Below are 72,089 nucleotides of genomic sequence, written 5' to 3'. Positions count from 1 at the left end.
GATGCATTTTCTTATAAGCAACTACAATCAGAGTATTTTGCTGAATTTCAATAGTGAGAGGGATGTAATGATGACAGGTAGTTGTGAAGCATCTTTTAACAAGAAAAAATGGATTAAAGGCTTTGGGAATGATATCTGTGAAAGATTTGGGATTGCTTTCTTATAGTTTTAGTAAGTGCAGCTGGATGAACACAAATCCCAAAGATAAATCATTTTTTCTAGACCAAGTCCTATCCTAACTTTATTATTTGTTACAATGCAATGTGGATAGCTTCCATGAATTAGAAGAATAGTAAAAGTTCACTGTTTTCCATTAACTGTCTTTTTCATTGTGTATGTGTTTAATCTTATCAATAAGGCTGTAAATTATAGTTGGTATGGTTCAGATACTAAATAATCCCATTTGAACTCCAATTTGCATTTAACTTTGAGGATGGGGTCCAAATCCTGCAGTCCTTAACTCAGTGACTCAATGGGGACTTTACCTACATAAGGACTGCAGGATTAAGGCCAGGTGTTAAAAATACTATAAATACTAGACTTACAGAACACATGTAGTGTACATAATCCATCATGTGAAGGAATTCCATAACCTCTTCAGAGCAGAGACCATGCCTCATTCACATTTGTACAGCATCTAGCACATTGTTGGCAATACCAGAAACAGAGTGCCGTATTCTACACCCCTGTTTACACTGAAGAGTGCATTACTCTGTGAGTAGTCCCACTGATCTCAATGGACTAGATTTTGCCCTGAACTGGAAAGCCACCTTCCCCTTTCTGTACCTGCATGGGCTTCTTGTAAATTGGGCTAGGTCTGACAGACAGAAGTAGGTGGACACTGTATGCAGGCTACTCCCCTTCCTCCAGAGCAGATGGGTGAGGAGGAGTGGAGAATGGGTGCAGACATGGCTCCAGAAGGCACTTGTGATGTAAGGTACTCCTCAATGCAAATAGGGGTGGCAGACTCTGGACTACAATAATTCCCATTTACTAAAATTATTAATTGTAATTGGCACTTTGGACTATATTCTACTCTTGTTATTTGTGTAAAACTAATTTATGTCAGTGGGAGCTGTTTCCCCTTCCATTTCCCCCTCCCAGATTGGTTTCAATTCTGCAAACTCTTATGCAATTGACTAAACTCTAAGCACTTGAGTAGTCTCAATTAAGTCAATTGGACAAGATGCATAAATGAGGATTATGCAGGTGAGTAAGGGTTGTAGGACAATACACTAGAGGGTGGGAGTTGCCCCCATTTCCATGCTTTTGGTAAATGATGTTCCCTAAAATGGTACTAGTTAAACAGATGAATTTCAGGAGAACCATTGTGGATGACTTCTTCAAACATCTTCTCAATATTTGCATTAATGTTCGGAGAAGTCATTAACCTGCTATCAGTCTCAAAACTTGTAAAAGTCAACCGTAGAAGACAGAAATATAAAATGAAATGTATTTAGCCAAAGAAATCATATGGAACTTTTTAAAAAAAAATGTATCAGGGGAATTTGGAAACCAGAATAGAAGTAAATCCACACCCTTGAGGAAAGCCTACTGGAAGAGTATGAATTGTGTAGCAAAAACTTTCCTTCTGTCTTTACGCTAAAAAAGCAAGAGATGGGAAGGTTGAGGACTTGTGTGGCACTGATAATCAGAATGAGTTGGATCTAATGAGAGACAAAAAGCATATTTAAAATGCTTGGAAACATTCTGAAATCAATTGAACCTGATGATTTCTCACAAGGATCCTGAAAGATGCATAGGGCAGGGGGGGCAGAGGATGTGAGAGTAGAGCCATTAAACATTGCAGTTAATTTAAAAATATATATATCAAGATCAGGAGACATACAAGAGAAATGCCTGAAAAATATATTAGCTAGAATGTTCAAATCTGGGTAACAACTACTGTTAGGTTTCTGCCCCGAGGGTAGGCAGCTAAATAAAAGAAGTTTCATTTTCATAAGTGTTGAGCATCTGCCACCGTCACTGAATTCAATAGAATTTGTGGTATATGGATAGAGGAGTCTTAAATCTGAACTAACCTTGATCTGAGGTTTGAAAATGCTGGTCATTGCACCAACACAGCCCCCAAATGTGCACTAAGCTGGGGCTGTTATGATCAGTTGGTATAGAGCTGGCTATGCCACTATACAGGGGGAATCACCCCTCCTAGCACTGTAAGGCCCTGATTCCGCAAAGCCCTTAGGCAGTTGAAGTCAATGGGAAGTAAGCATATGCATAAAGTTAAGCAAGTGTTAAGTGCTCTCTGAATCGGAATGGACATAGTGCATGCTTAAGTGCTTTGCTGAATTGCCGCTGAAGCCAGCTTTTTGGCTCCTTTGCCCCACCTGTGCAGGGCAAAGGGGATAGTGTGAAACCAGGATCTGACCCAGAGAGTTCAGAAAATATGGAAAAAAAATCAATGGGCTTAAACTTCATTGTGCATAAATGTAAAGTAATATATTTAGCATCCTAAGAAAAAGTAGAGAGAGAATAGAAAGCAAAAATGCAGATAGTAATAATATACAGATAGTAAACTGGAATAATATATATTAACAATAGATTGTTTTAATATTTTAATAACTGGAAAATGAACTATACTAAAAGTATCAGCATAATCTGGCGAGGTACTTAGAATTTGCCATTGAAGAACAAAGGAGTCTAAAGTCTGTTTGAGTCTTGTGGTATAGAGATAGCTTTTATAGTCTTCTTTCAGTTGGTACAATATGCTTTTCTGTTGTTGCTGTACCTAGATTGCATCCTGCTGGAATATTGCCTATGGGGAAGTGCTGTGTTTTAGATAGTTTATTATTTATCTGAATGAACAGTTTTCCAGTAAAGATGCTAGAGTGAGCTGCTATAACCAAGGTGGCTTGTATGTAGCAAGACGGGAGAAAAAATGTGTCCGATTACATAGGAGACTGTAAAAGCAATATTAATTTAGAAAAGCAATTATTCTTTTAGTTGAGACTTTGGAATAATAATAGTCAAAAGGTTCAAGTCTTACAATGTGCATAGATGTCTCTTCTGGATCAAACTGTCCCAGGCTTTGAATAATGATTTTATCAATCCTCAAGATTGCTCAAATGCGAAAGTTTCAGTAGTACAGCAATAATTGTTTAGTGTGGTAAAGATTGAAATATACTGTAATCTTTCTATGCCTACCAGAAACTTCAAATGGTCATTTAAGTACAAGAGGAGCATTGAGCTCTTTAGAAACCCATATGGTGAAAAGGACCTATAGATAAAGCGATACTCCACCATGTGGCACTATGTGAAAGAAAACAGCATTCTCTACCAAGGCATGCTTTCCTGAAATTCCCACAACAGCAAAGGAATTGCAAAGTAAACGGTTCAAATAAAAATTACCCTTAAAATTACAGCTGGTCAGACAAATTTGGAAGGAACCATTTTTCATCAGAATATGCAGTACTGTTGAAATTGTAACATTTCATGAATTCAGGTCAATTTTACCAGAATTTTATTTAGAAAGAACTCTGTCAAAAAAACATTTGCCTAATGTCAAAATGAACCATTTCAATATTTTTCGAACAAAACGTTTTGATTTTTCATTTTGAAATGACTTTTCATTTTGAATTTTTCTGATTTTGTATTACATAATAAAATACAAAATAAAAAAGTTGCAATTCAAACAAAACATTTTGAAAGACCCAAAATGATTTTTTTTTCCTTCACAGAGAATTTTTGAAACTTTCAGTTTTCGTTCCTATTCAAAACTGAGCCAAACTCTGAAATTTCTTTGCAAAACAGAACTTTTATCCTCCACACATCTCTACTTAAAATATATTTTGGAACTATGGAGAATTGTTTTCTTCACCATGCGCTAAAAGAAAATAAGCCCAAATTACAAAATTAAGTCTGCTCCAGACAACAATAACATATCACTTCAAGCATATAAGAAAAATGTTTATGTGGCAGAATTATCTGTATTTTCTGCCCAAAAGAAGACACCAACAATGACTGAAGTATAGAAATGTATTTGACTTCTAGCTCTTCCACAGAATCAACAAAAACTCATTAAAACCAATACTAGACTAAAAGAAGCATAGACCATGACAGTTCATTTACTTATCTTGCCCCTAGTTAGTTTGCTTACAAATTGTTACATGTATTCAACACAAGGTATTGTGGGCAAAGAGCCTGCCCCTTCTACTTTTGTTAGGGAACTGGCACAGTCCTGCTGGCAAGCACAGGCGCTGCCCATGTCTAGCACAGCTGAAAGGGAATATTAGGTGCTTTCGCTGAGTCCACACTTAAATGACTTAAGTACTGGAATTTACACCACTGCCATTGGGAAACTGTCACTCCAGTAAATCTCACTGATATCCAGCCTACATTTATCTAATTTTCTCCTTTCCTTTAATCAATCTTTGACCACAAATTTATGTCTTTTCATCTTTACTCATAAAACAAGCCCACCAGCCCTGGAATCTTTTTTTGTTTTTGTTTTGTTATTAGTCCGAATTTACTCCAGTTTGTCAACATCTTTCTGTTATCTTCTCTCTGAAGCCCAGTTTACATTTTGAGATGTTGAAATGACTTATACTCACAAGCATAATAATTGCTTGTATATTTATAGGACCTTTTCATGAACTAAAAGGAGAGTTAAACTTTTGGGAATTTGTTTTGCCTACAAAGGGACATGCTGTTGGATTCAATTCCTATGAAGATAAAAAGTTTTGAAACAGCATTTCCGAACATTAATCATAATACTTTTGTCACAGACTTCAAGAATAAGTACAAAACAACCAGGAACAAAATGGTGCTTAACTTGAATATGTGTTTGGGATCATGTTTTAAGATTTTTTTAGCAAAATTTGGATGCAAATATGCACTCAGATATCATGGAAATAACTATGATACAGAGGCCTAATCCTAAACTCCCTGAACTCAATGAATGTCTTTCGATGGATTTCAGTGAGCTTTGGATATGGCCCCAAATGCCTAGATAAAATATATATAATTACCCACAAATCCACATTAACTCTTTACCGCCGCAGAGACCTTACAACCATCCCCTAACATCATTCACTTTACCAAAGAAATGCTGGCAGTCCAAGTTTTAATATCTTCATGTGTTTGTGATGAAGCAGAGAAACTCCAGGCCTGGAGTTAGAAGAAAAGGAGAGAACCTGGCTCAGTTTGGGGCTGACTGGCAAAGATGCCTGAGCTAGCTACCTCCCCCTCTCTACGTGAGGGGAAGGTTCACTAGCCTGCCATCTCCCTGGGTAAAGGAGACTGTGGGAGAGACTTAAGAACACTTGGGCTAAGAGATAACTGGGTGACCGAACCACAGAGACCTTGTGGGGTTCCAGACCTGCCAAATTTATGGCTGCCCTGCCCAGAGGAAGCTGGGACTTCATGAATTTCAATGTGTCTTTCATCAGAGGGGTAGCCGTGTTAGTCTGGATCTGTAAAAGCAGCAAAGAGTCCTGTGGCATCTTATAGACTAACAGACATATTGGAGCATGAGCTTTCGTGGGTGAATACCCACTTCATCGGATGCATGTAGTGGAAATTTCCAAAGGCATGACTTTGGAAATTTCCACTACATGCATCCGATGAAGTGAGTATTCACCCACGAAAGCTCATGCTCCAATATGTCTGTTAGTCTATAAGGTGCCACAGGACTCTTTGCTGCTTTTACAATGTGTCTTTCGACCATCTAAAGGCACTACTGACATGATCTTTACTGCTTGCCAGCTGCAGGAAAAATGTAGAGAACACAAACCATTATATCTGGTGTTCATTGACCTAACAAAAGCCTTTGACTCCATCAACAAGGAAGCGCTGTGGAAAATCCTTCTGAACTATGGATGTCCATCGAAATTTGTCACCATTCTTCATCTCCTTCACAATGACATGCAAGCACTGATCCTTTGTAATGGCTCTACTATGGCTCCTTTTAAGATTAAGACAGGGGTTAAGCAGGGCTGTGTCATTGCCCCGACACTCTTCTCCAGCTTCCTCACTGCAGTGCTCTATTTGATCACTGACAAGATCCCGGCAGCAGTGCAGCTAATCTATCGAATGGATGGGAAGCTGTTCAGTCTGGGCCGCTTCCAATCCAGAACCAAACCATCGCCGACCTTAGTCGTTGAGCTTCAGTATGTGGATGATACTGTAGTATGTGCTCACTCAGAAAGAGATCTTCAGGCAATCATCAACATCTTTGCTGATACATACCAGAAAATGGGACTGACACTCAACATCTGGAAGACAAAGGTCCTCTATCAGCAAGCTCCTGGAGCACAGCTCCCAGCACCAGCAATACAGATTCACGATAACCTTCTAGAAAACATTGTGCATTTCCCATATCTTGGAAGCCACCTCTCACAGACAGCTGACATTGACAAAGAAATGCAGTACCTGCTCAAACGTTCTAGCCAAGCTTCTGGTCGTCTGAGAAAGAGGGTGTTTGAAGATTGTGACATCAGAAATAAAACCAAATTTATGGTTAAGGTTAAGATCTTGTCACGGTTATTATTAGTAAAAGTCAGGGACAGGTCATGGACAATAAGCAAAAATTCATGGACTTTTACTAAAAATAACTGACAAAATGGGGCTGACGGGAGGATTTTTTATCAATACATTCGAAGCAAGAGGAAGACCAAAGACAGGGTAGGCCCACTGCTCAGTGAAGAGGGAGTAACAGGAAACTTGGAAATGGCAGAGATGCTTAATGACTTCTTTGTTTCGGTCTTCACCGAGGAGTCTGAAGGAATGCCTAACATAGTGAATGCTAATGGGAAGGGGGTAGGTTTAGCAGATAAAATAAAAAAAGAACAAGTTAAAAATCACTTAGAAAAGTTAGATGCCTGCAAGTCACCAGGGCCTGATGAAATGCTTCCTAGAATACTCAAGGAGCTAATAGAGGAGGTATCTGAGCCTCTAGCTATTATCTTTGGAAAATCATGGGAGACGGGAGAGATTCCAGAAGACTGGAAAAGGGCAAATATAGTGCCCATCTATAAAAAGGGAAATAAAAACAACCCAGGAAACTACAGACCAGTTAGTTTAACTTCTGTGCCAGGGAAGATAATGGAGCAAGTAATTAAGGAAATCATCTGCAAACACTTGGAAGGTGGTAAGGTGATAGGGAATAGCCAGCATGGATTTGTAAAGAACCAATCGTGTCAAACCAATCTGATAGCTTTCTTTGATAGGATAACGAGTCTTGTGGATAAGGGAGAAGCTGTGGATGTGGTATACCTAGACTTTAGTAAGGCATTTGATACGGTCTTGCATGATATTCTTATCAATAAACTAGGCAAATACAATTTAGATGGGGCAACTATAAGGTGGGTGCATAACTGGCTGGATAATCGTACTCAGAGAGTTGTTATTAATGGGTTCCCAATCCTGCTGGAAAGGCATAACAAGTGGGGTTCCGCAGGGGTCTGTTTTAGGACCGGCTCTGTTCAATAACTTCATTAATGACTTAGATATTGGCATAGAAAGTACGCTTATTAAGTTTGCGGATGATACCAAACTGGGAGGGATTGCAACTGCTTTGGAGGACAGGGTCATAATTCAAAATGATCTGGACAAATTGGAGAAATGGTCTGAGGTAAACAGGATGAAGTTAATAAAGACAAATGCAAAGTGCTCCACTTAGGAAGGAGCACATACACATACTCACACATACAGAATGGGAAGAGACTGTCTAGGAAGGAGTACGGCAGAAAGGGATCTAGGGGTTATAGTGGACCACAAGCTAAATATGAGTCAACAGTGTGATGCTGTTGCAAAAAAAGCAAACATGATTCTGGGATGTATTAACAGGTGTGCTGTGAGCAAGACACGAGAAGTGATTCTTCCGCTCTACTCTGTGCTGGTTAGGCCTCAGCTGGAGTATTGTGTCCAGTTCTGGGCACCGCATTTCAAGAAAGATGTGGAGAAATTGGAGAGGGTCCAGAGAAGAGCAACAAGAATGATTAAAGGTCTTGAGAACATGACCTATGAAGGAAGGCTGAAAGAATTGGGTTTGTTTAGTTTGGAAAAGAGAAGACTGAGAGGGGACATGATAGCAGTTTTCAGGTATCTAAAAGGGTGTCATAAGGAGGAGGGAGAAAACTTGTTCACCTTAGCCTCTAAGGATAAAACAAGAAGCAATGGGCTTAAACTGCAGCAAGGGAGGTCTAGGTTGGACATTAGGAAAAAGTTCCTAACTGTCAGGGTGGTTAAACACTGGAATAAATAGTCTAGGGAGGTTGTGGAATCTCCATCTCTGGAGATATTTAAGAATAGGTTAGATAAATGTCTATCAGGGATTGTCTAGACAGTATTTGGTCCTGCCATGCGGGCAGGGGACTGGACTCGATGACCTCTCGAGGTCCCTTCCAGTCCTAGAATCTATGAGAGCCTGAGCCCTGCTGTAGGAGGGAAAGGAGGATGGGGGTCCAGCACCCATCGCTGCTGTGGCTGACAGCTCTGGGGTCCCCCCACCACCCACAGTGGGTGGGAGCTGCAGGGGCCTCCCACTGCCCACGGTGTCTGGGAACTCGGGGTCCCCCCACAGCCCATGGTGGCTGAGAGCTGCAGGGGCCCCTGCCACTCGCTGCAGCTTGGAGCTCGGGGCCAGCGGCTCAGAGCTCTGGGTCCCCCCTCCACCCACAGCGGCTGAGAGCTGACTGATAGACGTGCTAACATCAGCGTCCTCTCGCAAGCCGATGTCACGAGCATCAGGGCAATGATTATTTATCATCAACTTCACTGGGCAAGTCATGTTGTTTGGATGCCTAATTCCAGACTGCCAAAACAAGTTTTCTATTCTCAACTCAGCCAAGGCAAACATTCTATAGGAAGGCAGAAAAAATGCTACAGAGATGTCTTCAAGCCTAATATGAGGAAATGCATCAACTCGTGGGAATGTATAGCCCAGGACCAACAACAACGGGGAAATTTCTTGAGGCAGGGAACTCATCACTTTGAGAACCAGATGCAACTACATGTAACGGAAAAACGGGAGCAACAGAAAGAGCGCGCCATAGCTAGAACCAACATCCCAGGTTCACCCACCCTGCTTGGAAATACGTGTCTGCAATGTGCCACAGTCTGTGGCTCTAGAATAAGCCTCATCAATGGACTCACAAATAACTTGAAATGAACAATCCATCAAAGACAATCATCCTCGACTTCGAGGGATCACCAATAATGATGACTAGAGACAAGCCACCAGAGGGACTTGGATAATAGGGGCCATGCCCCAAACTGAAGGGATAGTGGTAGGAAGTAGCTAAGGGCAGTGGACATAGACTCCCTGTTGGGAGGTCCCCTGTTCAGGGGTTAACTTATCCAGGATCCTAGGCTGGGACACGGTGGAGTGGGAGGGGAAAGCTATAGTGAGCTGGCTGAAGAGCCAAGAAGACACAAAGATGGAGCAACTGAGTCCAGAGAGAGGTTTTCAGGTTATCAACTACTGGCAGGAAGACTGGCCTCCTGTCATCTGTTAGCTTTAAGCAAACAAGTAAACTACATGTTCAAACTTCCTAGGCTGTCTGAAATGCTTATTTTTTTTAAATCTTAATTCAAAAGTTAAAGTACATTTCAAAATAGTTTATATAAAGTCCCCTTTCTCTTCAGTTAGATTTGGAGCAAGTGCCTAGTTTAGTTTTCAGTGTAGATGACAGATCTTAATAGCATAAGCATCAGTCTAAATACTTGGGTTTAATCCTATTTTACAGTCCTCTATTTGTTACATGTACACAAACAAATCCCTGTTTAACAGCCATATGCATAATCTACAGTGAAGTGTAAAAAGGCAAAAGTAAACCTACAAATGTGAAATCCACAAAAGGACATTAATATCTGGCCTTGCAGGCAGCCTTGCTCTTTACATTTAAAAATCTTGGCCTGAATCAAACTGCTACATAACTCACCATTCACAATCTCCATTCTATGCATCCAAAGAAGTGAGCTGTAGCCCACGAAAGCTTATGCTGAAATAAATTTGTTAGTCTCTAAGGTGCCACAAGTACTCCTGTTCTTTTTGCGGATACAGACTAACACGGCTGCTACTTTGAAACTCACCATTTGTAGTTCTGGAGAACAAAGCAAGCTAAACATGTATAGTAACCGGACTTCATGTGAACTCTTATGGAAAACGTCTGAATCTGGCTCTTTCCTTAGTAAATTTGAAGCACTGGAAAAATCTTACATTTTTCTTTTAATCAGTTTTGGTTTTTTTCCCTTTAGAGTCATGCATGGAGTGACAATTTGCTTTTCAAAATCCAAGTTTTCTTGCCATAGTTAGCTAATCCAAAATAGTGTCTTCAGCAACATCAACAGTGTAGCTGTGAAGCTGCCAATACTGGCTCCAACTGTGAAAAACTTTTGTTTGTCTTTTCTTGACTTATCCTCTAAGACAGAAAACAGTCAACTATTTTGTAGATCCCATTGCCTGACATATCCAATTGCATAGACTCAACTTGTAGTGTGGTATCATGTTCACTGACCAGAAATCTAATCTGTGGAATACTATATAATCTGCAACATAGGAACAACAGGTTGTTCAGCCTGCACAATTATTGCCAAAAGTCATGCATTTATTTTTAATTTTCTTTTATCTGTCAAAAGGCCAGGGGTGCAGTGGTAGGATCTAGAAAATGGTACATGACATCTGACATAATTATGTGTTATAGATTTTGGGTTAAAGAAAGATTCTGTGACCAATGATGTGATAAATTTTTTGCGACGGCTGGTTTCAGCACCCCGAGATAGCCTATTCTGTAGCTTGCTGGAATTGTAGAAGTGCAGTCAAATGTCTCTGGCTGGATTATGAGCAGAAATGGTGCTGAGAAACTTATTTTTGTACTATGCTACTTTTGATATAGGGTTATGAAAACCTTTTTTTTTTTGCAGTAAAAAGCCAGTGTAATAGAGCTTTAGCTTCTATTTTACTCTTAGATGTTTGGTACTGGAATTTACTCTTCCAATGGTGATTGAAAACTGTTCTAAATGGTTAAGTGAGGAGATCATCAAGGTCTCCTTTGCCTATTAGGAAACAAGAGTGAGAACTATCTAGAAGGTGGCAGGGAAACTGGTTGAGGCCCTGGTAATAGAGAACTGCAGTGAGCTGTGCTCAACTTATTTGATACAGATCTCAATGGGTTGAGAAGTGCAGAGGGGTATGACTGGTATCTAGAAGCTTCTGGAACGTTGGCAGGGCAAGTGCTAAGAGTCCTATAAGAAGCTGGCTAGTTCATCTCATTTATGAGCCTTCAGTGGCTGTTACAAGGGGCCTGTTTCCTCATTTTAACTGTAATATATGTAAAAGCTCTTGATGAATACTAGTCATTTTTAAAACAATCGTATGTTATCTGGATTTTCTTTGCCCTGTGTCGAGTGACTGTTTGCTCCAAAACTCTCCCTCCCTTAGCCTCCTCAGCATGGCTTCACTCCATACTTGTCCCTCTTCCTGCCTGCCCTGTCCCCCTCCTTCCATTTCCATTTAGCTTATCCCCTTCTAGCCCTCCGCCCCCTACCAAAAAATGTTGTGGCATTAATATGCCACTTGCAGCCACCACACTGTTCACTCTGCTTATGTTATACCCCTTCCCCCACCCTGTCTCTGTCTTGTCTTGTCTATTTAGACTGTAGGCTCTTCAGGGCAAGAACTATCCAGTACTGTTTGTATAGTGCCAAGCACAAGACAGCCCCATGCTTCACTGGTCCTTAGGCACTACTGTATATAAATAAACTATCTGACCTTTCAACTTTAGTCAAGTTGAAGTAAGTGGTAGTGTCACAACCCAATGCCCCCCTCCCTCAGCAAATAAATGAACAGTAGTGAAAGCCATTCTAAGCAAAATGTTAAGTCATGAGTGAAGTAGCACAATAGTAGGATTCACTCATCTCCCCGAACCACATGGTGACTGCCCTGGTATAGGGTCTGAGCAGTTCTCCATGCCCGTATTTAGCCTTTTCACCAACACAATACTGAGCTGTACTTATTCTATAGGTTAACATATTGATACGTATAACTGCCGTTTCAGCCCATAATCATACCACTCCTTGCTTAAGTGGATTTGTAGTTATTACTTCCATGTTCCCTCCAGTATCACGCACTGGAACATTCTATCATTGAGCAAGCTCTTCTTAGTTCCCAAAATTTAAAGGTAACTGCTGATCTATGCCAAGGGTTATGGCCTACTTAACCACACTAATGCTTCAGCTAATATCTTACAGGATACAGAGCTATAGGTTTCTTGCGTTACTGCTGAATATAATAAAAGCAGCTAAATATACTGAAGGCAAGCCAGTGAATATAAAGGGGTGAATATAATGGGCAAGCTTAGCCTACGGCTACAATTAGAAACAAGAGGAAGATCAAGGACAGGGGGCGGGGAGGGACAAAAATAGAAAATGTGGAAATGGTAGTGCTAAATGACACGGTTTGTTTTCACCAAAAATTTTAGTAGCAATTGGACATCTAACTTAATGAATGCCAGTGAAAATGAGTTAGGATCAGATGCTAAAATAGGGAAAGAACAAGTTAAAAATTACTTAGACAAGTTAGATGTCTTCAAGTCACCAGGGCCTGATGAAATATGTCCTAGAATACTCAAGGAGCTAACTGAGAAGATATCTGAGCCATTAGTGATTATCTTCAAAAAGGCATGGAAGACAGGTGAGATTACAGAGAATTGGAAAAGGACAAATAATTAAGCAATCAATTTGCAGAGACCTAGAAGATAATAAGGTGATAAGTAACAGCAGGGATTTGTCAAGAATAGCGTCAAACCAACCTAATAGTTTTCTTTGACAGGTAATAAACCTTGTGGATAGGATGTGATATATCTTGACTTTAGCAAGGCTTTTGATACTGTCTCGCATAACCTTCTCATAACAAACGAGGGGCTAGTCTACACTGACAATGCTAAAGCATTGCCGCAGCAGCGCTTTAACGTGCCTTGTGTGGTCGCGGCTCAGCACTGGGAGAAAAAACCAACTCAACAAGGGGCGCGGCTCCCAGCTCTGGGGCACTGTTTACACTGGCGCTTTACAGCGCTGCAATTTGCTGCGCTTGGGGGGGGGGGGGGGGGGGAAATGTTTTTTCACACCCCGAGCGAGAAAGTTGCAGCGCTGTTAATTGCCAGTGTAGACAAGCCCTAGGGAAATACAATCTAGATGGAGCTACTATAAGGTGGGTACAAAACTGATTGGAAAACCGTTACCAAAGACTACTTATCGGTGGTTCAGTCAAACTGGAAGGGCATATCAAGTGGGGTCCTGCAGGGATCAGTTCTGGGTCTGTTCAATATCTTCATCAGTGATTTAGATAACGGCATAGAGAGTACACTTATAAAGTTTGCAGACAATACCAAGCTGGGAGGGGTTGCAAGTGCTTTGGAGGATAGGATTAAAATCCAAAATGATCTGGACAAACTGGAGAAATGGTCTGAAATAAATAGGATGAAATCCAATAAGAACAAATGCAAAGTACTCCACTAAGGAAGAAACAATCAGTTGCACAAATACAAAATGGAAAATGACTGCCTAGGAAGAAGTACCGCAGAGGATCACAAGATAAATATGTGTCAACAGTATAACACTGTTGCAAAAAAAGCAAACATCATTCTGGGATGTATTAGCAGGAGTGTTGTAAGCAAGACACAGAAAGTAATTCTGCTCTACTCCATGCTGATTAGACCTCAACTGAAGTATTGTATCCAGTTCTGGATGGCACATTTCAGGAAAAATGTGGAGAACCTGGAGAAAGTTCAGAGAAGAGCAGCAAAAATGATTAAAGGTCTAGAAAACGTGACCTATGAGGGAAGATAGAAAAAATTGGGTTTGTATAGCAAAGAAAAGAGAAGACAGAGGGGACATGATAAGTTTTCAAGTATGTAAAAGGTTGTTACAACAAGGAGGGAGAAAAATTGTTTTCTTTAACCTCTGAGAATAGGATAAGAAGCAATGGGCTTAAATTGCAGCAAGGGCAGTTTACGTTGGACATTAGGAAAAATTTCCTGTCAGGGTGGTTAAGAACTGAAATAAATTGCCTAGGGAAGTTGTGGAATCTTCATTGTCTAACCTGCTCTTAAAAATCTCCAAACACCTGTTAGGAATGGTCTAGAAGATAATACTTAGGGGACTAGACTAGAAGACTTCTCAAGGTCTCTTCCAGTCCTATGATTCTATGCACCCATATGTTGAAATTTGCAGCTAGCACAAGGAAGGCTTCAAGCCATACATATGCAGCACACATTTTATACAAATAACTCCAGGCAGTTACTAACTCATGAATAAAACTGAAGAAAGTTTGGAGGAAATGTGGTGAGCAGGGATCCTAGAAATCAGTTTGCCATGGAAAAATACAGAAATTGCATTTTTACAAAGAATCTTTAGTTTTTATATTTTGTGATAAAATAAAAACAAATTAACTATTAACTAAATTTTAGTGAAAGTACCAGTATCACTTATTCAATGCATGCAACCTCCCCCTCTTGTGGTTGATTTTTGAATGAGCTTTAAATTTACATAACTAAAAATACTCCAACTGCTTCCGCCTTGTAGAAGTTACTCAACGGCGGATAGGGGTTTGTGTTTTAATGCATCTCAAATTTCACTTCAGCCTGCAGATGTATTTAAAATTATGAAAAGATGCCAAAAACTTTAAAAATCACCCCTAAAGACCATCTCACTGAGTCTGGCAAGGACAAATTTCACACTGATGGTAATGTGCTGTTCTGTACTGTATGGAGCAAGGCTGCTGATTACGTTAGAAAGCAGACAACTGTAGAACACATGGAAAGCTCTAAACAAACTAAATGAAAACGAGGCTGAAACAGCAGGGTCATCGACAACAGTAAAGAAACAATGCACCGTGACTGGATCGTTCCAGCGTTTTTACAACTGCCAAAGAACAGAATGAAACTGTCACTTCAGATTTTGTTCAAATGTGCGTAAATGCAGACATTCCTCTGCACAAAATCGATTTACCTGTTGTCAGAGATTTTTTTGAGCAAGCTCATTAAGGGAGGCAGTGCCATTCCCACGCCAGATCAATTGTATTCCCATTACTTACCAACTCTTTTTGAAGAGAAAAAACAGTGCCTTCTCAATGACCTGAAAGGAGACTCTATTGCTATGACTGCCGACAAAACAACTTTCAAAATAGACCAGTTTTCAACATTTTATTTCAGGTGCTCAAGGTAGATTCTCCTAAAGCATGCTGACATTACAAGCGGTGGTGTGGTAAAGACAGTGTACCTCAGCAAAGTTATATATGACCCCGTTTCACAAGCCTTGATTTCTTGTATTGTGGAATTCAGCATCCAACCACTTGATCGAATATTAGCATTTGTAACAGACAGTACGAGCTACATGGCAAAGGCTTGAAATGATGTGCTTTGCAACCTGTGGTCAAACTGTGTTCGTCTTCATTGCTATGCACATATAGTCGCTCTGGCAGGAAATACTTGGCGAGATAGCTTTAAGTGGATCGCTTTGAGATGAAGTCAATTTTAGTGAAATCTCCAGCTCGTCGTAAACAATACTTGAGATACCTGAGTAAATAGAGAGTTGATTTGCCAACACTTCCACCTGAACCAGTTGGGACTAGGTGGAATACATGGTTCAATTATATAAAATACCATGTACAGTACTACCAGCTCTACCATGGGTTCAATGAGCATGAACAAATGGAACATGGGGATACATCTGTTCAGCAGGAACTAGCTTGCCTGTTAGCAGCTGATGTGCATGCAGACCTGAAATACATTGCAGAGAACTGCGGACACTTGGTGACAGTACTGAATGTTTTGCAGTCCTAAAAATACCAAATGCACAAAGTGTACATTTTTCTGGATTTAATTTCATGGCTACAGTATCTTGCATCAACTGAAAATGCAAATAGATCTGCTGCTCAAAGCACTGCTGATAAACTGAGACAGTACAAGCTAAAAAATAAACAACCAGCACTTAATTTTCTCCATGCTGTTCATGCACTGGATCCTAAACAAAGATTGTGAAACCACAATTAAAGCTGTCTGAGTGTATTTAGGGATTGTCAAAGACTTAATTTGGAGACGTTGAGGATCCCATTTACTTCTGGATGGCTGTTGAAGATCGTATTCCTAACCTGGCAAAAAAGATGCAATGGTTCTCCTCCAACTGACTGTAAATTCAGCTGATGTGGAAAGAAGTTTCAGCAAACTCAGGGTTCTTTTCTCTGCTCAGCGCCAATGTCTGAAAGATGAAAATGTGGCTGGAATGCTGCAACTCTATTTTTAACAACCAGGACTAACTCAAAGTGAGTGATATTAATATAAAAGTAATTTTGCTTAATTTTTTGTGCATTTAAAAAATCCTGAAAATATAGAATAGACACAGAAGTATTTGGTATATGTAAAATACAAATTCTAATATTCTATTATGAGTGATGGCACCAGTAGGCTTTGAACTTGCTTAAAAATTGTAAACTTAAAACATTGTTCAAATATTGTTTCATTATATGAGAGAGATTTTTTTTTCATTTTAATCATGGAAAAAACACAGATTTTCATGTTTATCAGAGAATTTTTGTTCATTAATCATGGAAAACTAGGAATCCTGGTGATGAGTTACAATCTGATAAAACTGTCAGTCTCTCAGTGGAAGTCCAGTGAGATCTAATTAACAAGGAAATGGAACCATATAGTAAGAAAATGGAGTGAACTGCACTATTGTGAAACTAACAACCTAATCTTCCCTACACCCCCAACAGACCTCGAATACAACATGACCAGTTCTCCAAATAGATGTTTTTCCATTTAGAGTAGCACACCATAAATTTTGTTGCAAACGTTTCAAGTACTCCCTGGCATGCTTGTACACTCTGAAATGTAAGAATCATCTTAAGCACTATGTTCACTGCACATTCATTAGAATCTAGCCCTTAACCCTCCTTTTTAAAAATCAGTTTGCTTGGAGGCATTAAAAATACTAAATTTAAGGACTTAAAGCCTGCATTTGAGTACCACGTTTAATTTCACTAACTACAAGAACATGTTTCTTTTGTTAAGGCGCTACCACTCAAGACATCTGGTTCACCACCCACCTCTGCCAAACACTTCTTGTGTCTCTTTGGGCAGGCCACTTAATCTCTGTACCTCATTTCCTCATCTGTAAAACAGGAATATGTACTGCCTCTTTACCATCCTTTGTTTTATCTCTGGAGAGTAAGAGGCATCTCCTATCCTGAAAGATGTATAGAATCATAGGAAGGGACCTCAAGAGATCATCTAGTCCAGTTCCCTGCACTCATGGCAGGACTAAGTATTATCTTCTAGACCATCCCCGACAGGTGTTTGTCTAACCTGCTCTTAAGTATATAGTATGAGTATATATACACATTGCCTCGCATAAGGGGGCCTTGATCTTGGTTGGGACTTCTAAGTGCTACTGTAATATAAATGAAAGCTGAAATACACAAATTGAAAACATGATTTTATTGGAAATTTATCAAGTACTTCTGAAAGAAGATGACAATCTTACATTCAATCAAGGGATTTTTGGACTCTTCAGTCCATTTGTCATTCCTTTCTCTTTTTGGCTTTAGGTTCTTGTGACAATTGAGATAATTCACTCTCTTCATCTACATCACAATGTTCTCTTTTCTTTCTCTTAACCTTTTTATGGTCACTCGGGTAACCACTACAGTCACTTCCATAAAATACAGGTTTCTGCTTTTCTTGCTTATGTTTTTTCTTCTTCTTTGGCTTTTTATCATAAAATCCATTTACTGTACCAGCATTCTGCTCTTCTGCATCTTCCACCACAGTAGTATCTGCATTGTCTGTAAGCTCTGTGTCATTTTCTAACTCACAATTCCTTCTGTCTCTTTTCTTGTGTTTTTTCTTTGGTATTTCATCTATACTGTTTGTATCTTCAGTTACTGATTCAGGATATTTGGATTGCATACTGTGAAGACACATACAAAATAAGCAAGAGTGTACAGAATGAGATCTCTATAGGTATTTAATACATCATGATGTTAAGCTTTGCTGAAATGCAATAGTTATATGGAGCACATAACTGAAGACTGGGAGTTGTGCTAAACCCACAGCAATTCAAGTAGGAAAAAAAGATTAGGGTCTTTTAGTAACAAAAGAACTTATGACCTATTAATACATATCCAATTTCCAGTATTTGGTTAGTCTCTATTCTGTTAAAGAATTAGCAGATTTTTAAAATCTGACTTAAAATATAATATTCATACTATACAGGGGGAAAAGTCAGAGTTAAGGCAAGACACTGATTTTAAGTATTATGTTTTTAAATAAATCCACTAAATCAGCTCAGTTTGAAAAAAATCCTTTAATATAGCACTGTACCTGTCTTTATTCAGTCTCCCCCGAATGAAGAATACTCCAGCAGCATCAGAATCTAAATGCACCACTTCAAATTCCAGTTTATCTCCTATTTTTAACCCAAGGTCTTGCCACTCTATAGCTGACATTCGATCAGGTTTAGGGATGGAAGCATTGAAACACCCATGTATCAGACAGCCAATATGACTTGGGGCCACTTTATTGATCACACCCTGGAAGAAGAAAAGAAAACCATGTAAGAAAGACTATACTACATTTAAGGGCCACAACTTGTAAGAGACTTTCATTCCTGCACACACTGTAAATTTGTCTATAGATTCTTGTACATAAGAAAGTTTACACATGCAAATCCACACCATCAACTGCATGGCAAGTGGCTTTAGCACTTGTACAAATAGAAGCCACATTTTAAAAATTGTTGCTAAGTCTTTCAAATTAAAAATATAGAATTAGGCCACATCTACACTAGAACTTATGTCAGCAAAATTTGTGTGGCTCGGGGATGTGAAAAAACACCCCCCAGAGTGACTTAAGTTTCACCGACAGAAGCACTGGTATGGACAGTGCTATGTTGGCGGGAGACCACCGCTCATTGAGCTGGTTTTATGATGTTGACGGGAGATTGCCGCTACCCTTCCAGTAAATTAATTAATTTTAAGTTAATGTTTTGACTTATTTTGCTAGTTTAAAATGCTCTTGGTAGACATTTGCCAGTGTTGAAATGAAAGATACTATATCGATTTGAATTGTATTGCTGTAATATAACAAATACTAAACTTTTTTTTTTTTTAAAATAAGATGTACAGGTAGTCAATATATTGTGGATGGGTCTCATGTAACACAGAGAGCTGCATATGTAGCTCTCAATGGTAAATAGGTTTAGAATTGCTGCTCTAGATAGGCCACTGTATGTATCAATGGAGAGATGGAGAGCAGAATTTTTCCTAGGCTCTGTAAGATAATTTTACCATTAAGACTCATGGAGTAGACTTTAATCAAAAACTGCCAAACCTGGAACAGAATGTTAATATATTAAACTACGGTGTCTAAAAAATGCAATGTGTCAATGTGAGTAGGCCAATATTCTGACCTACTTTTTTGAATTCTGAAGCTTGCAAGCATTCACACAGAGGTATGTTTGTGTTAAAGCTCTTAGGAGATCCATACGCCTACTCTTTATTTTGAAATGCTCAGGAGCAAAAATTCTGTGTTTCGTTCTTTTCTGCAAACAGAACAGAATCACAATAGAGAGCACTTCATAACCACAAATACTTGTGCCTATGATTAATGGATAAGACTATGTATTACTTTAGGGATAAGCCTGTACCGGTACCAGGTTACCAGCCCTCCTTTGGGAGGAAAAACACCCCTACAGTTGAGAGAGAAGGTGGGTGAAGTAATATCTTTTATTGGACCAACTTCTGTTGGTGAGAGAGAGATGCTTTTGAGCTTCACAGAGCCCAGATCTACACTACAGACTTATATCGATATAACTAAGTCACTCAGGGGTGTGAAAATCTACACACGAGTGATGTAGTTACACCGATCTAACTCCCAGTGTAGGCGGCACAATGCTGATGGAAGAGCTTCTCCCATCGACATAGCTACAGCCTCTCGTGGAGGTGGATTAAGAACAACGGAAGAAACTCCCACATTGGCTTAGGAGCGTCTTCACTTAAGCGCTACAGTGGTGCACCTGCATCAGTGCAGCATTTAAAGTGTATACCTGCCCGGAGCTCTTCTTCAAGTCTACGAAAGTCACTACCAGTGTCACAGCTAAATACAAGATTGAACAGATAGTGTAGCATAAGTAGCATCCTAAGGGACCTTTCAAGGCAAAGTGGCCCACTAAGACCCCTGCAGACATAGGACAAAAAAGGGGGTTAGTGGGTTACAGACAGCTGTAATAAACCATGAATCCAGTGTCTTTATTAAGAGCATGATTTTTAGTGTCTAGCAAAGTTATGAATTTAAGCCCTAGGTTTGTCTGTTGAAAGTGTTATGCAGATTTCCTTTGCAGATGAGGACTGATGGGTCAGATATAGAGGGACTGCTTTGTGAAAAGTGTTCACCCGCAGGTGATGTGGTGTTTTTGTCTTATTTTCCTGTATGAGATCATTCAAGAGCATAGTGATTGTCTGGTTTCACCACAGTTGTTAGTGGGCATTTAGTGCACTGGGTGAGGTACATGGCACGTTATGATAGGCACAAGTAGGACCATGGGTCTTTAAAGGTGTGCAGGGGGAGGAGTGGCACTATATGTTAAAGAAAGTGTAGATTCAAATGAAGTAAAAATCTTAAGCGAATCCACAGGTTCCATAGAGTCTCTATGGATAGAAATTTCATGCTCTAGTAAAAATATAACATTAGGGATCTATTATCGACCACCTGACCAGGACAGTAATAGTGATGATGAAATGCTAAGGGAAATTAGAGAGGCTATCAAAATTAAGAACCCAATAATAGTGGGGGATTTCAATTATCCCCATATTGACTGGGAACATTTCACTTCAGGACGAAATGCAGAGATAAAATTTCTCGATACTTTAAATGACTGCTTCATGGAGCAGCTGGTACGGGAACCCACAAGGGGAGAGGCGACTCTAGATTTAATCCTGAGTGGAGCGCAGGAGCTGGTCCAAGAGGTAACTATAGCGGGACCGCTTGGAAATAGTGACCATAATACAATAGCATTCAACATCCCTGTGGTGGGAAGAACACCTCAACTGCCCAACACTGTGGCCTTTAATTTCAAAAGGGGGAACTATACAAAAATGAGGGGGTTAGTTAGACAAAAGTTAAAAGGTACAGTGACTAAAGTGAAATCCCTGCAAGTTGCGTGGGCCCTTTTTAAAGACACCATAATAGAGGCTCAACTTCAATGTATACCCCAAATTAAGAAAAACAGTAAAAGAACTAAAAAAGAGCCACCGTGGCTTAACAACCATGTAAAAGAAGCAGTGAGAGATAAAAAGACTTCCTTTAAAAAGTGGAAGTCAAATCCTAGTGAGGCAAATAGAAAGGAGCACAAACACTGCCAACTTAAGTGCAAGAGTGTAATAAGAAAAGCCAAAGAGGAGTTTGAAGAACGGCTAGCCAAAAACTCCAAAGGTAATAACAAAATGTTTTTTAAGTACATCAGAAGCAGGAAGCCTGCTAAACAACCAGTGGGGCCCCTTGACGATGAAAATACAAAAGGAGCGCTTAAAGATGATAAAGTCATTGCGGAGAAACTAAATGGATTCTTTGCTTCAGTCTTCACGGCTGAGGATGTTAGGGAGATTCCCAAACCTGAGCTGGCTTTTGTAGGTGACAAATCTGAGGAACTGTCACAGATTGAAGTATCACTAGAGGAGGTTTTGGAATTAATTGATAAACTCAACATTAACAAGTCACCGGGACCAGATGGCATTCACCCAAGAGTTCTGAAAGAACTCAAATGTGAAGTTGCGGAACTATTAACTAAGGTTTGTAACCTGTCCTTTAAATCGGCTTAGGTACCCAATGACTGGAAGTTAGCTAATGTAACGCCAATATTTAAAAAGGGCTCTAGGGGTGATCCCGGCAATTACAGACCGGTAAGTCTAACGTCGGTACCGGGCAAACTAGTTGAAACAATAGTAAAGAACAAAATTGTCAGACACATAGAAAAACAAACTCTTGAGCAATAGTCAACATGGTTTCTGTAAAGGGAAATCGTGTCTTACTAATCTATTAGAGTTCTTTGAAGGGGTCAACAAACATGTGGACAAGGGGGATCCGGTGGACATAGTGTACTTAGATTTCCAGAAAGCCTTTGACAAGGTCCCTCACCAAAGGCTCTTACGTAAATTAAGCTGTCATGGGATAAAAGGGAAGGTCCTTTCATGGATTGAGAACTGGTTAAAGGACAGGGAACAAAGGGTAGGAATTAATGGTAAATTCTCAGAATGGAGAGGGGTAACTAGTGGTGTTCCCCAAGGGTCAGTCCTAGGACCTATCCTATTCAATTTATTCATAAATGATCTGGAGAAAGGGGTAAACAGTGAGGTGGCAAAGTTTGCAGATGATACTAAACTACTCAAGATAGTTAAGACCAAAGCAGATTGTGAAGAACTTCAAAAAGATCTCACAAAACTAAGTGATTGGGCAACAAAATGGCAAATGAAATTTAATGTGGATAAATGTAAAGTAATGCACATTGGAAAAAACAACCCCAACTATACATACAACATGATGGGGGCTAATTTAGCTACAACGAGTCAGGAAAAAGATCTTGGCGTCATCGTGGATAGTTCTCTAAATATGTCCACGCAGTGTGCAGAGGCGGTCAAAAAAGCAAACAGGATGTTAGGAATCATTAAAAAGGGGATAGAGAATAAGACTGAGAATATATGATTGCCCTTATATAAATCCATGGTTCGCCCACATCTCGAATACTGTGTACAGATGTGGTCTCCTCACCTCAAAAAAGATATTCTAGCACTAGAAAAGGTTCAGAAAAGAGCAACTAAAATGATTAAGGGTTTAGAGAGGGTCCCATATGAGGAAAGATTAAAGAGGCTAGGACTCTTCAGTTTGGAAAAGAGAAGACTAAGGGGGGACATGATAGAGGTATATAAAATCATGAGTGATGTTGAGAAAGTGGATAAGGAAAAGTTATTTACTTATTCCCATAACACAAGAACTAGGGGTCACCAAATGAAATTAATAGGCAGCAGGTTTAAAACAAATAAAAGGAAGTTCTTCTTCACGCAGCGCACAGTCAACTTGTGGAACTCCTTACCTGAGGAGGTTGTGAAGGCTAGGACTATAACAATGTTTAAAAGGGGACTGGATAAATTCATGGTGGCTAAGTCCATAAATGGCTATTAGCCAGGATGGGTAAGAATGGTGTCCCTAGCCTCTGTTCGTCAGAGGATGGAGATGGATGGCAGGAGAGAGATCACTTGATCATTGCCTGTTAGGTTCACTCCCTCTGGGGCACCTGGCATTGGCCACTGTCGGTAGACAGATACTGGGCTAGACGGACCTTTGGTCTGACCCAGTACGGCCTTTCTTATGTTCTTATGTTGTGAGGTGCTGATCACTGTAGCAGTGGAGATAAGTCTGAATATCATAGAATATCAGGGTTGGAAGGGACCTCAGGAGGTCATCTAGACCAACTGCCTGCTCAAAGCAGGACCAATCCCCAGACAGATTTTTGCCCCAGATCCCTAAGTGGCCCCCTCAAGGATTGAGCTCACAACCCTGGGTTTAGCAGGCCAATGCTCAAACCACTAAGCTATCCCTTCCCATGCCCCCCCCCCCAGTCTGCTGGTTTTGCATCTGTTCTTCTGACAGTGTCTGGTGCAGCTTTGAGTTGGTTTGTCCTGGTCTGTGGGGGCCTTGCTTCTGAAGATGAGCATGGAGCAGTCTGAAGGCCAGAAGCGGAGGTTCAGGAAAAATTTCTTTCAGGATGGGGTCCGCACAACACACATTTCAAGATCCATGGGTCCTACAGATGCCTATCACAAATACTTATGCTAACTGTTTAATCTTGCATTTAGCTGCGACACTAAACACCTCCCCCCCCTGAATAGCTATGTAGCTTGAAAGCTAGTCTCTCACCAGCAGAAGTTGGTTCAATAAAGATATTGCCTCACTCACCTTGTTTCTCTAATACTGTGGGACTGCCACTGCTACAACATTATACCTACAGTTGATAAGTTAGCAGGAAAAACAGAGTCAAGAACAGAGAAAAGGTATTTCAGTATTTGTCTACTAACTGTAACAGTAACTATTTAAATGCAATTATTCAATCTACTTAGTAGCTAAAATAAGCTTAATTTACTGGAAAATACAGTAAAACCGAAGTATTTTTACATACCACAAGCTTTTTTCCTTTCTTGGGAGTGAAAATGACAAAATCTGCTTCAATGTTAAAATGGATGAATCCTTGGTCATCATAAATATCACCTAATTCACCCACTACTCTGATGTTATCATAAGCCACTGGCACACCGCTGAGGCTACACAGGGAGAGGAAAGACAAGTTGTTTTAATATTTCTGACCAACACTGACAGTGCAAAATCAGCACGAAACCTGATGGGGAGACGAGTGAAATTGCTCCACGTTTAGGTCTATGCCCCGCTGGGGCTGCGAGGGGGTTGCTGCGGAGTCGCTCGCCAAAGGAGGGCTCAGCCACATGGGGCCCGTAGCAGAAGGGCGAGAACGCGCGTGGCGTGGAGCCGAGGTGGATCTCGGGGGAGCGAAATGGGGGGGGGGGGCGGGCTTGCTCCGTCTCCGAGCGCTCGGTGGGGGTGGGGGTGGGGGAGGGGAAGGTTTGTACCCGCGGATCGCACCTCTCCGAGTATCTCAGCAGCTCGCGGTCGAGCTGCTCGCGGATCCCGGTGCGCTTCCGGTTCAGGTAGCGCGGCGTCAGCGCGATGTGCCTCCGATGCGGCGCCGCCACCAGGCACGAGTAGCGGCTCCGCACCAGGCGGCAGGCGGCCGCGAAGGCCGGGATCTCCGCGCAGGGCAGCGGCCGGGCCGCCGAATGCGGCATCTCCACGCTAGTTTCCATGGTGCCGTGGAGGAACCACGTTGTGGAAACTGTGCGCTAAGCCCTGGACTCCAGCCCATGGAGCGCGCACGTGACTTACTCTGGCGCTCTCTGATGACGTCACAGGTGCGTCCTTCTGCAGAGGAAGTGACGTTTCACGCCAGAACTGAGGGTTGAGCAGGGCAGCCATCTTGTGTGTGTCTTCCCCGCTCCAGCAGTACGGATGTGGCGCATGTTCCGGCTGTAGGAGTTGGAGGTTAGACACTGCGCAGGGCAGCATCCCAAGTTGGGCTTTGTCATCAGGGGCCATGTGGGGGCGGGACTTTCAGATAATGGGCGGGGCCCGGAGATGCCCTGCTCACTCGCACGGCCCACAGGGACCCCAGGGTGCAGGGCTGGCTCCAGGCACCAGGCAACCAAGCTGGTGCTTGGGGCGGCACCTGGAGGGGGGCGGCGCGGCGTTCGGGCCTCCGGGGAGAGCGGGGCCACAGCCGGGGCTAGCCGCCCTCCTCCCAGGGCTCCGGCCGCCCTCCCCCCCGGCGCCCTGCCCCCGGCCGAGGGGCTCCGGCCGCCCTCCCCCCGGCGGGAGAGCGGAGCCCCCGCGGGGGGGGGGGCCGGCGGAGGCTTTTTTGCCTGGGGCGGCAAAAAAGCCAGAGCTGGCCCTGGCAGGGTGGCGACCCCGATCCGCAGCCGCCTGACTCCCGCGCGCGCGCCACGAAGTCTCCAGTGGGGGGGAGCGTGAGGCAGACCCCGCGCACTCTGCTCGCTGCCCCGCCCTGCGGTCCCTGGCCACGTGCGGGTGCAGGGCCAAGCGGATCCGCGCTCGTGACTCTGCGCCCTGTGGTGCCCCCCCTCCCGGCCAGTCCACCCCGCGTGCCCCGCCCCGCGTCTCTCCCCGGCCCGCCGGGGACAAATGGCGCGGGCAGCCCCCGCGGAGATATGTCAGGTGGGTCCCAGAGCTTGCAGCGTCGCCAACAGCCTCCTCCGTGGGCCCGTTGTGGTGCCGGGGCGCGCTGTGCCCAGCGACCACCGTGACCCAAGGCTGCCCTGCGGCGCGGCTGCCACAGCCCCCTGTCCCCGAGCTAGCAGCGCTGCGGGGCCTGGAGAGCAAGAGCTGGAGGGGCTGCCAGCGCCTCCCTGCCGCCCGGTCTCCCTGCCCTTTGCTGCCAGCACTGGCCACTGCCCGGGATACGGGGCTAGCTGGACCATGACCCGGGATGGCCAGTCTTATGTTCTTAACTGCATAGCTCCGGCTTGGGACAAATTTCACACCCTCTGTGACATAGTTAGCTCGGCCTAATCCCCATTGTAGCCACAGCTAGGTGGAGGGATCACTGCAGCATAATTCTTTTGTCAACCCAGCTACCGCCTCTCAAGGGGGTGGATTTACTACAGCAGTAGAAAAACCTCTTCTGCTGCCGTGGTTTCCACAGCGGCAGCACTGCACTTATGCCATTGTAGCACTTGTAGTGTAGATGTGCCTGGAGATTCACAAGCTTTTTCTTATTTTCAAGATTGTAAATAAAAAGGTATTGTAAGAGTAGTAGGCCCCACCCATGGGGTCTGGCCCACTGATGGCGTGCTGTAAATTCACTGAGCATTGTTAAAAGTTATGGCCTGGCTACACTTGCAGATGTAGAGCGCTGGGAGTTAAGCCAGCCTTTGGAGACTGCAGCAGGGAAAATGCTGCCGTGTATTTACACTGTCAGCTGTAAGTGCACTGGTGTGGCCACATTAGCAGCTCTTGCAATGCCACAAAGAGCAATGCATTGTGGTAGCTATCCTAGTGTGCAAGTGGCTGCAGTGTGCTTTTCAAATGGGGGGTGGCGTGTGATAGGGAGTGTGTTGTGTATATGTGGGGGGAGAGACAGTGTGTTTTGGGGGGCAGAAAGAGTGTCAACATGCTGTCATGTAAGTTCAGACAGCAGCAGACTCCACTCCCCTCCGTCTCTCTCTCTCACACACACTCACAGCAGCAGCATTCCACAGTAATGGTTTACTTTGTCCAGGACCAGATAAGCATGCCGGCTGTCAGAAACGGAGCTTTGAAAGGGGATATCCGCATGCCTGCAGCCGAGTTCAAAACAATGACCAGAGTGGCCACTTGACTTCAGGGGATTGTGGGACATTTCCGGAGGCCAATCACAGCGCAGTAATGCAACATGTCGTCAACACTGACACCCGAGCGTTTCAGCCGGGGCACAGCAAGCTTTATGCTTCTCGGGGAGGTGGATTACTAGGAGTGCTCCAGCTGCAGAGTCCAGGCGCTCTAAGTGCCTTGCCAGTGTAGACACCTCAGGAGTTAAGGCGCTTGGGGCTGATTTAATGCGCTGTAACTTGCAAGTGTAGCCAAGCCCTGAATCTACAGGAGTCTGGAACCTGGGGCTTCATCTTTACACCTGTGCCATAGACTGCAGTGAAAGTTTGACTGAGGGAGAGAGAAAGATCAATTGTTCATGTCCTAATGATGCCCTTGGAGGATGGAAATTCCCTTAATTACTTAAAATCAGTTAGTACTTGAAGAGAAAATTAAACCAAAGTTCTGGGGGATCTAAGGCTGTTACCAAATGAGTGATATTGGTAGGCCTGAAAATAATGAAGGCTAGTGGCCTTGTCATACATTCCTTTTCTACCCCCATTGCCTTACTTACCTTTAATTTGATCTAACCTAATAAAAAAAAAATAATTTCAAGTGTACAGATTTCCAATTTGGAACACTGAAACTATTTGTTGGCCTTACTTTAGTATTCCCTTCCTTACAAACAAATAGCATTCCATGTACTATGTACTAAGCATTATAGCAATAGTGATCAGCATTACTTTAATAAAAGTTATGGGAAGGAATCAGGTTTAATACATATCTAAGAAGAACCAGAGAAAGTGTAACTGAGGGTGGGATCCACAAAGGTACTTAGGTTCCTAATTCCTGTTTATAGGCTCAATTGTGATCTACAGAGCTCCCGCATGGCTGCCACCTAACCATAGGTTTTTACAGTAAAAGTTCCCCAGGTACAGTCTAGGTGACTATTTCCTGCCTAAGCCCCAAAGCAATTTGCAAAACATCGTCATTCAAACATCCGAGTCGTATGCAAGGCACCCCATCTGGTAGACTGCCTCTAAGCACACCTACTTGATTGGGTCCAACATTTCTGCCGCCCCAAGCAAAAAAAAAAAAGCCGCGATCGGCGGCGGCAATTGGGGGAAAAAAAAAAAAAGCCGCGATCGGCGGCAGCAGGTCCTTCGCTCCTAGATGGAGTGAGGGACCTGCAGCCCCTGAATTGCCGCAGGTGCCACCCCTCTCCCTTGGCCGCCCCAAGCACCTGCTTGTTAAGCTGGTGCCTGGAGCCGGCCCTGGGTCCAGTACATGCAATTTCGCACAAAACAGCTGGCAAGGAGTATGCAAGAAGGAGCTCCCTTATAATCTTTACCCAGTGGTTAGGGTATTTCACCCACTATGTGGAAGTCTCCCCTCCACCTGGTGAGAAGAAGGGATTTGATCAGGGCTCTGCTACCTCTCACAGGTGTTCACTTACTACTACTACTCAGGCTGGTAGAACTCATGCTAGCCTTCTAAAAATAGTGCTTTTGAAGTTGTGGCTCAGGCTAGGGAGAGGGGTTGGCTATTTGCTACATTTTACATGTGGCAACATTAACAGCAACTTGAATTTGGGATTCCATTGCCATGGACTTAGTTTAATTTGTACACAAAACAGGTAATTCTTTAACATTTATTAAATTCACATTAAAAGTAAAGGAGGAGGGAGGAAAAACAAAACATTTAAAACTCAAAAAAGACACAGCTGCACTGTTGGGCACTCAAATACAGACCATCAGAGCAAGCTGCAGAGGCCTTCATAAACACAGAGTCTGATAAACTGGGAGGGGGGAAACAACCAAAAACCCAACCATTTTGTCCAGAATAAGATTCATAAGAGAGACCTACTCTAAACACAAGGTGGCACCTTTTTAACTAAAGGTGTGATTTAGAAAAATAGTTAAACTGGGCATTCTTATTCAATGTAAATCCTTATATAAAACTACAAGCATTGCATCATTAGAACACTTTTACTGGGTGAACATAAGATGAAGGTAGGACAATATTAACTTTCAACTGGGTATCACAGGTGAAATGGACAATATACTTTGACGTGCTTTATTACTACTAAAGATGTATGAGTATGAAAGAACTTGACATAAAATATGACTTTCAGATGTTAGGTTGATTTGGCAGGGCTGACAGGAAAAATGTTTTTATCTATAACATAAACTAGTTTGATCTGTAATTACAGAAAATAAACACAGAAACTCCCTTGGGCCATTTTTATGGAGTCTCTTAAAGGTAGAGCTGCATTTGAAATATACATGAAGTTGCTCGGTAAAAGGCATTAAACACATATAGTAAAAATCACAGCTGAACACTGCCATAAATAATTATTTTTAAACTAATAAAATGCACTGCTACTTGGTCTGACATTTGAGAGGAAACTTGAAATGATTACTAATTATATAAAGTAATACAAAGAAAAAATGAAATGACATTTAGAAAAACATTATTCTAATAGAAACCTGATTTTAAAAAGATAGGTATAAATTTCAGTAAGAGAATACATTAAACATTTATTGCAATTAGGTTTCATTGTGTTAACCAAATATATCAAATGCAATTCAATAATATATCACCAGATGGCATAACAGAGCCTTGTTGCTATTAAGCATAATACACAATAAAGAATAGTAACTGAAAACAGCAGAGTACACTAAGTAGAGTAGACTAAAAATATGAACTAGAATACAACATTCAACAACATTGCTGTACCAATCTTTAATAGCTAGGAAAAGACTGTTACAGAAAACAGAGAAAAAACGGGATAAGACAGTAATTACCTTACATTTTTTCAGTTAATAATTTTACATGATTTGTATTGGCAATTATGATGTCTGGGATGGGCATTTCCTGGCATTTAATAACTGGCTGGATTTGCCTTCGGCCCTCCGTTCTCCTAGTGGGTCATTAAATGCCTGGAAATGGCTGATCTGAAGGTCATTATTGCCTAAATTATTAATCACTTTTTTTGGAAATAAAAATAATACAAAAATAAAACCTATTCAAGCAGTTCTCTTTTATCTGTTTTTAAACCCAACTACTCAAGAGACCCTTCCTTAAGCTGATTAATAATGAACTACTGCTTTGTTTCCATGTTAGCTTTTAAAATCCTAAGGCGCTAGTTCTCAAAATGTAGTTGTGAAGCACACATTGTGATCTATGGAGAACTGGCTGGTCATATGATGCTAACACTTCTCGTTTCCAGATGCTAAATCATAATAAAAGTAGCTAAAACCACATTAAGTGATTTGAAAACATTACTTTTCTATGTAAACGATTGCTGTAATTCCCACAGAGATGTCACTGGGAGGAAAATGTGCCACATGATTATAGATGAGAGGGGAAATAGCCCACACAATTGTAAACAGGGCAGGAGATGATCCACAAGACACTGTCTCTATTAGTTGGGGTCCATGCTGTGAGAAACTTTGAGCAAATCTGCTCAGAGGCTTTTAAAGAAATTAAAGTATTGAAAATGATAAGATTGAAGGATCAAAGATAGCCCTCTCAGAGGAGCCCGCTGCGATTAATTTTTATTGAAAAAAATGTTTTGTCATTTTTGCAAACCCGTGTCCTGGCTCAGCGTGCTTACTGTATGGAGATGACTGCTCTGGTTCTAATTGAAAATAACACCCAATCCTTCTGAAGAGGCGCAGCCTGAACATGCAAAGTGCTGAGCACCTCTGGGAGATGCTGAGTACTTTCAACTTGCACTGACTCCTAGTACTGCCATGGAATGCTCATTACTTCACAGGATCAGGCCCATTGTATCTTTGTTTAAAGAACTTGGAGAACAGCCCGTGAGGCTGAGCTGTTTGACACCCATTGAGGATCTAGCCCAAGAGCCCACTGATTATATTTTACAGGGGTTCTCAAACTTCATTGCACCGCGACCCCCTTCTGACAACAAAAATTACTTCACAACCCCAGGAGGAGGGACCAAAGCCTGAGCTTGCCCAAACCCCACTGCCCTGGGTGGGGAGGCCAAAGTCCGAGCCCCACCGCTCCAGGCAAGGGGGTCAAAGCTGAAGCTCAAGGGCTTCAGCCCCAGACAGGGGGCCTGCAACCTGAGTCCTGCTGCCCAGGGTTTTGGCTTCAGCCCTGGGTAGTGGGGCTCGGGCTTCAGCCCCGGGCCCCTGTAAGTCTAAGCCAGCCATGGCGACCCCGTTCAAAGGTCATGACCCACAGTTTGAGAACTGCTCAATTATAATGTTCTATAATTCGTCAGTTATCTTTCGCTCTTATTTCTTTTTCTCTGTAGTTTCTTCTATGCAATTAAATTATCTAAAGAATTGCACCTGTGGATCAGTGCAAAATTTCTTTTGTGATCAATAGAAAAACACATTTAGAGCCTGAACCTAATATCCTTACTCATACAAAACTCCTGTTGAAGCCATAGAAGTTTTACCTAAGCATAGAAGGATCTGGCCAGTAATATTACTTTACTTTTTCTGTTTCTCTCACTATTTTTCATTACTTAATAGGCATGGTCTGTATGTTTGGCCAATAGACATGGCCCTTAACCCAAGTAGCTTGCCATCTAAGGCCTTGGCCACACTTGCGAGTTACAGCGCTGTAACTCACACCCCGTCCACACTGGCAGGGCACTTACAGCGCTGTGTCTCCCTGGGTACACCGCTGCAGGTACTCCACCTCCCCGAGAGGAATAACAGCTGCAGCGGAGTGGCTACGACTCTCCCCTGTGAGTGTGTACCAGGAATCAACCTGCAGCGCTGTACTGATCACCTTGTCAAGTGGCCAATCCTCTCCATTGTTGTGACCGGCTGCAGGAATGCGGACATGCCGGTTTCAAAGCTCGTACCACAGAGAAAAAGCAAACAGTTTGCTGTTTGCTTTGAGTGAGTGAATGAATGAGCAGGGGGCTGGGAGTTCGGAACTTGCAAAATAGAGAGCTGACACACTCCAAAAAGCACTCTCTCTCCCCCCACACTCTCTGTCACACTCCACCACCCCCCCCCCCACCACCCCCATTTTGAAAAGCACGTTGCAGCCACATGAATGCTGGGATAGCTGCCCATAATGCACCACTCCCAACACAGCTGCAAATGTTGCAAGTGTGGCCACACCACTGCGCTGGCAGCTGTCAGTGTGGACAGACTGCAGCGCTTTCCCTACTCAGCTGTACGAAGACAGGTTTACCTCACAGCGCTGTACAGCTGCAAGTGTAGCCAAGGCCTAAGAGTGATATTTCCAAAGAAGTCATTAACTTTAATGGAAAATATTTGTTTAAATTCCTTAGGCTGCTTTTTGCACTGTTGTTGTAGCTGTTTGGCCTATGACTGCAGAGATGTTAATGGGCCACATTACCTTTAACAGTCCGTTAGAATGTGTGTTAACTTCTTATGCTAAACAATCTGTTCCACCTTGTATTTAGCTGTGACACTGAGTACCTTTCCCACACCTAAAGAGCTCTGTGTAGCTCAAAAGCTTGTATCTTTCACCAACAAAAGTTGGACCAATAAAAGATTACCTCACCCACCTTACACTGCTTTGAAAATCTCACCCTAAGGCCCCAGTCCTGCAATCTGATCTGTGTAAGTGGGCCCAGGAAGATCTAAACAGGCAGAGGCACCGAGTTCCCTGGGGCTGCTCGATGCCCGCTCTGCTCCAGGCCCCGCCCCCACTCCACCCTTCCCTCAAGCCCACCCTATTCCCTCACCTCTTCCTGCCCCCGCTTTCCCCCTCTCCCCCAGCGCTTCCTGCACGCCGCTGAATAGGTGGGAGGCACTGGGAGGGAGGCGAGGAGCTGATCGGCGGGGCCTGTCGGTGGGTGGGAGGACTGGGGGGAGAGGCGATGACCAGGGGGCTGCCCAGTGGGTACTGAGCACCCACTTATTTTTTTTCATGGGTGCTCCAGCCTCAGAGCACCCATGAAGTCGACCTAAATAATTTTTGTTGAAATTTATTAACAATGGACTTTAATGGAAAAAGAAAGTCCCCTGATATATGGTGATACTTTATTATACTTGCTTTTGTCTGTCCTTCCATCTATAGTGAAGATTGTATTTTTCATGCAGTCTAAAGAAGAATTTAGGAAAATAAAGCATCAACCTGAGCTTTCATCCAAAACTTGATGGAAACCACAACCAAATCTTCTCTGAGGTTCAAAAAGTTCTATTAGCTTTTTGTTTGTTTTGGCACCTGACTTCGCTCTGTGGTTTTATTTTGGACCAAAAGTGGAATTGCTGGGAATAACCTTCCTCATGTTATCCATTGTGGTTACAGCTTACTAGGAATCAAGGAATACCAGGAATTTTATGGGAGTTCCATCCGGGTTATAAACAAAGAGGTTTAGATAAACACCCAGACATTTGGATGTTTATTTAAAAAAAAAAAGTCTTTAAACGTTTTGCTGTTTACCCATCACTGTCAACAGCTCCTTTCCCAAGAACATATTTTGTTAACTGCAAAGGTCAATTTTTAATCCCAAATCAGAAATAAATTAGCTTGGAGAGATTATTGAGGAACTCTCTCTACAAAGTCCTCAGATGAGCAGAGAAACATGAAAACCAGAGTGGATGGCAATGCCATATTTATTACTGACTATCTTGGTGCTCTGCAGAGCTAGCATAACCAATGTTGCTTTAGGGCAGTGGTGCTCAAACTTTTGTACTGGTGACCCCTTTCACACAGCAAGCCTCTGAGTGCGACCCCCCCTTATAAATTAAAAACACTTTTTAATATATTTAACACCATTATAAATGCTGGGGGCAAAGCAGGGCTTGGGGTGGAGGCTGACAGCTCATGACCCCCCATGTAATAACCTCTCGATCTCCTGAGGGGCCCTTAACCATGTTTCAATTGACAAGGCTGTAAATTGGGCCATGTCCTACATTCTCTAGATGAAAATAGATTTATTTGTCATCAGTAAGAATTGGGTATATGTATTGCAGGAAAAAATAGACCCTAATTTAGTCTTTTAAAGGCAGGTTGTAGATAAGTATTCTGGAATGTTTAACCAGTAGCTTCATTGAGAGTATGCATATTTGGGCATGACAGCTCCAGATATGGAAGCACCTGCGTCTGTTTCAATAATCCCACATTTTAATGGCTGCATACCATGTATTTACTGTAAATGTGTCATCTCTAGAGCAGGGGTGCTGGAACTATTTGTACAGTGGTGGTGCTGAGAACCATTGAACCAAACTGTAAACCCTGTATATAATGGAATCCACTTCAAGCCAGGGGATGCGGCAGCACCACCCGCACCTGTACTTCCAGCACCGATGCTCTTCTAGAGTGTTTTATCATGGCATTTTTTAGGCAGTCAACAGGACTCGGATCCACAAAGGGTTTTAAACTTTGCAATGCAGAGCACCAACACCTCCTCCAGCCAGATTTTCAATAGGACCTGATCTGGTAGGCAGCGTTTGAGCACACCTACTGGATTGGGCCCCCACGTGAGCTATGCGGAGGAGTGCATATCTTCCCCTGGTTTGTGGATCCTCTTGGGGCTTAGGCAGGAGACAGGCATCTGGACATGAGGCAGCAGCGTGTATAGCATAGGATTATAGTGCATGATTGTGTCTTTAGTACAAACGTGTTTGTGTTGTGATGACAGCTGAACAGTTATGAGCCTAGTTATTACCTTACCAGATAGAAACTCAACTTGACTCTCTCTCTCTCTGTCTTTAATGCCTTTTACTTTGGGGGCAATGGAAGCCTCACTATCACTGGAGGACAGGAAGCTCCTTTCTGAGAGTTCATTGGCCTGGTCTTCAGGGTTGCATTAATCTCAGTGATGTTTGCAGAGCTTCTGCTTTTTCCTTAGCTTCCCACTCAGCTCAGGGTTTAGCTTGGCAGCTGTCAAGGTTCTCAGCGAACTGGGTCAACTGTTTACCATCACATCCATGATCCACCCACATGCAAAAATCCCAAGATGTCATGGTTATATTAAAACAAACCAAAGCCAAAACATGAGAATAATGGCATCTGCTGTGAGAGCTGTGCCCCAAATACATCCCTAGTGATCCCTATACTTGTGAAAACGATCAAATAAATTCTGGGCAAAGTCCTGCTCTCAATTGAAAACTTGCCCTCGGTTTTCCAAGTGCAGCCTCAGTGGTGTTACTTCTCTTTGAAGTGAATGATTAAGCAAATATGTCATCTGTGTAAATTGTGAGCTTAGTCAGGGTTTTTTCTTTTTGCAGTTTAGTGAAATTCAAAGGCAATGGGCCAAATCCTAAATTTCTTATTCACCTTACTCAGTCCTTCTTTAGACAAACTTCCCTTGAAGTCAAAGGGAATTTGCCTGAATAAGGACCAAATAAACATCTTCTAAATGGTTTGTGTTAATGCAACCTTAAAGCTAGGGTTGCCAACTTTCTAATCGCACAAAACGAAACACCCTTACCCTGCATCCTGTCCCAAGGACCTGCCCCTGCCCCTTCTTTGAGGCTCCGCCCCTACTCACTCCATCCCCCCTCCCTCCGTTGCTCGCTCTCCCCCACCCTCACTCACTTTCACTGGGCTGGGGCAGGGGATTGCGGTGTGGGAAGGGGTGAAAACTGTTCAAAACAATCCTCAAAGTGAAGTACCAAAATGAGCCACTTCCCGCCCTTTCTAGCTGGAATCCTTCCACAGGCCTCTGCCTGCATGGTCCAACTCTTTGGCTCCAACAGGGCAGCAGGCAAGCTCCCTCTGCTGCTCTCCTAGTCCTTCCCAGATTTCTCAGGGTGCCTGAAGGAGCCACTCTGCTTTCTGCCTCAGGCTAGCTGTAGCTTCCCAGGCGTCTGCCCCACCTAGCCATTCCACTCAAGATTCCTTCAGCTTCTGTCTACCCAGGCCTCTCCCTTATCAGAGGACTGACTGGGTCACATGACCCATTTTCCACACCTGGGAAGACAAGTTGAGCTTGTCATAGATGGACTGTGGCCCATCATCCTTTAAGGGGCTAGCCACCCTGTGACAGCAACCAGTGTAACTACAGTTCAGGTAACATTTCAGATTGTACGGTATAGAAAGAACAATTCAAAGCACAACTACTGTGTATTTGCACTATACCTACTGGGGTAGTCAACCTACCAGCGTAACGTCTGCAAATTGCAATTAGCTTTTCAAAACATTTCATCTTCAAAAAATGCTGTGACCCTCCAGCTCTGCTGGATTCTCCTGCTAAATACAGTATGTGATTGTTGTTATTTATTTACCAAATGCAAATACTATGTTTGGTGCAGTAGGGAACACAGAAGAAATAACTTTTCCAGCCTCAAGGAATTTAAAATATAAGGCCCCAATCCCACAAACATTTAAACACATGCATAACTTTACTCACATGAGTGGTCATATGAGTGCACTTCAATGGGGCCACTAATGCAAATAAAGTTACCGGTACTCACATGCTTAAGTGTTTGCAGGATTGGGATCTAAACTATGTGTACAGACAGCATAGCCACACACAGTATTGTACACACATAGACCCCAATCCTGCAAATGCTTATATGCATGCTTAACACACTGTGAGTAGTCCCATTGAAACTGATGGGGCTACTCACAGTGCATTAAGCTGTGCACGTGTTCATTTTTGCAGGATCAGAGCCATACATCTTAGGTATACATAGAAGGCAGATGAGTTATTGGTGGGAAGGATGAATCTTTATGCTTTTGGTGAAGTTAAACATCTAATACTTAACAGGTTATTACTGAAACACTTTGTGGCATTAGTAAGTTATAAGGAGGGTTCTGAATATGCAAAAGGCTTGATTGAAAAGCACAACTATAATCTTTTGCAAACACTTGACACAAAGTAAACAATTGGATTAATTATAAATATTTTAAAAAATATTAAAATATTTGCATGCTGTTAAAAATAACCTTTTGTTTTTCTTTAAGTCAATTACTCTGCTTATAAATATCTTCAACTACACTGTATGCCTGGGAGCCTAGCACCAGAGAAAAGATCCAAATGTGCTAAAAGATTTCCTGGAATGTATCACTGAACCATGCAGTTGAACTGTTTGAACATTTTTTTTTCAAAATCTATTAAAAAGTATTCCCCGAGGGTTGCAGTTACCATGGGTATGTTGAGATTAATTACAGAATAATGGTGTGTTATTTTTTTTTCCAGTCATTGCTGGTCAGATAATAACTGGTTAGAGGATTTAATGGCCGATTTAAGCAAAGTGTGCTGGAGGTTCTCACTGGTAATGATCAGAAAGCCATATATTACTACTATTAAATCCTCTTTTTCTTTTCTGCTGTTGCCATTAAAGAGTTTCTCAGAGTCACTTGTCTGAAAATCTGATTAATTTCACTTCCTTCTTTTTCAAAGAAATTGATGTGACTGGACAGTTTTCAATATTGCTTTTTTACAGAATAACTTTGACATGACTTTGGAATCATGTATGTTCATGGTGTATGTGCATGTGGTTAAAGTGGGAGTGAGAACTCTTGAGCTCTACCCCTCAGCTCTGCCACTGAGTGAATGTGAGATTTTGGGGTAGTCGCTTTACTGCAACCTCTTTGCCTCAGTTTACCTATCTGTCAAATTGGTACAATAATACCTATCACACTGATGTTGTGAAGCTTAACGTTTCTGAAGTGCTTTGACATCTTTGGATGGAAGGTGCTTTAGAATTCAGAAATATAATTAATTATTATTAATATATAATGTTATTTCATCACAATGAGCAGGAAACATGCCAATTTTCTTTTTTCCATTCCACGCTCCTTCCCCCCCCAGCAGGAAAGCAGCTGGTTCGCATAGTTAGGGCTTTCCTTTGAGAGATTATCACAAGCAGCAACTAAATACACATTTGTTGGCAATTAGAAATTAGGTTATGGTAGCATTATTTTTATTATTGTTATTATTGACATCATCATTATGTTATCATTAACTTACCTCATTAAGGAAAAACTGTTTAAGTAATCAATATGTACATTTTTTACCAAGTCACCATAACCATGCCATTTTAAAATGTCAGTTAACACAACAAATCATTTTCTTCCCATTGGTCCAAAACCCTAAGAGCAAGTTACATACAGCAAAGAGTGCGTTAAGGTTCCCCTCCAAAGATGCTATTGATTTCAGTGGGCATTGGATCAGCCCCAGATACACACAACAGAAAGTGGTTGTATAGGAGGCCAACCAGTACTGGGGGCATCCAGCCTAGTGCCATGGGAGTAGAAAGACAGTCAGGGTGTGGAGCAGGTAAAAGATAATGTTTTCACTAATACATGAGCTTTCTGACTTCTGAACAGCTTTCCATGAAGATTGATTTGGTATAAATGCATTGAGCCAAATACATCATTGGTGTAACTCCATCAATCTAATACAATAAAATATTAAAATTAAAAGGTTATATAAGGACATGATTTCTTCCATTAATACAGTAGTAGCAATGCAGGAACAGTATTTTCTGTAGTCACTAGAAAATTCCCTAAAAGCATACATTGAGGTGAATGATACAGCTCTTCACATAGCCTGATCACTATAATGGATCAGTGTCATTCTTCTGGGTAATAGTCTTACTAACATGTGATATTGGAATTACGGTAACTGTTGTTTTAGTAGATCATAGGAAAGTACAGTCTCGAAATACACAGACTGGAACAAGTTTATTCATTCTTTGAAAGTTCATGCTGCTTGCAAATTTTACTAATCCTTACTTAATTTGCACATGCATTGTATGTCTGTGGGACTTTGGATGTGTCTTAGTGATGGATGGGCAGAGCTTGATTCTTCTCTCACACTGGATTTACAACAGTGTGACTTAATGGGGATAATCCAGATTTACACCAGAGTAAGCAATGGGAAAATTAAACCCTCAGGGGGGTTAAATATATTTATTAGTTTGAAGTGGCATTTGTAATGGTTTGTTTCAAAATGCTAGTGATAAAAACAAGGGATCAGTGACTCTCAGTAGGTTCACTCCTGAAAGTGCAGAAAGAGAAGCAATAGCTACACTGAGTGGTGCTGATGAAGCAAAGGCCTGAACTCTTAAAGTCCCATGTAAACAAACCTTAAAGTGGACTTAAATTATATTTAGACTCACTTTTAGTCCACTTTACACTGTCCAAGTAGTGTAGGGATTGCTCGTGTAGAAAGATGCTACTCAGAATGAGTTAACGGTAACAAAATCTGATCCTTTCTTTCTAGTTCTCTGAATAGGAGGAAACATGCCTAAGTAAGCTCTGTTCAAAATAGAATCTTGGGCATGCTCCGTAAATAATTAGCTGACAGAAGTAACTGAAACCCTAGCTGCCAAGTGCTTCTCTCTCTTCCCCTGCCTGTATACACACTGATAAAAACATAGCTGGTTTGTGTGCTTAATGCCTGTATTTTGCTTATTTCAAACTCAGCTGAGAAAGCTGGGGGTTCCTAATGGAAAATGGTCTCCTCATAGGTCTCAAAGCAACTGTATTCAGTATAATTTTCAAGAGAACCTAAGTGAACATTCTTACATGCAATGTAATTTTCCTGGCAAGTAGATGCGATTTTAATTCACTAGTTAGGAGTAACTGGCAATCTCCGATGTATGGATTTACAATAATTGAACTCCTTGGCTGTTGTACACTTTTGGAATGAAATATTATATATGTTTCCATGGAAAAGTATTTAAAGTTCTTATATTTGTAAAATGAACATGTCAGCCAAGTTATGTAACTTTATTTGGAAATAAAGTTCCTACTTTGCTTTACTTAAGACATCAGTGTAAACATAGAAATATAGATGCCAAAAATGAGAATCTCCAAACAGGGAGTACTGACAATTCAACTCTTAATTATAAATAAATGCACTGTTTTGACAGTCATCCTCCTCTTTGCCAGTAAGATGGTGGGGATTTGCTGTGTTTCCATTCCTTGCCAAACTTGATGAATGGTCTGGAAGTCCCCAGAATGCACATGTATATAAATACAAAGTAAATCTTTCCAATCAAGCCTTCAAAATTCAAATGTGAACCTTTATCTTGTGAAAAATGGGAACGGTAGGGGAATCATTACAGCTAAAAGTAAGAGGCTCAGAATTAAGATGTTTCAGGCTTACATTAATTGAAAACTATAAAATAGGTCACTTATTAAACTTATCCTGATTGATCAGCACCATGGTTCACAGAGTGCCCTTCATCTGCACACAACTCCCATGAGAATCAATTGAAATTTTGCAGTGGTTTATGGGCTGCATTTGTGGAGATAAAGGGCCTGATTCTCCTCTGAGTAACACCAGTGCAAATCTGGAGTAATTATTGAAGTCCATAGTGTTACTCAGTATTTCACCTCAGTTCAGGAAAGCATCCCTATTCAGGAATGGCATTTAACACATGCTTAAAGTTAAGCAAATGTTTACATGCACTCCTGAAGAGTGACATTAAATTAGAAAGAGAGTATAATCGGGCCCTGTCAGAGGGTAGCTGAACTTTGGCACTGGTCAGATGCCTAACCTACCTCTGACAGGGTCCACATGGGGGTATGAGGCAGCTCAGGTTCACCTGGGAGTAGTTAACTCACTGAGGCAGTTAACTAGGTAGGAAAGGACCTGAGAATCATAGACGGTTAAGGACCTCAGTTAGAGGGAAAAACTCCAGAGGAGACAGAGGAGCCCTCAGCAAGCTGGTGAGATGCTGCCAGAGAAAACGAATGCTTCAAAGAAGAAGAAATTAGGCAGGAGGCTGGGGAAGACTCTAAAGTAAGAAGTAGCAGCAGGGTAGCACGGGACTGAGAAGGACTGGTTCTGGCTGTCTCTGAGCTGGAACCCAGTGGAGTGAGTGAGTCTGGGTTCCCCTATCTGCCCCAGCTATGGACTTTCAGAGAAGATGTTCCTAAACTCAGTAGAGCTAGGACTGATTAGCCCCAACTACAGCCACACTCAGCCACAACTTTGGGAGGCAACAGGGCCCTTTCTCCGGCCCCCAAATGCATTCCTACGTATGCTTTGGTCATAAAATGAATCCAATTAAAAGAGACCTTGAGCTACAAGAGAAGCAGACACAGAGCTATATTCTTTTACTAATATCTTGCTTATGAATCCCAAATCGTAAGCATAAAAAACCAAGGGAGCAGTCGTCATAGGTTCATTCCAAGGGAACTGCTTTTAACCTGGGGAATTTCAAAGATACTTTGGCCTCAGTTACCATGAAACTTTGATTACACTTTCATGTTATGACCTGTCAATTTTGTAATTCTGTTTATTTTCTCAGAAATCTAACGTGTCTTTTTCAAACTTCCCCAGAACTGTAACAGGGACATGATAGATTGTTTATGTGGGCACAAACCACACTTGAAGGGTGATACAGTTACCACCCAACTAAGAATTTTGCAACATTTACTTGAGCTGCAAACTGCAACAAAATAGACATGATGATGTCACTGGAACTTATTTTAGAGCTGTTTTGTTAAATGTTCAATCTGACTACTCCAATTGCCGAGTAAATGCTATGTCCCAAATCCTGGGCCCAATAGTTTCCATAGCCTGGAGCCTGAAGAAGCTAGCGTCTGCTCTTCCTGAGAGGAACAAAAAAGCACTTCTTTGTGAGGCAGCCATTTATCTCTTAGGCAGATACCCAACTCCTCCCCTATTCTGAGGGAGAGAGACCCAGACTCCACCCAGCCTAACTGCCATATGTGACAAATGGCCAGTGACATCAGCAGAGGCACTCGTATAAAGCATGGAGAATGAGTATGAGGCATAGTGCCCCCCAATGTGTGTGTGGGGTATTCCTGTCTCAATGACTGCCTGCCATAGTGGAATTGAAGGGATTGACACCTCCAAAACATAGAGAAGATTGGGTCTATCAATCCAAAGACTCCCTCTTTTGTAGCAATCAGGGAAAGAGAAGGCTCTCCACAAATCTCTCCAAAATCTTGAAAGGTGCACTACAGATATTTAAGTCTCTCTTTCCCCCTCACCACTATGGCTAGAATAGCTTCTATGGCCCCAGTAGAGGCAAGAGAAGGATCGGGACAATATAATCTAAGATTCTACCAACATTCATATACACAACTGGGGAAGAATAAGGTTGCCTGGACAAGTTGAAAAGTGTTCAGGAAAGAGCTACAAGAATGTTTCAAAGTCTGGAAAATCTGCCTTACAGTAACAGAGTTCAATCTATTTAGCTTATCCAAGAGAAGGTTAAGAGATGACTTAATCACAATCTATAAGCACCTACATGAGAGGAAGATTTCTGATATCAGAGGGCTCTTTAATTTAGCAGAGAAAGGCATAATGAGATCCAAAGGCTGGAAGCTGAAGCTAGTCAAAGCCAGACTTGAAATAAGGCATCAGTGTTGAATAGTGAGGACTATTAACCATTGGAACTAGGGATGTGGTGGCTTCTTCCTCACTTGAAGTCTTCAAATCAAGACTGGATGTCTGTCTAAAAATATGCTCTGTCTCAGTCAGAAGCAATGGGCTTGATGCAGGAGTTACTGGGTGAAATACTATGGCCTCCGTCATACAGGAGGTCAGACTAGATGATTATAATGGTCCCATCTGGCCTTCAAATCTTAATTCTGGAATTTCCTCATTTTTGAGTGCTTGACTTTGCAGCCTTAATCATGTTCTTTTAATGTACTTTTTTAAGTATGAAATTTCCTAAGTTTTGTAAAAAAAACCACCCTAATGCCTCTCCTTTCCCCCCACTACAAAATTCTATCGTGTGGAACCATAATGACCCCCATATGTCATCAGTAAAGTTTGAACCCAGAACCTTCACAGCAGAGCTCTTCCACTTAAATTAAATGAGAGGTAGGCTGTTATCCTCAGTGTGTAAAAGCTATCAGAGGGATCACAACACACCACAAACTTTGGCAGTGGGTTACACAGCTATTTGCAAGACAGCAATGAAATGTTAGATATCAGGATTGGCTTTTATTCCTGGCTTGGGAGGGACATGGTTTAGTGGTTAGCAACTTGATTACAAAAGCCATAGCCAAGCACATAGATTTAACACATTCATTCTGAAAGGCAGTTTGGCTAAGTGGGGGACAAGATTTGGATCTGCCATATTACAGATCTGGCAGAAGCAACCTTGTACGATCTCTCAGTTTCCTTATCTGTAAAATGTAGGCAATGATACTCCTCAAGTGGGCATGGTTCTATTGACTTGTGTGTCTTTGCATTCCTGTGGAACTATATACAACACAGTAGGGAAACTCTGTGGTGTGTGAGTGCTCATATTGTGCCTGTGATCAAAAGATTAAAACTATGTGGATGTGGGTGAGCATACATTTGTTTCCACTTTCCACTCCAGCAAGTTCCTATGAGACCATATCTTAATTTATCCCAAGCCATTATTGTCATTGGAAAGAAAGTTATTTTGCATTCAGATGATGCAGCAATGCCACCCCACTGTCTGTATCACCACTGCATGGTATTTTTAGAAGCACTCATGTTGCAGCAGATGACAGGATTAAAGTTTGAAGTCCTTCAGAAACAATTTCTTTAAATAACCCTTCTAGTGACAAAAAGTAGAATTGCACTGATGTGGAAATCAATAAAGCCACCCACTGTGACTCAGTGGTTACTGGACGTAAAAGATATCCTTGAGAAAAACGAACTTGTTATAAGGGAAAAATACAAACTGCCAATTTTATATACACTCATAGTTTATTTGAGTGAAACTTATCCAAGACTCACAATAATATCTCTAGAACACTTGCCTTCCAGAAATGAATGGACAAATCATTAGCCTATTGCTCAGGCTGATGGGACTACACCTGTGCACTGGGGGAGGGGGAGCATCATCCTCCCAGCTCACAGAGGGACTGTGAAGCTGTCTACACAAGTTATTTTAGCCTTCATGTCCTGAACATGACTCCATTGCAGAGAGGTGGCAAGAGGAGGTCCTGACCCACTCCAGCTTACCTATGGCCTTCTTCTGTTGAGTTGAGCTCAGTGCAATTGTTGAGGTGCATAGTTCCCTGGAATCCAGCCTTGTCCCTTGTGAAGGGGAACTACACCAATTCTATTGCCTAGAGCCCACCACAGCCACAGGTGGGGATTTGTTTGTCCCTAAATTAATTACAAGGACACTTACATGGCAAATAAACTGCCTCTCTAAGTCAATAACATTTCCTATGAATGTGGCAATTGTAGATTCCCACCCTTGGGTCACTGCTTTCAGTATAATAGTGGTGGATATTTTTTCATAGCTTTAGAATTAGGGATACAATTGCCTTTCCAATCTAGCCTCTCAAATACACTTAGAGGTCAAAAATTGATAGATTTAGTATGTTCATTCCAATCAAACTGTATTTTATAAAATCTACTGAGTATTTTATTCAGAGACTATGGTTCTGTCTGGATAATCCTAGTCCAATTTTCCTGGGATGTTATGGGGCCAAGATAGGTATACAAGGGAGGGCCTCATGGGACACGTCACTGGAGTATAGAAGAGAAAAAGATACAGTACTGTTTTCTTTCCTTCCTGTACCCTCCTGATGCTGAGAACTTTGCCTAAAGTTTTACATTGCTGTGAAAAGGGGAAGAGCTCCATGTTGAATATACCTTACAGAATCAGGGCTTGAATCTACTCTTACACCAAGGTTAACTGGGAATAACTGCATCAAAATCTATGGGTGCTTTTGCATCACTGAAAATAATGCCACTTATTTAGGTACTTAAAAATGGATTTTGATGCCTAACTTTTAGACACCCAAATTTAAAAATTTGGCCTTACTTAGTATATCACATGTACTGAAAAGCCATACTACAGTCAGTAGTGTCAGCTGAGCTAACCAATAAGAAAAAAATGATCGGAAAAGGCTTGTTAAACATATTTTGCAGCTCTTTGTAGTTCTCTGACAGAAGCAGTCTTTTCAATTACATAGTCAATTACTGATCACCAGTTTTGCATTTAAAAGGCTTTCATAAAAGGCATCAATGTAAAACTCATATTGTAGTCGTTGGCCTGCTTGTCTACATGCTACAGACTCTGCAGCAGAGTAAGAAAGAGCAATTTAATTATACTTTGTGCTTGGTTTTTTTTGGCCCAGAACCTACACACACACACACCTCTGCAAGTACCTATGCCCTGCAAAGTAGGAGAACTGTGCAGTTCCATTGTATGATTGGGATCCAGGCTTCAGATAGCCAACAACCTCTAGGACCGCCTTCCCTGTGCAAAGCTTGAGAAAATGGGTGCTCTCTGGGGTCTAGGGGCCTTAGATCTTCCACCACCACTACCCACCACCAGGCTGGGAGGTGATGGTTTTGTGTATATAAATGACTTGCACACATAGCTGTTGGTACTCAAAGTGTGGTGTACAGTTGTGGGCTAGTGGAAGCAGGGTTAAGGCCCAGTTGAAAATTTGGCTCAAATTTTAAAACAATCATTTTCAAGGTGATAAGCAGGACATTCTCACAGAGCCATTACCAAGTGGCTTTTCCTTAAAGAATTAATCAGTTAATTAATTAGTTAGGGTATAATTTGTGGTTAAAGGTTTTGTATTACAGTGTAGCCAATTCTCATGATTTTATCATGAGTTTCACAATCTTTGGTGCTTTTCTTAAAGCCTAACCTTCTGGAGTCATGTGATTATACAAGAATTTTAGTTTTCATTTAAAATGTGAAGAAAGCTTCTAGCCCTCTTGGGTGCAGAGAAAAGCTTGAAAACATGAATTCTAAGGGCTGAAACACCAGAAAGCAAATAAAAAGAACCCAATGGTTATTTAAAAAAAAACAAAAACAAAAAAACACTGCATCATTTCAAACCAATCTCATGATATTTTGAGGCCTGACACATGATTTGTGAATGCCTGGGGTTGACAGTACTGGCATTATGAATTATATCTGAATTACAAAACTGTAATATAATTTCTCAGCCACTGTGTTCTGCAGCCCGCATTTTGTAACTAATTTTATTAGACGGCAAGTAAAAGTAGCTTTAGATACTAGACAGCTTAAATTCAATACTAAGACACCCTAAATCAAATTGTGTGTGCATATATATTATTTATAGATACACACAGACCACATGCACAATAATGTGATGTGGTATAAAGGTTTTATGAGCATGGGTTTAGTATGCTGCGTTACTCTCCTCAAGTGACAATGGCACAAGTAAGTTTTGCAAAACATGGAAAATAAGTGTCAATAAAAGCTTTATAAGTAAAGTATACTTTATACATAAAGTATAAGTAAAACCTCCTTATGTTTTTGGTGTTATGTGACATATTTGACAGAAAATCTATTCCTGAACTTTTAAAAATGTTTTCATATATTTTTGTGGGACTATTATTAGTTATTTGTAATCCTCTATCTGTAGAGCCAGGCTACCTTAGTATAAGGACAACTCTCCCAGGGAAAGAAAAATTATAACTACGGTCCCAACCTGTACCTACTCACATGCATCAAGATAAGTGTGTGTGTATGTGTTTGCAGGATCAGGTTTGTTTTTAGAAACCTCCAAAAATAAGTAAATAGCTTTTCTACTCATAATAATGGCATGATTTTAATGTCTGAGATCTCATGTCCTTCCAGAGATGGAAACAAACACCTTATAGCATCAGAAATTCCCAGCTGCTCTCCAGTGGGATAAAGCACTTATTTCTAGTTCTGATGACTCACAAGATATTGTACCTTCATTGCGTCACTGCTTCATGTAGATGGTTGTTGGTTTTGTTTTGGGATTCTAAAAAGTTTAGGAACCTGCTGCCTCTAAGTAATGCAGTCATCCCAAATGTAATAACTAGACACAAGCCTACACCACAGAGTTCTGATCTGGATTCTGGAGTAGGGTTGCCAGGTGTCCAGTTTTCGACCATAATGCCCAGTTGAAAAGGGACCCTAGCAGCTCCGGTCAGTACCACTTACTGGGCCATTAAAAATCCGGTCGGCGGTGCAGCGGGGCTAAGGCAGGCTACCTGCCTGCTCTGGCTCCGCGCAGCTCCCAGACATGGCCGGCATGTCCCTATGGCCCCTAGGCACAGGTGCAATCAGGGAAGCTCCTCGCGCTGCCCCGCCCCAAGCATTGTCTCCACAGCTCTCATTGGCTGAAAACTAATGGGGCCAATGGGAGATGTAGGGGTGGTACCTGCGGGTGCGGGCAACATGCACTGCACAGAGCCGCCTGGCCTTACCTCCGCCTAGGGGCCGGACATGGCGGCTGCTTCCGGGAGCAGCACGGAGCCAGGGCAGGCAGGGAGTCTGCTTTATCCCCGCTGCACTGCTGACCGGGAGCCACCTGAGGTAAGTTCCACCCGCCCAGAGCCTGCACCCTGAACCCCCTACCCCAGTGCTGAGCCCCCTACCACACCCAAACTCCCTCACAGAACTCTCACCCTGCACCCCCTCCTGCACCCCAGCCCCCTGCCCTAGCCCTCAGCCCCCTCCCAGAGCCCACACCCCAAACCTCCTCCCACACCCCTGCCCCAGCCCTGAACCCCCTCCCGTACCCTGAATCCCTCATTTCTGGCCCCACCCTGGAGCCCACACCCCCAGCTGGAGCCCTCACCCCCTCCCACACCCCAACCCCCTGCCCTAGCCCAGTGAAAGTGAATGGGGGGGGGCACTCAGAGAAGGGGCGGGACAAGGGTGTTCAGTTTTGTGCAATGAGAAGGTTGGCAACCCTATTCTAGAGGCTCCTCTGTCACACTCCATCTCCCTCCTACCATGCCCCAGTAACTCCTCTTATACTGGGTGCAGCGGGAGTTCCGCAGAGCCATCTATTCTGGTTCTATGCCTGCCAGGGATTCCTTTGCACTGAGATGCTCCTGAGATGCCCATTTAGGCACTGACTCTGAAAAAATATGTTCAGGTGCTTCATTTTATGCACACAAATGGTCCCGCTGACTTTAATGGGACTATTCATATGCATTTACGCATGCATACAAGGGCTTGCAGGATTGAGGCCTTAGAGCAGACCTATGGTTCACCACAACAGAAGTGCAGAAGATCCATAGTGTGCTCAGGGCTTTGCACTCTGACTTTAAAGTCCAATATAACTCATCAATGTAGGACTAGAAATAGTAGCTTTATATCATGGGGAAGGGGCAGTTCCCAACTTTCTAACACGATGCAGATCTCCCGTGTAGCCCTAGAATATCCCAAGCTAAGAGACTTCAAGGCTGTGACATTTTTATGTATAAAAGAAAGCTATATTACATCATTTCAGAGGTTTTTATGGCTCCCTCTGAGCCTTTTATATCTGCACTCAGGGTAACTAAGGCACCTGGCTTTATAAAGGAGGGATTTTTTTTAAATAGCACGAATAAAATTTCTAAAAGCTCTAACACATTCTTAATTCATTTTCAGCAATACACACGATACCTACAGTATATGCTCTGGGGTGGGATAAAAATACCATCTGCCATCATTTGGGAAGCCCAACATAACTCACTTGTATTTTGTCACCACTCATAAATGTACCATATCAAACTCATGCTGAAGATTTTTACGTCACCCCCACACAATCATGCATTGTCTATGTATAGTACACAAGTGTGTATACATGTATATTGCATATGTTAATGTATATTCTAAAATATGTTGTATATATTTTTCTGCTTGCCATATATGTACACCTATTACACATGCTATGGTGCAGATTATGCCTCCCCTATTAAGGGTCTGTGAGGACCTGTTTGGTCCCAGAAACATAATAGGTTAGTGCTGAGTGCTGCCTTGAGATGTACCATCGTTTCAATAGCCCCCAGGGGCAATTGCAAGCATGCAGAATTGCCAAGGTGCAGTTCTGCCCCGGCCATTCCACCATTCCACCCTCACCGTCTTCCAGCTTGTTTCTGCTCCACCCCCTAGTAAGGACGTTTTGATATTTTGTGCAAATATGCAAATACAATGATCCAGATTCACAGATCTTTCTAACAAGCAAAAATGAACTATTCTCAGTTTTAGATTTCATTTTATTTGTCATCTATTATGAACAAATTACGAAATATACTTCATTCACAAATTGGAAATATTTACAATTTCTTTACAACAAGGCATTGTTGAGGTTTTGATTTATGGAATTCTTAAAGCATTCTGTCTTTCAAAACAAAGACATCAGTGTTGTTTTCAGCACTCTCATCTTTCACTCATTTGGACTCTGCATGTGTAATGCACGCTTTTTACAAGTCTAATTTGCACTCTCTCCACTGTACAATCTACTGGTTAAACCCTCTCCATTTAAATGGGATTTTTTAAAAAAATCTTCATGAGAAGAAGAGTCTGAAAAATCTATCTCGAGTGCTATAATAATTCTGGAAAGTTATTCAGACAAAAAGAAAAAAAAAGGAATAGAGGTGGAGTGAATAAATACTGTATATCCACAAAATCCTTGGGAGAGAAATTTCAGATATGTTTCTAAAGGGAAATGCAACTGTGCTGTTCTGCAGTTGTGAAATTCTAGCAATAAAAGCCAAGACTGTTTCCATTTCATCTCAGTCTCTTGGTGTCTATTTGTTTGTCCTGAAGAAAATCGTAAAAATATTTTTTTCCTTGAACTTTTTAAATCTTTTCGTACACTCTTCCATTATAAATCAGCTGTGGTCCTCCATTGCTCATATTGTCTGTCATTTCCTGTAACAAGAATAAAAAAGGACTGATCAAAATTAAAATTATTTTATTGATCTTGAAAAAGTATTTAACTAATGGTCTAGTAAATATTTAACAAGCCCTGAATGCCAACATTCAGAGAACCTTTATCTTTAAAAAAAAAAAAAAAAAAAATCACATTATAAAAAGAAAAATCACCACATTTTTTTCATGTGAGTTGAGTGCTTACGAATGGTGCTAGACTGACTGCCCTAGAGATGGGCATTCTTTATCCACAGAACAGATACATATCACAGATGGCAGCAGTGCAAGCTTCCTCACACTGTCCTGCCAATGTGCTTCCACTCAGACCTGGAGGGCAATGAATGAAATGATAAGTCTCCATGTCCATTGAGACCTTGGCCTCTCTGCTGAGATGCCCAAAAGGGTGCCAGTTAATGCGAGCTCTGGAAGTGGTTATTGTGATGTAGATACTGGTCTGTTGAGGTCACCAAAGCCATTTCACATAAGCCATCAATCAACCTCTAGATCAGTGATACTCAGACTGAGGCTCCAGAGCTGCAAGTAGCTCTTTAATGTGTCCTTTGCAGCACATGATATTAAAACACAGTGTGAACTGATTATTAACCAATTTAAGTTATTATCCAGTCAGGATGCTATTACTAGGTTATTAACCAATTGTAGTTGATAAAATAATAAATGGGCAGTCATTTTGCTGTGAGAATAATATAAACTAAATATTTCCTCGTCATACTGTTCAAATATGCATATATAGTACTATAGTAAATGAAACAATGAATTCACACTATTTTGTGGTTCTTTTGGATAATGTTGATCACTAATTTGGCTTCTGAACCACTGAGGTCTGAGTATCACTGCTCTAGATAATAGGAATGTTCTGTCAGCTGCGTTACGCGTGAGCTAGTGACCATGAAGTGAAAGTCTCTGTTTCCCATTTCTATCACTTTAATTTATTGCCAGCATTTGCTATTTCAATATACTTATAATTTCAGAAGGAAATATTCGCAATCATTATTTTCCTGACATTTCTATTCTAAACAATAAAACTGTAGTTAAGTTTAAAAGCGGTGCTGGATTTAAGACATGAAGAAGCATATAAATTAGAAGTGGCGTGAACTGACGGTGGGTACATCCAAACAAGATTGGATGCAGATCTCCCGTGTAGCCCTAGAATATCCCAAGCTAAGAGACTTCAAGGCTGTGACATCCAAGATTGTTTGGATGTCTACAGCTAGAGTGAATATTTTAAATACTTGACTTACTTCCAAATCACAGCACTCCACCATGTAGAATTATTTCACTGACTGTTAGTACCTTTCCTGAATGCAGTACGTCTGGGAGTGACATCACAGCATCAGCCAACATTGATTAGCTGAAACTATGCCTTCCTCTTAGAGGTGGGACTTTCTGAAGTGACATAACATAACATGGTAGCTGCCTAGAGTTCAGCATACCTTGGAGGTAACTCTGGTGTCGGGGGAACCACCGGGCAGCTGGGCAGGTCGGTTATTTCAATACCCCTCAATCTCTAATATAAATATAACAATTATACAATAAATATAGCACAAACATATGCACATATAGTACATGTCTATACTACTGTATCAGTATAAAATATACAAAATATTATTGTATATAAAACACTTTAAACTTGTTTGATCAGGGCCTAATTTATTATTAATTTTTAAATTGTCTTCCATTGTTTTAAAAGACATGCCCTGGGCTTAATGTACTTTGAAAGATTTGTCCTTTCAGGCATGGTCTTTCTCTACTCTTCTCCCTGTTCTTATCTTGCATAAGGCCTCCTCTCTGTCCTCTTCTCACTGTTGATGCAAGAGCCTTCTCCTTTGCAGCTCCTACTACCTGGAACAGTCTTCCTGTATCTACCTCGTTGACTTTGTCTTGTTTCAAATTTCATCTGGAAATGTATCTTTTCTCCCTCTTTAATTTATTCTCTGTACATTATTTTAATGTAGCACCTACGCTATTTAACTCTGTAAAGATTTTGTGAAAGAGTGTGTATGAAGGATACTATACGAATCAAATTATGTTGTATTATCATATAAGAAAGTACTGCATTAGAGATTATTATTATTATTGGGACATTTAGGAGGTGCATTTGACTGTGTTACATACAGAATTCAAAAGAAATAATGAAGCTTAGTCATATTAAAGCAATATATAATTGTGGCAATTTTTTTAAAATGTAGCAATACTTTCTTAACATTTTTACGTGAGTCCCGGCTACAGTTCTGCATGGAATCTAATCTCAGTTAAGAAAGTAGTGAGTAGTGATAAGACTGCAAAGTAGTCATTTTCCCTTATTATATTTGTTACTGTTACATCACATTTTATCTAAGAATCTCTCAAAGCTTTACATATATGAATTAATGTACCTCTGTGGGAGGTGGTATATATAATACAGGCAGGTGAACAGGCACAGAGCGGATTTGTGCAGGGTCACCCAGTGAGTCAGTTGTAAAGGTATGCATAGAACCCATGTTCCTGACTCCTGATCCCCAGTTCTATAAACACCATACCTCTTGAATGAAAGGAATAGGGCTTCCTGCTCTTACAGAAGCCCCAGGATCAAAATGAATATTTCACTCCCAGGGCAAGAATCATATCCTTACACCAAGTAGATGGCTTTAAGAACCTATTTTCCTTTTGGCCAACATCTTCAACCTTAAATTTAAAACACATAAATCCCTATTTAGGCACCTAAATAAAAAAAAAATCCTTTTAACCAGTGGAAGCTGTAAGTGCTCAGTACCTCTGAAAACAGGATTACCTTTTTTTAAGTGTCTAAATATGGATTTAGGTGCTTAACTTTAGTAAATAGGGTTTGAAAACGGTGGCCTTTGTGGTTACATAGCCTGCTTTTCAAACTGAATATGAAGGGAGAGGAAAGAATTGATTAAATCCTGGAAACAGGAAATGATGTGGGTGCAAAAAGCATTCTGTACTTTTTCCCCAGTACAATACATGATAATTCATATAACTAAGATTTTCAATTATTTTTGAGGTGCTATCTTTAGAAGCTAAGCCTTTGAATAGCTATACAATGGAATTATGTTGAAAATGGATGTATTTCACTGAAATGGATGTACTGCAAAGGATGCACCACCTAAAAATAATTACATATACTGCAACAGAATAAAGCTTATACAGAATGGTAACATTTTATTTCCCAGAAGCTCTTCCTCATATGTAGTTGAAAACTGAATTCACTTACTGCCAATTATTACATATGTTAGAGAGACAAGGTGGGTGAGGTAGTACCTTTTATTGGACCAACTTCATAAAATAAATTACCTCACCCATTTTGTCTCTCTATTATCCTGAGACCAACATAGCCACAACACTATATAATTGCATATGTTAACACATACAGCTGCTTTGTAAGAAAAGCAGACCAAATAAAGAAAGGCGCCCAACTCACTTTCTCTGCCATTTCGTGGGAATGATGCAGTGAATGCTCCCTTTCGGAGAACATTCTCCTTTGTTCATAGCTGGCTAGCCGGCAAGTGAGCCAGGAAGAAAGTGTGCAACCTCCAATTCCAATGCATGCAAGAGACATGGAAGTAAGATGCAAAGAATAGAGAGTGGAGGACTTCTTTGTCAGAGCACGAAGGAACTGAAAATTTAATATTCCTCCAATTAGTCCGCAGATGCAACAGGCTGAAAAAAGGATCATCTGTTAGGAGAGAGAAGAGAGGCAATGTCACAGTGCCATTATTCAGAGATTACCGTCACAGACAAATTCACTCAGATTGAAAGTTAGCCTGACTATAATAATAATACTTAGCGCTTCTATAGCACATGGAATTTAAAATACTTTACAAACATTAATTACTAACCCCCATAACTATTGTCTAGGAAGTAAATACTATCCATATTTTAGAGATGAGACACAGCAAGATAATGTGACTTCCCCAAGGTGATGGCAGATCAATGGAAGAACTGGACTAGGATTCAGGCCTCCTGATTTCCTTCCAGTTCTATATTCAAAACTCTAAACTAAACTTCAAAGGCCTGATTTTGATCTTAGTTAAATCAGTAAAGTATAGTGAGATCAGAATCAGACTCCATATCTGTGCCATTTATTTCCTCCACTTGAGTGCAGTGCTTTAGTGGTATTGTTACTGAATCTCTCCTACTTGTCTGTGCCCCCAACCCACCCTTCCTGTTCTAATCTCTTCAGGTCAATTTTTGCGGTTTGGTCCTGGCATCCTTGTTTGCTCCTCCTGCAGCTTTTGTGCAATCTGCAAATTTAATCATGGTTGAATTTAAACAAGTGAAAAAAATGACAAAGAAAAACCTGAAGCAGCTATGCAGGGTGCAGTGAAGTGCTGCTTTTAAGTTTAGCTGGTCAGAAAGATCTTCTAGGGGTCCCAGAAATATCTAAACTGGGCTACAAGTAGCAGGAAGTGTCACTGCTTGAAGACAAAGATATTTTACCACAATGATGGAAGCAACTTTGTGGAGTACCTGGGACTGCTCCATGGACCACCAGTCTCCAATGGACCACTGCTGCGTGCCAATGGGATGGTAATTTTAACAAGAACATAGTTCTCAAACTATTGTTCATGGTCCACTAGTAAGGGATTATTTCTTGTGGTCTATGAGACCACCAGAATTGATTAAAGAAATGGGGGTTATAAAGATCAGGCATGGTTGGGATGCTCCACACAATGAAGTAGTCCTCAGAATTTTTAAAAAAAGTGACAGTCACTCTTATAGGAAATTGAATAGTTCACTGACTCTCAAAAATAACCTTAGAGAGAGTGATTCTTCTTTCACTTATACTAGATTTACATCAGCATAGCTCCATGGACACCCATGGAGTTAGTCCCAATTCACTCTTGTGTACATAAGAGAAAAGTCAGGCCTATAGAAAACTAAAGCCAGTTTTAATACTGAAATAAACGTAAACAATAAAGAAGCTTTAACACCGGGCTTTATAATAGGATCATATTTTTAACAGATAAAATATTTCTGCAGTTGCTTTTGTAGCAATTATACCATCTGTCTGCAGTCAGAACGTTGATTATACTTCAGATTCTTATATGAAACAAAACATCTGTAATGATTTTAGAACTGGTTTATTCATGACTCAGTTTGAAATTTAAAACAGTGAACAGCTAAAATTTCTGGGATCAATTTGGGACAGCAACCCTGGGGCCCAATCCTGTACACACATATTACTTCGCAGGACTGGGGTCCTGGTCAGAAAATCCCCAATCCGACTCCCACCGAAATAATTCGGAATCGTTCAGTTGATCTTAATGGGACTTGGATCAGGCTCTTAATCGAGACAGGGATAACTACAGGGGCTACATTTTTGGACATGACTTGTATAGACCATTTTCAAATGTCCTCCCTTTGCTGTGCTAACCAAAGGGCTGATTGTTTTTCTTTGACAGCCTGTGTTTACTTTTCATTTAATTTTGTTTATCAGCAACATTTTGGAAATGAAGGATGATGATTCCATGATGAAGAGCTCAAGTTACAGCAGTTTACATTTCAAGTACTTATGCATAATGCATGCAGTGCAAAAACTTACGACAAGTCCAGATTTTTTTTTGGCACACAATATTCCACATATGCCACACAGCAGAAACTGCAAGGGAAAAAAAATATCAGTTATTTCACAGTCTAAAGTCTCGAGCGCTAGATTAAACTTTGCTCTGTTATTGCAGTGGGGACCACAACAGAAGATTATACAGTTGTTACCATTGTCAGTGTTTTTATTACAAACTTTCAGGAAGTTATAACTCAGCCATAAACACATTTATCCAGGAAGAAACCAGGATGAGACGTCAATCTGAGGGTGATTGCTCATAAAAATAACAAAAATCAAATGTCTGTTTTTAAACTATGAGAATAAACAAAATATGAAAGACAAATGTTACCAGTGTAAGATGCTTCTTTTACCCTTGTATTGCTCAGAAATTAAATTTGGCAAGTCAGTGATCAGCAATATGGAGCAGGTATTCTGATACTTCCAAAAACATATAAAGTACTTATCCCCGCATCCTGAAAATTGAACCACTCAGGGAGCCCATGTGGGGTATCACTGAAGTCAATGGGCCTCAGCACAGGAGCAGAGGTTCACTTGTGTGAATTCGATTGCAGAATCTGGGCCAAACATTTGAAATAGCTGAAATGAATATACAGTGACAACTGTTTATAGCCTGTTTTAGCTTGCATATTTCAGACATGTAGCTGTCTGACATACCACAGGAAGGAGATTTTTCTTTTTCCTTTATGCAAATTTAGGGCTCATAAATGAGCTGAACTGGCAGTGCTGGCGACTTGGATTGGGCAAACAAAGTTCTGTGAACACAGTTTGTTCCTATTTTTGAATGAATCCACTTGAGCTCTGTCCATGCCCCTTTTGCTTTCTGTGAATGGCTTCTCCTGCTCCCCTACCTGTGCATGTTAACTCAGGCTTGCCCAGGGAACCAATGGGAGTACGGCTCCATAGGGAGTTAAATTGACAAGGGCCACAGGGTAAGGAGGGATAAGTAGTCATGTAGGGAGTGGGCCTTCTTCAAGTCCCTAACATCATTAGGAGATTTGTTTGGCTTTCCACACACCCATGGGCTAAGAGGGCTATTCTCTCTTCTCTGTGCTCAGTGAGACTAACCCTACCACATCACAGAAGGACTGGGAGGAAACTACATAGGCTTAAAGCCATAGACTTTTCCACCCAACTTTTGCACTTCAGTGGGGTTTTCCATGGAAGACCTTACTTTGGCCCTTAACTGGGATGAAAACATCACAAGACAGACCTGGCCCCTACACAGTCAGTAAAAATAATGTTAACATTTAGGGTCTGTATAAACTATATCATATATGTCTTATTCCCTCACAGAACTTTGGCATATTAAATATTTCAGTTGATGAGTGGTTGCAATACGCAGTTGGAGCCAAAAAAATAATGTCTTTATTAGGTGTTTGCACATAGATGAGCACAAAAAAATCAAGATCCTTAATTTTTGCAGTGAATCAGTTGCATACAGTAGTAATAGCTAGATTTTGTTTGTTATTCACTAGTATACATAGCACAGGATATATAGGCTTCATGCCAGTCTATATATGATGGCATGAAGGGGAAATTTGGAGTGGGTCAAGTAGCAAGCCATTGGATCTATGTTTACATGAGTGTAATGGCTGGAGGGACTGCAGAAGCTACTACACCCCGTAGGTTGAGGTACCAATTGCAGGGATATTGAGATGATTTACTATGGCTCCCAGGCCTGTCTCCCCCTCAAGTTGGGGTACATTTCAGACTTCTAGCTCTTGAGCAGGATACGTGCATAAAGCTCTTTTACTCAGACATTACGTGGGATTCTAGAATTTCACTCAAAATTCTGTCATTATAGATTAACTTCAGTTTATGGCATACTGTATTTCATATTTTCACTTCACTAGGGCTGTCGATTAATTGCAGTTAACTCACGCGATTAACTCAAACAAATTAATTGAGATATAAAAATTAATCATAATTAATCACACCTTTAATCACATTGTTAAACAATAGAATACTAATTGAAATTTATTAATTTTTTTGGATATTTTTCTACATTTTCAAATAAATTGATTTCAATTACCACACAGAATACAAAGTGTACAGTGCTCACTATATACACCTCTACCTTGATATAACGTGACCCGATATAACACGAATTCAGATATAACACGGCAGGGCTGCGCACTCCGGTGGATCAAAGCAAGTTCAATATAATGCGGTTTCACCTATAACGCGGTAAGATTTTTTGGCTCCCGAGGACAGCGTTATATCGAGGTAGAGGTGTATTATTATTTTTATTAAAAATACTTGCACTGTAAAAATGCTAAACAAAAGAAATAGTATTTCATACAGTACTGTAGTGCAATCTCTTTATCATGAAAATGCAACTTACAAATGTAGATTTTTATTTGCTATGTAACTGCACTCAAAAAACAAAACAATGTAAAGCTTTAGAGCCTACAAGTCCACTTAGTCCTACTTCTTGTTCAGCCAATCGCTAAGGTGAACAAGTTTGTTTACATTTGCAGGCGATAATGCTGCCCGCTTCTTATTTACAATGTCACCTGAAAGTGAGAACAGGCGTTTGCATGGCACTTTTGTAGCTGGCATTGCAAGGTATTTACGTGCCAGATATGCTAAACATTCATATGCCCCCCCATGCCTTGGCCACCATTCCAGAGGACATGCTTTCCATGCTGATGACGCTCGTTAAAAAAAAGCGTAAATTAAATTTGTGACTGAACTCCTTGGGGGAGTATTGTAATTCTCCTGCTCTGTTTTACCCGCATTCTGCCATATATTTCATGTTATAGCAGTCTCGGATGATGACCCAGCGCATGTTGTTCATTTTAAGAACACTTTCACAAAATTTGATTTGACAAAACACAAAGAGGGTACTGATGTGAGATTTCTAAAGATAGCTACAGCATTCGACCCATGGTTTAAGAATCTGAAGTGCCTTCCAAAATCTGAGAGGGATGAGGTGTGGATCATACTTCCAGAAGTCTTAAAAGAGCAACAGTCCAATGCGGAAACTACAGAACTGAACCACCAAAAGAGAAAATCAACCTTCTGCTTGTGGCATCTGACTCAGATGATGAAAATGAACATGTGTTGGTCCACACTGCTTTGGATCGTTATCAACAGAACCCGTCATTGGCATGGATGCATATCCTCTGCAAGGGTGGCTGATGCATGAAGGAACATATGAATCTTTAGCATATCTGGCACGTAAATATCTTGCGACGCTGACTACAACAGTGCCATGCAAACACCTACTGTCACTTTCAGGTGACTTATAAACAAGAAGCAGGCAGCATTATCTTCTGCAAATGTAAACAAACTTGTTTGCCTGAGCGATTGGCTGAACAAGAAGTAGGACTGATTGGACTTGTAGGCTTTAAAGTTTTATATTGTTTTATTTTTGAAAGCAGGTTGTTGTTTTTTTACATAATTCTACATTTGTAAGTTGCACTTTCATGATAAAGAGGTTGAACTACATTATTTGTATTAGGTGAACTGAAAAAAACATTTTTTTTTTATTTTTTACAGTGCAAATATTTGTAATAAAAATAATAATATAAAGTGAGCACTGTACACTTTGTATTCTGTGTGGTAATTGAAATCAATATATTTGAAAATGTAGAAAAAATCAAAAAATATTTAAATAAATGGTATTTTATTATTCTTTAACGGTGCGATTAATCGCGATTAATTTTTTTAATCGCGATTAATTTTTGTAATTGCTTGACAGCTCTAGTTTTCACATATGGTGTTTTGTCATTCTAAGCATCCAAACAGAAAACATAAACAATTCTTTGTTCAAGATATCGTAATAAATCTCATTCATCTAGACTTGATGACTAAATAATGTAAGCAGACTAAATAATGTTGTTTCCTTCTAATTGTGACTCAACAGGAGTAAAAGGAAAATAATGCATAGAGAAAAGAACATTTATGAGTTATAGCAAGCTTATAAAAAGAATCTGGAAAATATAATCAATGTTATTTTCAACATGTAACTAGCGTATTTTAACTATGTAAAAAGCAAAACTGTGTATTTTCAAAGCAGTGTATTTCACAGTATAGGTCAGATTGGATGGGCTTTTCAAAAGTTTTGCAACATTGACTTGAAAGGGAGCAGATTTAAGCCAATACCGAGCACTTTTGAAAATCCCATCCATCATGACTTGACTATGACAATTCCCTCTACTTCAAGCTACAATCAAAAGTCATTCCGTTGCTTTCAGCTAGTGCAAAATGTAGCAACATCTCTGCTCCCTGAACACGTAACATCAGCCTTACATTCTGCCAAGAGAGTATCAGAAGAATTACAGATTCACTTTGCTCATGTGGACTGGAATCCACTAATCGGAAAGATCTGCTATTGATTTACTGTCCTTCCAAGACATAGCAAGCTATTTCTCAAACCACCATGTGATGGTACCATCATCTCATCGTGAACCAATGGTTAATGTACATTTTCAGTGACAGTCCAATGACTAAGGAATGAGCCACCACTGCAGGTCTACCTTAGCCTTTGTGTTGTTCTCTAAAAAGATATTAAGTAGTGCTAAGCTGCCCTAGGCACTAGTGTCTTTTACCATATCAAGGGAGTTTTATCAGCATAAATGGAGTAAAGAGTGTTTGTGATTAAGGCATTGGGCCAGGACACAGGAGCTGTTGGTTCCATTCCTGGCACTGCCACAGACTTCCTGGGTGACCTTTGACAGGTCATGCCACGTCTACTGACTATATCAAAAGCATGCTGTGAGGCTGTATTTGCTAAGGTTCATGAAGCATATTTTGATGCTGGGATGAAAAACACTTGCTGAGTGTACAGTATTATTATTATTATTGTATTTTTGGATTGTTGTGTGCGTCACGCTCAGTACATTTTCAGAGAAAGGGATTGCCCAATAAATAGAATAATGATTATTTATGAAAGTCAGTTACACCCAGGATGAATTTGGTCCAATGTTTCAGGCAACTTAAAATCCCATAAAAATGTATGACTAAGTCCATCCGTTTTTGTCTGATGGTGGTGTATCCTGACCCAGTGGAACTGGTGCAAATCTGCTGCACAATGGGAGTAGAGGAATTTAGGGACCTTACTCAGGGAACTGCTACTCTAGCCTATAGAACTCAGTTGCCTCATCCAGCTCAAAAAAACCCAGAAAGCTTTGGAGAGAATGGGAAGTCATGGGAGATTATGTGGTTGACTCTGTCCAGTGCTGTCTTATTGGCAAACCAGGCACACACATTTGGACAATGCCCCACCCTGGAATTATGGTGTTTTCCCATACATTTTCTGGCTTTTTTTGAGGTCTCAATATTACTGACAATGGTGGTGTAATGTACGTGGGAGGCATGGGGCCATGTATACTGAAAGCAGGGCTTGTGTGCCGTTCACATTGGAAGTAAATCTAATGGGTTTCTTTTGATTTGTCGTTTGAGTTTTGAACTCTTAGGTTTCACAATACTGCCAGCTGGAATGCAACATGAGCCACGTTTTCTGTCTTGCCACACTGTATCCATCCATTGCTGGCCTCTAAGACTTCATCTTCACTAAGATATTTAACCTTGTTTAAACTGTATGTTTAACTATTGAGCTACTGGGAGCAGGGTTTCCCACAACTAGTTGACGGATGCTGAGCATGACTCATCCTTGTTTACACTGACCAGCAAGGTCAGCATCTTGTCACCTCGTTCACTCCATTGTTAAAAGTCCTGTTTAGATATAATTACATTTCCTAGCGGTGATAATAAGCCATAAGGGGACTGATGCAGCCATGCAGCACTTTCTGTTCAACTACTTCAGACCATTTCACCTTGCTGTCCTCTCTGATTCACTACAAAGGATTCAAAACATGTCTTTGCCCCACGAGGGAATGGGGGTTAGCCTGAGGGTTGTGTCATCCCCACTCACCCCTCTGTACTGGTACTGATTGAGCCCTGTAGAGCATAGACTGCAACTTGCAGGGAATGCACTGCCCCCTACAGTGGAAGCACAGTAAGATCATTGGCTGGAGCTGTACGACAATACATACCCACGGAGAGAGAATTTATCCTCCCGGAGGCAAAGGCAATATCAGACAATTGGACTCGAGTTTCTAAAGTTGAAATATGCATAGAGGGGCATTGGTGCAATGATAGTATAGACCTCTATCTACCTACCTCCTTTTTTAATCTAGAGTGTTTTATATATGGCCTTTCCCCATAATACCTAAGCTCCTTACAAAAATGAAATGACTCAGTGCCCAGATGTACACATCTCAGGCTGAGGAAAAGTATAAAATCTTTCATGGGGATAAGTGAAAGGAACCAGCCTGGAAAAATCTACCTGAGTAGCCAGGCATTGAGGGAGGGACCTTCAATCAGCACCAGTGGCAGATTTAACAGTCAGCAAGGTCAGCAAATGCTTACTGGGCGCCACCTGGTCCAGGCCCCCCTGTCTCTTTCTCCCATGTGCCAGTGGCAGAGAAACAAAAAGATGGGTCCCAGACCAGGTTTTTATTGTGGGCCCGTTCATGCCATCACATGTCCCACATTCAAATAAATTCTAACTTCCCTCCTTCCCCACCACTCGTCCCTGCCTCTGCATCCCTGCTCTGTTCCCCCATTGCCCTGTCTGCCCACGTCCATGCTGTGCCATCTGCTCCCTCTGGCCTGGGTCCTGCACCAGTGCTGCTACCAGTAGAATGATCGCCACTGCTCCCACCAAAGCCACAACTACTCCCAAGGGAGCCAAAGCTGCGAACCACCACTGCTGCTGCCACCAGAACTAGAGTCAGAGTCTCTAGGAAGTGAGCGCGCTGGTTCCTGCTGCCCGCATTTAAATTTGTCCAGGCAAAGGGAGACGAGGAGGAGCCTGCAACCAAAATGGAAGCTCTGCCATTGGCAGTCCCACTAATCAGAATACATGGCAGAGACACCATTTTGGAGGCCCCCTCCCTGGGCAAATTCAAATGTGGGCAGTGGGGGGCCAGAGCCCTGCTGTGCCTAGAGGATCCAGCAGGCTGTAAACAATGGCAGCAGCCTGGGCCGGTTATATGTTGGGCAGCTGAGCAGCCCTGAGCCTGCAGGGACCCTCCAAGTGCATCAGCCCCTGAGCAGCTGCACCAGCTATTCCTCTGCCATTGCCATCTGCCCTCTCCCCGGCTTGATTCTGGGGCCCCGTTCTAACAAGTAACTGAGTCGGTCACCCTGGCTGCCTCACAGCTGATGCAATTGCCTGGGTTGCATGTGTCTAACACTGCCCCTGGCCAGCAGCCCCCATTTTTGTAGGGGTCGCAGGGGACTCGCACCCACCTACAATGCCTTTGCAAAATCCCACAACCTTTGAGCATGCTGGTAATAGTGATGTTTCTTACCCCATCCTGCAGGGCTCACAGCCACTGGCTATGCTCCAGCGTGGAAGGGGCTGCTTTTGGGAATGTAGTTTGCTTCCATAGCCTCCCCTTGCTGAGGGACACTGAGAGGTACGTAGCTGCCTGCTCTAGCCTCTCCCCAGCCCCACAGCATTCTCCCCAGCCAGCCCCACTCTAGTTCTGCTTATCCCTGCTAGATTCTGCACAGAAAAACCAACATTTTTTAGGATTACCCCACTATTGAAAGATAAAGTAAGCAGCACAAAAATATGTTTTATTTAGGCCTATACTTCTAACTTAGTTATTCTCATACTGGAAGGTATCTGAAAATGAAAACCATAAATACAAATACAAGTCCGGTTTTAGAAGACACAAAGAAAAAAGAGATTTTGTTATTATATACTGCCTCCAAAGAGCTTAAGCAGCAGAAACTATCGCTTTGTAAATTTCCTGATCTGCTCCAGCAGTCTGAAGTAGAAAGTCATGTGCAAAGCCAGAAAATTGAACTCACGAACATGAAAGAAAGAAAATCCTGATATTTAACTGTCTTTACTTTTTAACTGAAGAAAAGAGAGAAAGAAGCTTAAATTCCAAATGGGTGCACTGACCAAAGAAAGGGTCTGAAATCACTAGGGGCTCCTGTTTTGAGTGACATTGCAATGCAATGGTAAAACATTCAGAGTGTGGATCATGAAGAGCACAAAATCCACACAAGCAGATAAGGAAATCAAGTCAGAGGAAAAACAGGAAGAGACAGAGAGTAAATCCATGACAGAGAGAGAGAGAGAGAATCCAGCAGGGAAGCAGACCAAACAGAAGAAAGGTCAGCCATAAGAAAACAGGAGATTACAAACAAACAAACAACCCCCGTCCCAACCCAAACCTATAGAAAAGAAAAGACGTTCTCAGAAGATCTCAGCAAAGCATATTGAACACAATTGGGAAATTTTCAAAGGCACAGTTGGTAGTTAGGCATTTAATTCCCATTACCTTTCAGTCAGACTTAGGTGCCTAAGTACCATTTTTCTGATAGGGGAAGATTTTTAAAGTACCTTTTGTGTCTTTAAAAATCTTCCCCTATCAGAAAAATTAAAAAAAAAAAACTATTATGGTAATTCAAATTCCAACACAGTAGTGAATAAACACCCTGCTTGCCTGGGGCCTAAACGCCAAGATCTAAAATTCATTGAAGTCAATAGAAATATTCTCATTGACTTCAACAGGGTTTGAATCAGGCCTTACTGCTGAATGACAGAATAAATTTCACTTTATACCGTGATTATTATTGTTTCACATCAGATGTTTCATTCAGAGTATGTAAGTGTTCTTGTGTAAATTTTTCTTTCCTTTAAAAAAAAACGGAATCAGAAGATTATTTCTAGCTTATCAACTAAGGCCTCAGATCAGCAAAGAATTTAAGCGTGTGTTTAAGTCCATCCCTATTCAGCAATGTTCTTAAACATGTGCCGAACTTTAGATAGATGCTGAAGTTCCATTGGAGCATATGGTGTATGTAACTTCCTGCAGACTAGGGGAATGGTCTACTGGAAAACCTTGCTGGAAGGTTTGAACGTAAAAGAAAACCTGTTAAATCTTCAAGGGCAGATCCTCAGCTGGTGTAAACTATCATTGCTCCATCAAAGCCAATGGCTTCATAAACAATTTACCCCAGCTGAGCATCTGCCCTTCAGAATTCTGTGTTCAGTTTAAGGACTTGATCCTTCTTCCATTGAGCTCAGTGGAAGTGTTGTCATTCTTTTCAACAGGAGCAGCCCAAAAACATGGTTAGAGTGATGAAAATGTTGCTTTTCAATAAGTCTAGGAACATTGGGGAAGTTCCAGAAGACTGGAAGAAAGCTAATGTTGTACAAATATTAAAAAGGGTAAATAGGATGACTTGCTTAATTATAGGCTTGTCAGTCTGTCATCAATCCAAGGCAAGAAGATAGAGTGGCTGATACTGGATTTTATTAATAAAGAATTAAAGGAGGGTTTATTAATCAATGTCAGTCAATATGGGTTTATGGAAAACTAGATCTTGTCAAACTAACTTGATATCTTTTTCTGATGAGATTAAAAATTTGATTGATAAAGGTAATAGCATTGATGTCAGATACTTAGACTTTGTAAAGCATTTAACTTGATCCCACAGAACATTTTGATTAAAAAACTTCAACGATATAAAATTAACATGGCACATATTAAATGGATTAAAAACTGGCTAACTGATAGGTCTCAAAATGTAATTGTGAACGGGGAATCATCATCAAGTGGGTGTATTTTTAGTGGGGTACTGCAGGGACCAGTTCTTGGCCCTATGCTATTTAACATTTTTATCAATGAACTGGAAGAAAACATAAAGTTATCATTGATAAAGTTTGCAGATGACACTAAAGTTGGGAGTGTCATAAATAATGAGGTGATCAGATCACTGATACAGATTGATCTGGATCTCTTGGTAAGCTGGGCACAAGGAAACAATATGCATTTTTATATGGCTAAATGTAAATGTATACATATAGGAACAAAGTATGTATGCAATGCTTACAGGATGGGGGACTCTGTCCTGGAAGTCAGTGACTCTGAAGAAGATTTGGGGGTTTTGGTGGATAATCAGCTGAACATGAGCTCCCACTGTGATGCTATGGCCAACAGGGCTAGTGTGATAAATGGGACTCTCGAGTGGGAATAGAGAGGTTATTTTACCTCTGTGTTTTGCACTGGTACAACTGCTGCTGGAATAATGTCTGCAGTTTTGTGTCCACAATTCAAGGGGTCAGAGAAGAGCCATAAGAATGAGAAAACATGCTCTGTAGTGGCAGACTTAAGGAATTCAATCTACTTCACTTAACAGAGAGAAAGTTAAGGAGTGACTTGATCACAGTTTATAAATACCTGCATAGGGAATAAATATTTAATAATGGGCTCTTCAAACTAGCAGGCAAATGTATAACAAGGTCCAATGGCTGGAGGGTAGCTAGAAAAATTCAGACTGAAGGGCTGAAGGGTAAACTAGACAAATTCAGACTGGAAATAAGGTATACATTTTTAACAATGAGCATAATTAACCACTGAAACAATTTACCTAGGATTGTGGTAGATCCTCCATCACAGGCAATTTTTAAATCAAAACTGGATATATTTTTTTAAATATGCTCTAGGAATTATATTGGGGAAGTTCTATGGCCTCTGTTTTACAGGAGGTTAGATCAGATGATCACAGTTGTGGCCTTGGAAACTATGAATCTATGAAAATGTAATGCACATGCTTAAATAAAGTAGCAGCACATCTGCATTTTGTCCACGTTAAATAACAATGTGAACTGTTTGAGTGTTCATTTGAAATAACCCTTTAGTTTGACTATTCTTTTCCAGAATAAATGAGGCAAGTAGTCAGCACTGACAATTAAAATTGGCAAACTTTCATTTTTTAAAATTACAGACCACCAACATTGTTTGAGCAGTCCAAACTTATCCCTTACTCTGTGATGTTTCCATACTGATTAAACTGCTTTTTTGAAAACTTGGGAAATAAAAAAGGCCCTGTAACCATGTATTCCAGGTGTCAAATTGGAGCAAATTCTTATAGCCAAATTATAAATGATTCACACTGGAGGTTCCTATTGAAAAGGAAGACTTAGGTGTGCAATAATCACAAACATGGAAAGATTACCTGTGTCTCTATAGAGCCACTGACTGACACTCTGAGAATGCATAACACTTACAGGTGTTTTGACATTTGTCTTCATGAGTGAGAAAACTATCATTCCTGAGTGTTGTAGCCATAAGGGCATCATTAGGTGTCTCCAAATGAGTGAAGATAAATGGCATATTTGACAGAAGACTTGGTGTGTGAGGGGAGGGAGTGCAGGGGCTGGGACTGAGTCTCATTTACAATAAAGCTCTACACCATCTCAATGTAAATGAGAATCAGGCCCATATATACTTGAGAATTATAGTTATAAATATATGTTATATACACACACACAACTTAAGATTTCTTCTTGGCTTTAGTATATTTGACAACTTTTAACATTTGGTTGTATTATTTGGGAATATTTTCTGAAAGAATATTGTTTTGATTTTTCTTTTGTGCAACAGCCATTGCAATGCATGCTATCAGGTTTGTTATACTTGTGTGAGAGTAGTTCAGCATGCTCATGCTATTGGTTGATTTGTTTCTATGGTAAGTCAGACAAGTGAATTTTAAGTGGTGGAATTCAGAAACGCAGCATGATTTCTACTCACTTGGAGAAACTAACTATAGCAGGTGGAATAAATTGTGATAAGACATGCAAAACAAATAGGAAAAAAAAATCCAGAAATCAATAGCATGTCAACTGTAGTAGAGGATTTTGATAACCTTGCAGCCACCATAATATTTTATAAAGAGCACAGATACATTATATATTGTATGTGTAGTAAAATAAATTAGATAAACATCTATTCATTAGATAGATTGAATGATCAGTCATAGATAGAAATGTTTTCATTTGGATCTTTTTCTCTACTAATTTTCTTTATCTTAATAGAGGTCAATTTCATAAACTATGAGAGGAGGGCAACTATGTGGGTGGAATTATAAATTTATAATATGTTTTCCCATGTATTTTAAATACCAGTAGATGAGTACCCTAATTCAGATTCATTCACATCTTTCTTTTACTTCATTGCCAGCAATTCAGGACCTTTGGGCTCGATGCTGTATTGTGCAGAGCACGCTGGTCCCAGTCGAGCAAAGCACTTAAACACATGCTTAGCTGTAAGTATGTGACTAGTCCTATTGACCTCAGTGGCACTATTGACATGCTTTAAATTAGGCACATGCTTAAGTACCTTGCTATTGGGGTCATAAACAAGACAGCTGTTATTAAACAAGAAAATCTATTTTTTTAACAAGAGGGCTAATATGCTTCAGACTCAACATTGTTACATTCTATAATTGAAATGATAATGTCATTTCAATATTAACACATTTTAATCTTGATTGCAGCTGCATGCATGTATATGTGTACGTTATACCTGTGTGAATATCATGTTTCCTGTAGTAATGTTACCTGAAAAGGTCACGAAAGACCTTTGATCCAGCTCTGACCCCACTTACATAGGCATCAGTCAGCGGAGGCCCAGTTTCTCAAGTAAGCTGATAAAGATGAGGGTTACTATGGAAACCTTAATTCTGGTGTTTGTGGATTTTAAATCTCACACAACATGATAGACAGATACAGATATAATGTGTGTGATTTAAAATCCACAAACACTAGAGTTAAGGTTTCCATAGTAACCGCATCTTCACTGGGCCTTGGCTGAGGTACATCTATGTAAGTGAGGACAGAACTGGGTCAAAGGTCTTTCATTACACTGTCAGGTAACATGACTGCTGGAAACATGACATTATTCAGTTTATATCCAACGGTTTACCCTGTGGAGGTTCAAAGTAATAGTTCTCCTTCTCCCTTTTACCTTCCCCACGAAGGGAAAATCTTGATTCCAGAGCACTGAATCAGAACACAGTTACTTTGTGTGACATATGAAGAGCCTGGTCCAGCCAAGATATGCTCAGTAGGAGACCCAATGGGGAGGATAGGTGGCTCCACACCACTTTTGGAGCACCACAGTCCTGAAGCTGGCAAGAAGGCAGGTCAGCCTCCAGGGCTAAGCCCACTATAGCTGCTCTAGTTTGTGTCTAGTTAGGAATGGCTGCAAAGAGATGTTCTATCAGTCAAGGATCTCTAGAGAGGAGTGGCACTCTGGCCATCTGCCACACCGCCAGCATTTCCCCTATGCCTAGCTATGCCCCCTAGTTCTGGGAATCGTCAACAGGCTGGATAAGCCATCTTTACAGCCCCTTTGAATGAGGGGTTTAAAGGGATGCAGTTGAGGGGGAAGATCAGCCCAAGATTTCTACTTTTATATTCCAATTAAAAGCAATATAAATACAATCCTTTAGCCATTACAGAAAGCAGAATACTTTGCTGAAAGGCATATTATAAAGGAGCAAAACCAGTCTATTTAAAAGAAGACCATTATATAGGCAATATACATTGTTGTGAAATGATTTTCAATTGTAATTTTTTATTACTTGAGGTGAAATCCTGGCCCCATATAAATCGATGTCACAATTCCCATTGACTTCACCCCTCTGTCTTCAAATTTCTCCTTAACCACAGCTCTTTGAGCAATCCTTGCCACTCTTTTTTTTTTTTTAATCAGAAATCCCCCTTTAGCTGCACTGATGTTGGTAACTCCCTTACCTGTTATCGGGTGTGTTGTATTATCTTGTGATTGTATCCTGTTTGGGGCAGGAACTGTGGCTCACTACGTTTGTACAATATCAGGAATATTTACAGCACTATGTAGGTACATTTATTTATAATTATTAGTAACAAGGATAATATTACATTAATCCTTTTGGTAGAAGAGACCTGTAAAGATTACCTGAGGCTTCATCAGTGGTGAGTAATCAAGAGTTTTCCTGCTTCTTATGAAGTAAAAAGTAAACAATCCTGTTAGCAATATAGTTGTTTAATCATAATCAAATACCCCTTTAGAATTTAAACATGCTCACTTATGTTTACCCTGGATAGTCCTTGCTTGCAAGTCTTGGCTTCATCAGTTATCATACTATTTTTGGAGGTGGGCACTTACTAGACAAAAGGCTCAAACTGAAACTATATCAAACATGTTCTGCGAGGTGGAGCTTACAATAAAAAAGCTGTCTGGGGGGTTGGAGGAACACAGCCGGATGTTAATTGTGCTCACTCAGATCTTTTTATTTTTCTAGCTAAATTCTTCCTAGAAGCTCAGATTGTCCCTGATCCTAAGAAAATGTTGTAAGGCTCCAAGAACTCTTTCATTCTTTTTTTTTTTTTTTTTTTTTTTGCTTCCCCAGCAGCTCTGGAACGCGGAGGCCATTATTCTAAAGGAGCCCTGGCCATTATTCTAAAGGGGCCCTTAGCTCTTCCTGACCAATGACAGGGCCAGATGGGGCCTTTTGGCTTTTACAAGCAAAACTCCCCCTTGGTTTCAGGTTTGCAAGCTATGGCCCAACCTTCTGAACACTGGAATCACACAAGGGTCCAGGGAGTTCACACCAGAGGGGAGGGGGGAAGTTCAGAGAAAGTTCAATTATTTGCATACAAAAAAGAAGAAAAAAAGGGGGGGGGAGGAAACCCCTCTGAAAGTGCAAATCCTACCCATGTGCATGACCAGTGCACAGAGCGAGGCTTCCAGCCCGGCATGCATACGGTAGGGGAAGGGGGGGTTGCAGAGGAGGTTTGTTCACACAAACGGATCATCACCACACAGAGTTAAAGAGAGAGTGAAATGGCTAACGTACACACACCCCGCTCCATACCGGAGAAGAGTCTCCCAGCTGAGGCTTATGCTCCGCAAGGACCAGGCTGAAACTGACCGCCCCGACGGCCACGCTGGAGACCCCCAGCCCTATCTCCAGCACGGAGAGCACCAAGAGGCTCCCAATGGTGTGGCTGCTGGTGCACATCCTCGCTGGGTCATCGTTCCTTCCAGCTCAGCCCGGAAAACAAACCATCCGCCTTCTCTCCAGCGCCCCCCTCCCTCGGGCTCCCCCAAACTTTTCTTCCTCCTCCTTAGCGACGAAGCGTCAGATCCGCAGCTTGGAGGCCGGGCATCCTCAAGGCAAAGGCGCCTCTCCTCCGCCACCGGACAGGAGACCCCCCCGCCCCAGGCAGCCTCGCTCACAGGGATCCTCCCGTTGGCCGATGGCTGGAGCCCGGCAAGTCGCTGCCCGCCGCAGCTGCGGCCAGCTGGGCTAAACCTCCGGCGCGCCTGGCAAGGCGGCTGGCTCGGAGCTCTCCAAGGTACCGCCGCCTCTTCCGATCCCACCCCCGGGGTCACGCTCCGATGTCTCCAGCAGCCTCCACCGGAGCGCTCGGCTCAGCTCGCCCAGGGATGGAGTGGGGTTTCTGACGGGCCCGGCCAAGGCTTCCTCGCTTTTCCCTGGGCTGGAGCTGTATTCCAGCGTCTCTCCCCCGCTCTCCCAGAGGCTGGGGAACGCAGATTAAATTCAGCACCACGCTCCACTCGCAGGCTGTGTCTCCTCCAGAAAAGTCGACCTTGTCTGATCGCCTCCTTCACTCTCATTGAAATGACCTCACTGGGGTGGGTTCTTTTTGGGGAGGGAAGTGGGGAAAATCCACCCTGGCTATATTTATGTATGAATCTGGGGCCAATATCCAGGCGAGCCTCTATAGCAGCTCCGCCCCAGGGTCCAAACACAAGGCACCCCCCCCCCCAACACACCTCCTACATCCCTACCCCTACGCCCCAGCTGCCAAGGGAGCAGAGAAGTGGTGGTGCTGGCAGCAGAGTCCCTTGATGCAAAACTTTGGGGGAAGGCAAAAGCTGGATTCTGCTGAATGCCCCCCCCCAAAAAAATGCTGTCACAATATAGAACAAGTGTAAATCTTCCAGTTGCAGCAATCAAATCCAGACCTCAGAGCAAGAGCACTGCAAAAACTCAGATCCAGCACCAGGATCCTGGCATTTTTTGGACCCCTACTTCCCTAGTGCTAATGCCCAACTAGAGCACTAGAACAGATGCTCCTGTTATACCAGTGCAATCCAGATCTCAATGCAACGCAGAGCAAATGAGCCACAACTACTCAGAGCTGAATGTTGCTGGATCCTTCTAGTTTTTGGTACTAGTCATTTTGCTGCTTAAATAAAGAGCATGTTCACCCATTCCTATCGCACTTTAAAAATCCAGACCCTGATGTGCCTCCGTGCAACAGAGCTGCAAAAATTCAGAGTTGACATCTAAACCCTGGAAATTGTACCAACAAAACAGATATTAAGTGTTGTGTTTACAATTCCACCCAAAAATGTGGACCCCAATATATCTTGGTACAAGATAGTTGCAAATACTCTTAATCTGTACCAGTATTTTGCTGGATCCAGCTAACTGTGGGCTGCATACTCTCCAGTTTTACTGTCTAAAATTGGTTCATATGTTGCTTCTCCTAGCCAGCAGAATTATCCAGGTCCCAACACTGGAATGCCAAGGTGCATTGGGTTCCAGGTTTTTGGTGCAGTAGGAGAGCCTAGACTTATTCCCTATTTTAATGATACAATTTGGAGACAAGAGTCCAAAAATTAGTAGGCTCCAGGTAGATCCTGCTTTTTTCAGACCCCAAAACTTTCTTCTGAAAAGAGACATAATGATGTGCAGGGCCGGTGCAAGGATATTTTGCGCCCTAGGCGAAACTTTCACCTTGCGCCCCCCCCCCCAAAAAATAAATCATATACATTATACACAATACATGGTCACAGAGTAAAATGTTATAATTTAGAATTTATGTTTCCGCGCTTTAAGTTTAGTAAACTTAGAAACAACTTCCTCCAAGTCAATGCTGTGAGCAATGTCATGTTCTATTGACAAGATAGATAGCCCAACAAGTCTTTGTTGCAACATTGATGTTTGCTTGTATGTTTTTATCAACTTGAGCTTTGAGAAGCTTCGCTCACCACTGGCCACAGAAACTGGGAGAGTCAAGAGGATGCGAAGAGCAATAACTGTGTTAGGGACACTATCTGTCAGCTTATTTTCCCACATTCTGTCCAACCAGCCATGCACCTGCAAATGATTAAAAACATTAAATGGTACAAACTCAATTTGAATGAAAAGTTCCATTTTCTAACTAAATAGGTCACACACTCTCAAATGGTTGCCAAGTGCTCTCTGTGGTGGTATGCTCAT

General features: G+C 41.5%; 2 protein-coding genes across 2 annotated transcripts; both read right to left on the bottom strand.

Annotated features, from left to right (window-relative positions):
• Positions 1-17,449: 17,449 nt before the first annotated feature.
• POLR1F (RNA polymerase I subunit F) lies at positions 17,450-24,959 on the bottom strand. The gene is made up of 4 exons (XM_065399209.1): positions 24,663-24,959; positions 24,187-24,328; positions 18,342-18,550; positions 17,450-17,928 (listed from the first exon to the last, which is right to left on the bottom strand). Exons 1-4 carry the CDS (start codon positions 24,881-24,883, stop codon positions 17,541-17,543), a joined length of 960 nt encoding a protein of 319 aa, XP_065255281.1. The 5' UTR covers positions 24,884-24,959; the 3' UTR covers positions 17,450-17,540.
• Positions 24,960-49,372: 24,413 nt separating this feature from the next.
• On the bottom strand, positions 49,373-69,854 carry TMEM196 (transmembrane protein 196). Its single transcript, XM_065398447.1, has 4 exons — positions 69,708-69,854; positions 55,008-55,064; positions 52,884-53,138; positions 49,373-49,444 (listed from the first exon to the last, which is right to left on the bottom strand). Exons 1-4 carry the CDS (start codon positions 69,852-69,854, stop codon positions 49,373-49,375), a joined length of 531 nt encoding a protein of 176 aa, XP_065254519.1.
• Between the last annotated feature and the right edge of the window lie 2,235 nt (positions 69,855-72,089).

This window comes from Emys orbicularis, chromosome 2 (genome assembly GCF_028017835.1).
Source record: "Emys orbicularis isolate rEmyOrb1 chromosome 2, rEmyOrb1.hap1, whole genome shotgun sequence".
Classification (NCBI taxonomy): Eukaryota; Metazoa; Chordata; order Testudines; family Emydidae; genus Emys; species Emys orbicularis.
The sequence above is the reverse complement of the archived record's forward strand: the minus strand, read 5'-3'. Positions and strand labels throughout refer to the sequence as shown.

Coding starts and splice junctions, on each gene's coding strand:
- POLR1F (XM_065399209.1), bottom strand. CDS start 24,883: ATGGAAACTAGCGTGGAGATGCCGCATTCGGCGGCCCGGCCGCTGCCC. Junction 18,551..24,186: donor AGAAAGGAAAAAAGCTTGTG/GTATGTAAAAAT, acceptor TTCTTCTTCCAG/GGTGTGATCAATAAAGTGGC. Junction 17,929..18,341: donor GGGAGACTGAATAAAGACAG/GTACAGTGCTAT, acceptor GTGTCTTCACAG/TATGCAATCCAAATATCCTG.
- TMEM196 (XM_065398447.1), bottom strand. CDS start 69,854: ATGTGCACCAGCAGCCACACCATTGGGAGCCTCTTGGTGCTCTCCGTG. Junction 55,065..69,707: donor AGCTGGGAGACTCTTCTCCG/GTATGGAGCGGG, acceptor TTTCCCTTGCAG/TTTCTGCTGTGTGGCATATG. Junction 49,445..52,883: donor CCCACGAAATGGCAGAGAAA/GTGAGTTGGGCG, acceptor TTCTTGTTACAG/GAAATGACAGACAATATGAG.